Genomic DNA, 72,089 nt, shown 5'->3' on the forward strand with positions numbered 1-72,089 from the left:
CATCATAGATAGGCCTCTTCCCCATAAGGCTCGAGCAGTGGTCTCGACATACCATCTCAAGATGAAGTTTCCCACTGATAAAGGCATAGGAGAAATCATCGGAGATCAAAAAGTAGCACGCCATGTCTACTACAATGATCTCAACAAGAATAAGTAAGCATTATCTCTATAGTCAGCCTGGATGTTCGAGAGGATGAAGAGGATGAGAAAAAGATCAAGCCTAAGCCTAAGCCTATCGAGAGCTCACTCCCATCCTCACCCAATAGGGGACCGAGAGGAAGTTATATATCGGGTCTGTACTCTCACTACAGCTGGTGAAGAAGATGGACACCATGCTCATAGAAAATGTGTTTTGCTTGGAATACAAGTAAGATGCTTGGTATAAGTGCTAAAGTGATCACACATCATCGAAGCATCAAGCCTGGAAGCAAGCCGGTCAAGCAGAATATAAGACACTTTGCTCCAGACAGACAACAAGTGATAAAAGATGAGGTTTAAAAGCTCCTTGATGTAGACTTCATTCGAGAGGTAAAGTACCCAGAGTGGTTTGAAAGACGAATGGGAAATGGCACATTTGCATAGACTTTACTAATCTCAACAATGCTTGCCCGAAGGATAGCTACCCACTCCCTAAGATTGATTAACTTGTGGATGCAACGTCTGGACATGAGCTCCTCAGCTTTTTGGTTGCCTATTCTGCATACCATCAGATCAAGATGGAACCTTAAGATGAAGATAACACATCTTTTGTAACACCTACGGAGACATACTGTTATCAGGTAATGCCCTTCGGTCTCAAGAATGTCGGAGCAACATACCAAATGCTCGTCAACCATGTCTTTTTTGATATGCTCTGGAAAAGGTGGAAGCGTACATTGATAACATGTTCGTGAAGAGCAAGCATGCTGATGACCATCCAGTTGACCTCCAGAAAGTCTTTGACACACTAGAGCATTACAATATGAAACTTAGTCTAAAAAAGTGTGATTTTAGAGTTAGTTCAGGAAAATTTCTTGGATTCCTCATCACGAAGAAAGGAATTGTAGCGAACCCAGAGAAGGTGGATACTATCCTCCATATGGCACCACCGACTAATGTTCAAGAAGTTCAAAGACTGACTGGCCGAACCGTCCTCGATAGATTTTTAGCTCGGTCGAGTGACAAATGCAAGCACTTCTTCCATTCACTCAAGAAAGCCAATGAGTTTGAGTGGACTGAGGAATGCAAAAAATCTTTTGAAGAGCTTAAGAACTACCTTGGACAACCACCATTGCTTTCTAGTCCAGAAGAATGAGAAGAATTATACCTCTATCTCGCCACATCTGAACAGACGATAAGTGCGGTGCTCATCCGAGAAGAGGATAAGCAACAGAAGTCGGTCTACTACATCAGCAAAATGATGGTCGATACGGAGACTCGATATAGCCGAGCAGAGCAGCTCTCCCTTGCTGTTGTCAATGCTTCTTGGAAGTTAAGGCCATACTTCTAGGCCCATACAATAGTTGTACTGACAAACCAGCTTTTGAAGAGCATCTTACATACGCTGGACACTTCGGGGAGGTTGGTAAAATGGTCGGAAGAGCTTAGCGAATTCGACATCCAATACAAGCCCAAACTGACCATCAAAGCACAAGCCTTAGCCGATTTCATAGTGGAGTGTCAACGTCCTCTAGAAGAGCATAGGATCGACTAGGAGTATGACCAATGGATGCTCTAACCAAAATGGATGTGGAGCAGGCATCCTTCTCCTTGGTCCGGGGGGGTATGAGTATAAAACTTGAACTCCACTTTTTGTTCAATGCCTTCAACAATGAAGCTGAATATGGTGTTAGCTGGACTACGCCTTGCTATTGAGATGGAAATAAAAAATCTCCTCATCAAAAGTGATTCTCAACTTATCACAGAGCAAATCCAGGGAGTGTATGAAGCTAAAGTGGTAGAGTTATGCTTGGTACCTGGGTAAAAAAAAAGAAGAAAAAGAGCACCTATGCTCGGTAAAGGCCTAGATTGGAGTCCAATTTTGGCTAGAGAGAGAAAAACCAAAGGCAAGGTTTATTTAGAATGAGAAGATGTGGGGAACAAATGAGAGTGATGGGTCCTATTTATAGGATGAACATGCATCTCGAAAAAATCATTTCAAATTCTCGCATCAGAGCCCTATATTTAAGTAGCCGAAGAGACGTCCGTGCATTAAATACAAAACAGTGATGACACTTCCAGTCCAGTCAACTAAATGCCCATGACTAAAAGTGTGGGGCATATGATAATACCAAAAATAACCTTCACTAAGAACATGCCACGTGTCATAACATCTGGCATAGAATGGCGAGCATACTAGAGGATGAACATCTAAGAGGGCGAGGAGAACTGTTCCATGACATGACCATAGGACCACCCTCGATACCCCGTCGAGCATACATGCTCAGTTCCATAGAACAACCTATCCCGGTGCTATACTCCATAAGAGAAATGGTTACCAGAAGAGTGACCAATTGATCCACGTCCTCACCCATGATCTTCCACAACCGCTTGTAATTGCCACTTTCTAACTAGTATAAAAGGGGACCCTCCATCACAGGTAAATGATATGTGCTACTTTTCCTACTCTTGCACACTTGTGAGAAGAGAGCTCTGAACACCGAGCACTCTTCCTTTTTGTCTAAGTACTGAGTTAAGCGTCGAAGAGGTCCCCTGCACACCCCTATAGCTTACGTGCTTCCTTGTGTAGGGTGAACTTGGCATAGCATAACAAGGCTTGGCATAGCATAAGCCAACATAGCATAAGATAACTCAGCATAACATAACATCTCTTGGCTTGTGACATCATCAGAATCAAAGAAAGTTTTGTACGTCATCATATTCAATCTAATTAAGAGTATAGTAATATTATGTTTAGAGGTTTTAAGGTTTAGGGACTTAGGGTCTAGATTTACCAAACAAGTTTAGGGGTTACTTTGATTTTAATAATAATAACATCAAATTAATATATGTTTAGACAAATAAATATCTATCTATCTATATATATAAGTAGGATACACTATCACTTTTTTTCCCTCCCAAACTTCTAATGATCTTTTGGATTTTTTAATTTTAATTTTTGTAAGTTTTAGTTGTTTCGTCATAATCCTGAACATATTCGATTTTGTATGAATTTAGTCTTCTAACAACTATTTAAAATTTCTTTATCACTATGTACATTTTGATTTAAAATTTAATAATGATCATTTATCTCTATCTATCTATCTTCTTCTATACAGTACAATTTTTTAAAACAGAAATTGAGTCAAAATTTTGGTACTTTTGGGAAGCCACATCACCTTCTAAGTTCATTAGATTATTGCCACATTGATTTTGTTTTTCCTTAAATAAAATTAATTACCCGATTTACTATCTTGATCATACGTCTTCTAGTGCATTCTCTCTTTCTTCTGTTGTCGTTTCGTCTCTTTCAGATGACGCAAAGAAATAAGGGATCAACTTCTCTACTTCATCTTATTGCAAACTCAATCATGTCTCATATCGTAGTGGTAGAGAGAAAAACGAAGCAATCAGATAGAGAAGAACGATACACATGTTTTGTCAGCTGTAGCGCGGGCGGTTAGGATTTTCATAGGTACCATTTTCTCTACCTCAAATGATTTTCTTGAATTGCTAGGTTGTTTTTTTTCATGTTCTGGGTCTTAGTATCTGATAGTTTTCCTTGATTGGGTTTTTAATGTTCAATAATATGACACATTTTTGAAGTTTCTGAGTGAGGCAGTTTGATGGATTTATTGAAGATGTTTCCATGGAATCTAATCAGATTGAGGAGGATGTCTGAAGGTATTTTTTAAAATTTCATCTTCAGCTATTATTTAGTTATATAATTGTCATTTTTGTTGTTGGCGATGGTTCTAATGAATTAGATGTCTACATGATCGTGTGTACAACCTTGCCAAATTATTTTTTGATTTAAGCATCGGGAGGCAATCGTGGGCTTGTAGAGATTCTTGATTTCTTTTTTCTAAGTGGAATTTTTAGCGAGGAAGTGAAAAAAAAAAAGAAGCTTTCTTCTTACTTTCATGATATTCTAAGTTGCCCTCGACAAATTAAGTTCTGTGCTTCTAAAGATTTCGACTTTGTTTCTGCTTATAGTTTATATTTCCTTTTCATATTGACCGCATTAGCTATTGATGTAGAGTATGATCTCTCCATTTCTCCAAATTCATTGATGGGACCTATGTTAGTGAACCTTTTCTTGGAAAGTATGAGACAACTCTCAAGAAGTATTTTCATCTGGACAAGGGACCCAATGACAAACATTGACACAATAGGAAATTCTCTCATGTCATTCTTCCAAAGGTTTTTTTCCCATGTTTTCTGGTGTCCAACCAATGTCATTATTAGTTTTGACTTTTTGCTACATCTTGATTGTGTATGAAATATTTGCAGGAATCCCTTAGAAGATCGCTACTACATGGATGAATGTTTCCTTGGCAATGGAGAAAGGTCCTGAAGTTGATAAAGCCTTTGGCTAGGTTCTTGAAATGTGAGATTTTTATTGTGCATGTTTTTTGTGCCTTCCCATTCTTTATTTGCTTCCTTGATATTCATTTACAAATACAGGTACGCCTATGCTGATGCATTTGCACTACATAGTGTTGGACACATATGTTGTAAATCCACACCCCCATACACACCAACAATATTGTCCGCTTTGGGTTGTCCGGTTCCCGTGGATACATCGGGCCCGCACGGCTTTGTTTCTCCTTAGGCTCAAGCAGGTGGGCTAGGCCCAACCCACTCAAGCCTAGGAAAAGGCCTTGATAGTGGTAAGAGGTGGGCTTAGCCTTATAAACAAGGCATGAGTGCCCACATCTTTAGATGTGGGACTTTTACACTCCCCCGCACTTGTGGGCTGGGTTATGCCAGACCCAACAAGTGGAGTAGAGGTCATGTCCAACAGGAACGAATTGCTCCGATACCATGTAGAAAATCCCACGATGGCACAACCCAGAGCCAGCCTCCCCACCATCTCGGCCCTTTGGGCCGTGGCAGTTCCCAGCCCATCCACATGGAAAAGGCTGGACAATGAGTTGAAGACTTGGGCAAGCTTATAAGCTAGACACCAAGCCCCTCAACAACCGATGTGGGATTTTATCCCTTTTAACACTCCCCCGCACTCGTGGACTGGGTATCAAAGCCCAAGGCCCAACGAGTGGACTTTTTATCGGGGACGAGCACACCTGCTCCGATACCATGTTATAAATCCACACCCCCGTACACACCAACAATATTGTCCGCTTTGGGTTGTCCGGTTCCCGTGGATACATCGGGCCCGCACGGCTTTGTTTCTCCTTAGGCTCAAGCAGGTGGGCTAGGCCCAACCCACTCAAGCCTAGGAAAAGGCCTTGATAGTGGTAAGAGGTGGGCTTAGCCTTATAAACAAGGCATGAGTGCCCACATCTTTATATGTGGGCTTGGTGTCTAGCTTATAAGCTTGCCCAAGTCCCTCAACAACCGATGTGAGATTTTATCCCTTTTAACAACATATTGCAAAAGGACGTCATGAGTCAGGTTTGATGAGATTGACATTTCTTCTTCATGCCTTCCATTATTTGGTTCTAATATAGTATGGCCACCACATTAATGTCATTTTTCCTATGCAAGCATGATGATAATTGGAGTCCTAAAAAAACTGAGTTAACATGTACTTACCTGAGACATGACTGATTTTTGAAATTTGTGTTTTAATTGCCTATTCTCATCTATATGATACTATGATACATTGAAGACATCGATCTTCAAAAGTGGAGGTCAGGAAATTCTTGAGCTTTTAGTGTCGGGCTAGCTCAATGGTGCTCAAAATTATATTGCTTTAACTAACCAATTTATGTTTGAACAAGTTCAATGCTTTATATTTGTTTGGATTTCTTTTAGGTTTTTTTGGATTACCTTTGGAACTGAAAATTATTGATGGTGTTATATTGCATTAATATTGTTCATCGAATGTAACTTTTCCTGTAATATCCTGACCTGATTTTTATACTATGCATAGTATTTTGACGCGTTGATCGAGGTGGAGTGAATCTCAATGATCGTGAACCGGGATTTGGGGAGAATAAAAATTAAATTAAGATAAAAATCTGAAAATTCTTTTCATAAATGGGGGTTTTAAAAAGAAATTTTTGGCGCAAGAATCACTCAAATCGGATTTAAATTGGATTTATTATGAATTTTTAAAGGTAAATGGATTTCCATTTTTGAGTGGCATTTTCGTAAATGTTGCAGGGACTACAGTGAAATTTTTGGGGTTAAATATTTAAATACCAAAACTTTTTGAAATTTTCAAATATACCCTCTTCTTACACAACTCTCTCTCTCTCCTATTTCTCTCTCTATATCAGGGGTTATCGACGATTCTGGTGACGTTGACGGTCGAGCTTGGTACCAAAAGGAGCGTACGGATGAGACGAGCATAAGCCAACTTGAATCGGGTTGAACGGAGCTCCGGTTTGGGAGAAATCGGGGATTGAAGTTTCGGCCACCGTGAACTTCCTTCGGTTGATCCGGCCGATTCTGGCGACAGTTTGGCTTGATTCAGGTACCTATGAGTTCATCTCTTCGAGCTCTTTAATTTGGTGTAAGATTTGGTATTTGGGTGGCCGGATCGTCGGCGGTGGTGTTGGCTGAGTTTCGATCGAGTTTGGCCAAGTCTGGCCGAATTGAACCGATTTGACCATTGACTGTTGACTTTGATCGTTGATCATAATTGACCGAACGTATTTTCACTGTATTTTCATATATCGTGTTTTTCGGTGTAGACGGTGATCTCGGTTGGGACTCGTAGCGAGTTGACTTTCGGAGTCAGGGGTCAATCAGGGACGCATGCTTGGTATTGGCATTTCGATTTCTCGGTAGGGGTTTCCTCGTTTCATGGGTGTGATTCTAGAGTTTCGGTTTCACGAACTCTTATTATATTGTGGTTCTGTCGGTTTTCGGGGGTGGAAATGCGACCTGTCTGTATGTTTGATTTATATTCTCTATTGATTATCACTGTTGGTATGTTTTTAGGAGTGGGGTGATTGGAGGTAGTTGATGTGGATTGTGGGGCCCATATAAGAGCCCAACCTATTGGATACGAATTTATGACGGATAATATATTTATAGATCGGGTACATACCTGTAGACCGTCTAAGATGAGGTGCATCACAGGGGACGCTTTCTGGTATAGGCTATGCTATCGGGATATCCGATCCTCATTCAGTTTCGGTGTGAACCTAGACTGGGAGACATCCTACGAGGATTAGGGTGGGTCCAGGGGTGGATTACGGATTATGGATTGTAGATTACGGATTATGGGTTATGGATTATGGTGTACGGATTATGGATTACTGGAGACTGGTGTTTGTGGTTACAGTGTTGTCTAGCCTTATCGGCTACCATATTACTTGGTTGGATTACTGATGGTTGTATATTTGTTGTACTGCATATTTTGCATCATATTCCTTGATTTCTTATTTTTGGATATTGGTGTTCCCTTTTTGTGCCCTACTAAGCTTCTTGGCTCACCCCTCTTCGTTATTCCCTTTCAGGTGAGTTAGACGCGAGTGATGGCGGTCAGTGACGGGATACGTGAGCTGATGTGTAGCCTCGAGCCGACTCTCCTAGCAGGGCTTGGGATTTTGGTATTGTATTCTGTGTATATTACTTGGTTTGGCATCGGGTAGTTACGTTTTACTATTCCGCTGTTGTACAAGTACTACGGTGGTTTAGGCCGTTGTTTATACGGTATTTCGAATACAAAACTGTTTCACAACGTGTTTTAGGGGTTATTATTATTATTATTATATATGTTTATTGGGTTTAATTATTGGTTCGGGGGATGGGGTGTCCCCTCCCGGTCACATCCTTGTGGGTATAGGTATACTTCGGTATACCTTAGGAGAGAGTGGCGTGACATTTCCCTTAGCAATTTAGGTCCTCTCCTCTCCCACGTTTGAGCTTCTTCATAAATAGAGATCTACGACAAAAGAGAGTTGTGGCATTTTGATTTTACACCTGCAATCCCGAGCACAGTTCCTCGCCTCATTTCTATATCGTAATTGCTTATTTACGATGTTCGACAGAGGTAAATGTTTGTTAGCTTTCTCGCCTGCAAACCATGGAGTTACAGAAGTATGCACCGTGTCAGTCGAGAAGTGCGACGATGAAGCAGGCTGAGAAAGGCATATTAGTGATTCATACCTTACAAGAATGGCATGTCTATCCACGATGCGAGCTGCAAAAAAATTGGCATGTCCTGTTCCATCTCTAGGTCCTCCTGGAGTTGATCTTCTTTTTTTGGTAAGTGATTTGATCTTCTATCGGTCCATCCTTCTTCGTTTTCCTTCTTTTATTTTTAAATTGCATTCAGTAATTGCAGTGGTCTCCCTGCATGTAAGGACCCAATGTTCTCCTACCCTTTAAATCCTCTACTTCTTTAGGGGGGCACCGTGGATGTGCAGATGTTATATATACTATAAGCAACGGACTGGAACCTATTGCCATCTCGAGATTTTTATAGATTTCCTATATTTGTTTCCTTTGTTTGAAGTTAATATCAGAGGAGTTCTAAAATGGGGTTCGGATTCGTGTCATTCTGGCCTCCTTGTACTGCCATTACTAAGAGCAATTTATGCAAAAAAATCAATGAGAGCGATTGACTCGCTGAGAAAGGAATTCTTCTCTTTGCTCAAGGATACAATAGCTATACAATGCATGGAGCCCATGATGAGCATCTCATACGGGCTATCATTTGCTATGGATTGTACACTGGAATTTGTTCTGTCATTATGAGTAACTAGCTTCCATTTCTATAAAATTTTAGTTTCTTTTGGTGTCTCAATTTGATACATTACTTAATTACCCATTCAACAAAAAAAAGAAAAGAAAAAAGAGATGTATTAGTTATGTTATCATGATAGCTGAAGTAAGCTAACTAAAACGACCAAAAAAACAAGGGTGCATTTGGTTTGGAAAATGCTTCACTAGTTTTCAGGTTGTAGAAAAAGACATTAGACATTGGATTTCTCCAAAAGCCTTTAATTTTTCAATTTCTGATGGTTCCTCTTTTGTATATGCATCGTGCAAGCATATAAGGAACCATGTATTTAAAAGTTTTCCACCTACATAAATAGTGGGAGATATTTGACGCAAGCATGTTCTACTTTAGCTCCTAGAAATTCAAGATTCTCTAATTTGATCAAAAGTGTGTGATGAACGCATTTTTTGTGTGCATGCAAATTTTGTACGCTTGCCTCCGCATAGTCTTAATGAGGTTGTTGTTGAACCCTTTTAGTAATGAGATATTGAGATAATTTTATTTAGTGTTGTAGATGAGTTTTATACGAAAATTCACTTATTGTATCATTTATATTGGATTTGATATATTTGTGTCCTCTACCATTCCATTCACTGGAGAAAGGCTAAACACATCATATTCTCCAAAACATTTTAGCCAACAAATGACTTTTTTAACTAGAGAGGGATAATTTTTTCCCCTGATCGTCGTTGTTGCAACTATTTTTAGATTTATCATTCTTAATAATCATCACATGAGTGCACGTTTGGAGCTCTTGATCCCAACTGTGAAACCACAGCACTTCGAAAGGTAGTGTGGAACTTTCCAAGTTTTTTTAATGTGATCTTCCAGCAGATTGTTTCAATAATTGATCTTTTAATTTCATTTTTAATCTGTAGCTTAAACTTCCTTGAGACTAAAGAACTTGAAAACAATCAGTTGGTCACTAGTCAATGAAGTTATTTGAAGTCTTGAATTGTTTATCATGTAAAAAGGTAATTTTCTCCAACTATTTCATGTGGATCTGTTTTGGCATTATTATTTGTTTTGTCAGCTGATAAAAGATTCCCTGCAAACTATACTAGGCTATCTAATGAAATTGGATAGGGAGATTCAACAAAGGTGTCGAGGTATACGTCCACTTGAATGGTTTACTTATAGTAGGGTTTGGTTAACCATTTATTAACCTGCAGCATGATATAATTAATGACATGTGAGGTATTTATTAGATAACATGCTAACAACCGAAAATGATTGCTATCAAGTATCAACTAACATTTGACTTCTTTTATATTCCCTATTTGAGAAACATTTAACTTTGATTAGTTTTACATGGGAAGTAAAAAAAAAGGTACGGGAGGTATGTGTTGCTCTTCTTTTTCTAGAGGTTATTTTTTTCTTCTTTTTTTCCCTTTTTGTGCCAATAAATGTATATCTTTGTGTAAAAAATAAACAAAAACTTTATATTCAAAGAATCATGGGTGAAAGTATTGATTGTTATAGAATGTAATATTATATCATTTACTATTAAAGAATATAATTTGGTACTCTTTCAACTATTTTGTAGGTGTGACTCTTAGATAATAAAGTAAATACTTGGCGCAACCATATTGGGATGGTTAATCTCTGTATTAACCTCTGTATTTGAAGAAGATATTACTATTAACCACGCTGAATACAAAAAAATTTTATGCATGTTTCCACATGGTTATCGTAGTTATGTTTCCATGAAAGCACTCCTCCATGATAATGCTTTAAATGTGTTTGACAAAATGCATGAAAAAACATTGGTTTTGTAGACTACAAGATTAATATTCTATTTTTACTTATTCATCAATACTATTGACCCCGCAAATTATAATACCCAGCGCAACGCGCGGGTCTCCAATCTAGTTTATCTATGTTATAAAAGAAATTTCATATATAAGGTATATATATAGGGTCCATATACATGTGTGTGTGTGTGTGTGTAGCGGGCCGGGTCTGTTCGGGTTGGGAGGCATACCCTTTCTCGCCTTGCCTCCCATGCGGATTGAGATTCTTTGCCCCATCCCTGCCCCGCACAAACCTCGTATCGAGAAAATTCGCGTGGGTTGGGTATAAATTACCATCCCTAGAGGGTCTGGAAAAATTGCCTAACTAAAACCCTGCAAAACCATTTCATTGGTCAAAGTAATGGCTAAGAGCATTTACATCAGTGTCTCTATAGTGAAATAGGGTGCTGCATTAGAATCTCTTAAGAATCTGAAAAATTCAGGATATGTTTCGTGAAACGCTAGGACGAGTGATATGGATTTAATTGCAAGCGCACAAATCGTATAAGTAATAAAGAGATGAGTAAATTATCGTTTCCACTAGGGATGTGTTGGTAATAGAAATCAATGTTAAACAAGCAACAATTATGCAAAATGGGTAAAAAGGATGAGTAGTTGGTTTTGATTTTAACTAAACTAATTAAAAAGAACAAAGAACAAATCAAACACAAGTATGTAATCGATGATGGAAAACACTAGGGTACTTAACTTAACTTCACCTCATCTATCCAATTCAACTCCCTTGGTCCCTTAATCCCTAATTCCTCTCTCAATAATGACAATCGATTTCCCAACCTATTCAATGTTCTATTCCTAGATACATCAAACGTATTTTCAATATAAATCTCTGTTATTCCTAACAATCGGATTAATATATCAAAAACTTGTTAAGAACTATGGAAATCATTTAGCAATTGCATAAGTCACAAACCTATATTTCTATGGTTCATGCATCCTATGTCATCTATGACTTGAGGCAAACCCTAGATATCTCCTTCCGGTCTCAATCTAGGCAACAAAGCATTTAGATGGTGATCAAACATCCAAAAGCATTAAGCACACCCATAGACAATCAATAAGAGAGAGAAATCAAGAAATAAGGAAACCAAGTTTATTGAATCTTCAAGGTTTGGTTACATTAAGACCCTAGAAAAGAAATCTAGTCACTCATGGAGTCAAGATACATCATCAAGCAATGGAAATCAACCATCAAAACTAAGAAAAAAGAGGAGAGAGAAAACCCCCTTGTGAACCCTCTTTTTCTCCAAGCTCCAATGGTTGCCTCCAAGGTAGAGAATGAAACCCAGCTCTAAGAACTTCCTAAAACCCTATTTTATGCCCTTTTATACTTCCCCAAACTCTTATGTCGTTTCCCAAACAAGTTGGACTCGTTTTGGCTCAAAAACACGTGAATTCGGAACTTTTTCGTGAAACTACGCGTGTTGTGAATAGTAACTCCGATCGATCAGAACAGTGTCAGATCGATCGGACATGCAATCTGTCTCCATGAATTTTTGGGTGTTTTGGCAGGTCCGATCGATCGGGAATGGCTTCGATCGATCGAAAATCGGTTCTGGAGTAAAAATATTCATTTTGCACTATTTTCCTTCATTTCTTGCCTTGTTGACACTTACAATATGAAAATATAATTTTCTTAGGCAATATGAACTCTTAATCAACTCAAAATGGGATGAACTCATGTGTAAAGGATGCACAAATGTATGTATATATTTGACACATCAAACACCCCCACACTTAACCTTTGCTCGTCCTCGAGCGAATTGAGAATGAATAAAAGAGGGAAAGAGTATTTTCTGTTAGGCTCAAATGCAAAATAAAACAACTAAGACCTACTCTAAATAAGCAACTAATCTATGTCACTTTCGTAGGACTCACGATGACACTTAGCATGTGTCACAAGCCTTTAAATCCCTAGGTGCCCCTAGTAGGTGGAGTTGTGTCTCCTGAGGGTTTACCAGAATGATACCCACAAACATTAAACAACTTCAATGCCAAAATTCATGTCATCAACAAGTGTATAAAATGGATTCTCAATTGCAACCTTATCCACACTAACAAACCAAGCATTAGGGCATTCAAACCAATAAAAGCATTCCATCAAGAATCTTATCTCAGCCACTTTGCTTATAAATTCAAGAATTGATGCACATAATGAATTTCACTTGATATTTGGCTTCAAAGTGACATAAACAGTGACCATGTAGTCTTCCAAAAACAATAAGAATCAAAGAGCAAATACAATGAGCATTTATTCAAACTTAGTTTTTATTCACACATTTTTTTCTTTCTCTTTCTTCTCAAAGGTGACTTGTGCAATGTTCAACCGCCTTAATCTTTCTAAATGACCCATGTAACGAGCTTTCGACCAATGACTCCCAATCCAGTTGGCTTAGGGCACTAGGTGTTAAGACACCTCAATGGATCTAATTACCCGAGTCAAAAAGGCTACGAGATTAAACTAGTCACCAAGGTACTTTAACATTCATTTCCTACCTTTTTACGCGAAACTCATTGCTTGCTAGGCAAGAGGCCCGGTTACTCAGTAGAAAACTTATGAAAGAAACCATTTATTCATAAACACAATTTTTTTTCTATATTTTTTTCTTTATATATATATTTTTTTTCATTGCTCAAGTAATGCTACTTAGAATCAAATTGATCTCAAACAACCACAAATGCCAAAGTCAAGTCATATTTCATACCCCACAATCAAGTGTTCCATATTCACAAAAGCACAATGGACAAAACAATTTTCAAGATTGGAACAACTCAATTGGAAAGAATGTTCATAGCAAGATCCATCAATGCTTCAAAGATCACAAAATTCATCCAAATACACTCAAGAATGACATGGCATAAGACATTTGAAGTGAAAATTTTTATTTTTTTACAAAAACTAGAAACCTAAATTCCCACCCCTACACTTAAAATATGCGATGTCCTCAATGCATGGAATAGGTAAAAATAAAACTAAAAAGACAAGGATAGAATAATACAACCTGGGTTGCCTCCCGCAAGCGCTTGGTTTAGAGTCTTCAGCCCGACTCCCCTTTGTGAATTCAACAAGGATCCTTGAGGTTTGTGGTGTAGACTCCCCTTGATGGCTTCTTAGGATTAACATTGGATTGCTTAGGTACCATGCAAAGAGCACAAGCCTTCATCACCACCTCTTCCTTGGGATAGGCATTTTTCTTCATTTTCTTGGCCTTCCTCTTCTTCTTTTTCTTGCTCTTCTTTTTCTTCTCCTTGCGATCTTCAACTTGAGACTTTTGAACTTCAATTTCAGCTTGGGAGGCTGCCTTGGGAACTTCATATTCAACTTTTGAATCTTGGCATAGAAAAACTTCCACCGAAATATATTGAGCTTCATTCTCAAGAGTGTCAGGGATGACCATGTCAATATGCTCCACTTGGAGGCATTGTTGAGAAACCTCCTTTTACCTTCTATTGCCAAATACTTTAAAAGTGATTTGGTCACCTCCCGCACCTCTCAAAGTAACCTTCCCTTTTTCAACATCTATCAAAGCTCTCCCGGTACTCAAGAATGGTCTTCCCAAGATTATGGGAGTAATGGGGTTGGCCTCCATATCCAAGATAAGAAAATCCACCGGGAACATAAGATCACTCACTTTCACTACGACATCCTCCACTATGCCAAGCGGGTATTTGATTGATCTATCCGCCATTTGCAAAGACACCGTGGTTGGACTAATCTCTTTCACTCCAATTTGCTTCGCAACCGATAATGACATCAAATTGATACTAGCTCCAAGATCACACAATGATCTCCCAATCAAGGTGTTACCTATAGTGCACGGGATTGTGGAACTTCTCGGATCATCTTGCTTAATTGGGAGCTTCCTTTGCACAATGACACTACACTCTTCAGTTAATTGTATCTTTTCCTGATCCTTCAATCTCCGCTTCTTGGATAAGATCTCCTTCATGAATTTGGCATAGCAAGGAATTTGCTCTAAAGCTTCGGCAAAGGGGATGTTAACTTGAAGCTTCTTGAATACCTTTAAAAATTTAGAGAATTGATCATCATTCTTCTTAGTGCTCTTCAATCTTTAAGGAAATGGAAATGGAGGCACATAAGGTTTGACTGGAGGTGTGGAGAGAGAACTATAGGGCCAATCCAGCTCAACTGCATACTGCGTAGGCATATTTCTCCCATTTTTTGACTTTTCATCATTTACTGTAGCTGGCCGATCGATCGAGAACCCCCTCCGATCGATCGAAAATTTCCCCTGGATAATTTTCAGCTTCTTTTCTGCACTTCTCCTCCTCCTGGAAAATTTTTACCTTTTCAGCATCTAGATCAAAAGCATTTTTAACCACCTCACCAGTCCGGAGAGTAATTGCCATGCATTGCTCCTTCTCCTTCCCTTTTGGATTCACCTCCGATTGGCTTGGCAATGTACCTCTTTCTCTATGTGACAAAGTGTTAGCTATTTGCCCCATTTGTACCTCAAGATTCCGGATGGAAGTTCCATAGTTTTGCATCAAAGTTGCTTGAGCTTGTAGAGTGGCATCGATTTTGCTCATGTATTGTTTCGTCCTTGTCATAAATTGGGAGGTATGAGTTATAAGTGTATCTAGGCCTCCAGCAAGCTTTGAGAACATTTCATCAATATCCCTTTTCTTCTCTTGGGGCTGCACTAGATGTTGAAGATTTTGCACATTTTGAGTATTGCTCCAAGAAAAGTTAGAGTGATTTGTAAATCCCGGATTGAAGAAGTTGGAATAAGGATCATTGCAGGGTTGATTGAAGTTGCCTCCTCCAATGGCATTCACTTGCTCACCAGAGTTAGAAGAAGAAGTAACAAGACACTCCCCGTAGGATGGCGTCCACAACAATAATCACAAGAAATATAAGAAGGTGTGTTTTGCAAAGCATGCACTCCTTGAGCTTGATTTAGTATCAATGCCTCAATCTTCTTTGCTATAATAGCCAAGGTAGACATAACTTCATCATCTCTGCAACTTCCCCCTTGCTTTGGATTCCCCCTCACCGAGGACCAAGAGTTAGTGGTCTTGACCACTTTATCAAGTAATTCCCGAGCCTCCTCTTGATTTTTGGTCATAAAAGAACCTCCTGTAGCTGCATCAATAGTCTCCTTAGTATGCATGCTCAACCCATTATAGAAAGCTTGGTACACCACCCATTCCGGAAGGCCATGATTTGGGCAATTGCGAATAATTCCTTTAAAGCGCTCCCAAGCCTCATAATTTTGATTCAAGATCCTTTTGAGCAAAAGACATGATATCCGCCCTAATTTGCACCTCTTTGGCCGGAGGAATGAATTTCGCCAAGAATTGCTCCACCATCTCATCCCAAGTGGTGATAGAATTGGGAGGCAAGGACATCAACCATCCCTTCGCCTTGTCCCTCAAAGAAAATAGGAATAACCTCAACAAGATAGCATCCTTAGAAGTTCCATTAATCCCAAAAGTAGTGCACACATGCAAGAAAGAGCGAAGATGGACATTGGGTTCTTCATTAGGAAGACCATAGAAAACCACCGAGTTAGAGATAATGTTGATGATAGTCGGCTTGATCTCAAAATTAGTAGCATTGATAGGAGGATAGCGGATTCTTGAAGGATTTGTGTCCCAAGTAGGCCTAGCACAATCCTCAAAAGAGCGAGGATCAAATTGTCTGGGAGGGTTTTCAACCTCTTCACCACCATTTCTTCCATTAGCACCTCCACCATTATCATTGCCATCATTCACATTCATGCCCCCACCGGGCTCACCAACATTCCTCCTTGCTATATTGTCTCCCATGCCTTCCATGATATTATTAGTATGCTCCCGCCTAAGATTGTGAAAAGTCCTCTCAATTTCCAAATCGATATCAATCAATTCCGAGTTAAGAGTACGCCTTCCCAAGCTCACACAAGAGAAATAAATTCTGCAGAAAAATAAAAATCAATTAACACAATTGAAAACCTAATTTGACACAAAAAACAATTACCTCAATCCCCGGCAATGGCGCCAAAAACTTGATATGGATTTAATTGCAAGTGCACAAATCGCACAAGTAATAAAGAGATGAGTAAATTATCGTTTCCACTAGGGATGTGTTGGTAATATAAATCAATGTCAAACAAGCAACAATTATGCAAATTGGGTAAAAAGGATGAGTAGTTGGTTTCGATTTTAACTAAACTAATTAAAAAGAACAAAGAACAAAGCAAACACAAGTATGTAATCGAAGATGGAAAACACTAGGGTACTTAACTTCACCTCACCTATCCAATTCAACTCCCTTGGTCCCTTAATCCCTAATTCCTCTCTCAATAATGACAATCGATTTCCCAACCTATTCAATGTTCTATTCCTAGATACATCAAACGTATTTTCAATATAAATCCCTGTTATTCCTAACAATCGGATTAATATATCAAAAACTCATTAAGAACTATGGAAATCATTTAGCGATTGCATAAGTCACAAACCTATATTTCTATGGTTCATACACCCTATGTCATCTATGGCTTGAGGTAAACCCTAGATACCTCCTTCCGGTCTCAATCTAGGCAACAAAGCGTTTAGATGGTGATCAAACATCCAAAAGCATTAAGCACACCCATAGACAATCAATAAGAGAGAGAAATCAAGAAATAAGGAAACCAAGTTTATTGAATCTTCAATGTTTGGTTACATTAAGACCCTAGAAAAGAAATCTAGCCACTCATAGAGTCAAGATACATCATCAAGCAATGGAAATCAACCATCAAAACTAAGAAAAAAGAGGAGAGAGGAAACCCCCTTGTGAACCCTCTTCTTCTCCAAGCTCCAATGGTGGCCTCCAAGGTAGAGAATGAAACCTAGCTCTACGAACTTCCCCAAAACCCTATTTTATGCCCTTTTATACTTCCCCAAACTCTTATGTCGTTTCCCAAACAAGTTGGAGTCGTTTTGGCTCAAAAACACGTGAATTCTGAATTTTTTCACGAAACTACGCGTGCTATGAATAGTAACTCCAATCGATCGGACACTGTTCTAATCGATTGGAAATGCAATCTGTCTCCATGAATTTTTGGGTGTTTTGGCAGGTCCGATCGATCGGGAATGGCTCCGATAGATCGAAAATCGGTTCTGGAGTAAAAATCTTCATTTTGCACTCTTTTCCTCCATTTCTTGCCTTGGCACCTACAATATGCAAATATAACTTTCTTAGACAATATCAACTCTTAATCAACTCAAAATGGGATGAACTCATGTGTAAAGGATGCACAAATGTATGTATATATTTGGCACATCAATGAGCGTACCAAAAAATAAGTCTGAACTATTTAAAAAAATAAAATATTCACACATTTTCACTTTTGCACTCGCTTGCGATACCCTCTCTCCCTCGTCTCCGCGATACACTATCGCCATCCGTCTCTCCTTCACATCTCCGTCCGTCTCTGCTTTGCATCTCCTTCCATTCATCCTTTGACTTCAACACTTTGTCAATTCCCTAGTTATTTTTATTGTACTTGATAATTATTCTTTCAAGGACTTCTACTATTTGTGGGTTTTGTTCCTTGGGGTTCTTGGCGTTGTTGATATCAAGAAAATCAATACCTTATATTTATCTCTATGTCTCTAGTCATGAATGTTTTGGATTAGCTATTATGAATATGGGTGGGTGGTATGCTATTGTTGTTCATGTCTTCGATTGAGATCATTGGTCATAAATTATAGTGTAAAGGACTTTGAAAACAATCAGGATTATAGGGCGGAATGTAATGAATCAAAGTCTGACTTATATTGTTCATGTCGTCTATTTGAATTCAATGTTAACTTTTTTAGATATGGATGCTCTGGGGACTAGTGATTGTTTCTTTGATACTATGCTAGATGGGAATAGCATGATTGGATCTCAATATGTGCCAACTAATGATCAAGTTTCACCAATCATTGTCGAAACAGATACAACACAAAAGAAAGTAAGAAGATTAGGAAATTTCACCCTGGATGAAGATATTGCTTTGATTTCCACTTGGCTTAACACAAGCATGAATTCAAGTGTTGGAACGCATAGAACATATAGAACGTCAATCAAGGTAGGACCAATTTCAATATAGATATTGCCAACAATTTTTATGAAAATACCACTGGATTGAGTCGTGAACGTATAGAACGTTCGTTGGTGTGTAGGTATGCAAATATCCAAAAGGCAATGAATAAATTCATGGGGTTTGTAACTTAGGTTGAGAATTCACGCCTTTCAGGGTATAATGAACAAGATAAGGTTAGCAAAATACTTATATTTAAATTCATGCCTATACCTATATTGAAATTAGTCCTACATTGATTGATGTTCTATGTTTAATAATTTGTGCATATTCAGAAGGCGAAGGCTATGTATCTAAAAGTTGTTGGGTGCATATTCAAGTTTTAGCATTGTTGGAATATATTGAGCCTTCAACCAAAGTGGCTTGAAACCAACGGGGTTACCGGAAGAAAGAAGCCAACCACCACATACTCTCCATCTACGCCTATTTCGGTGAATTTAGCTGAAGATTGTTCTCCTTCTACAACATTCATTCATCTTGAGAGGCCAATGGGGAAGAAGGTAGATAAGGCGAAACAAAAGAAAAGAGTAAGGCGTAGATGAAAATCCTCTAATTGAATTCATTTCTGACTGGAAGGTTGAAATGCTCAAGATGCATGAGTACAAAATGAAGATGGAAGAAGAAAAGTTGATGCTCGCTAAGCAGGAAGTGCAAGATCGTAAACAGGAAGTGCAAGATTGTAAGCAAGTTGAAGAAAAGAGGCTTAAACTTGAAGAAAGTCAAGAAGAGATGAAGATTATACAGATGGATATGAACACTTTAAGTGAGGAACAAAAAGAATATATTCAAATGTGTCGGGCTGAGATTATTGTTAAAAGAAGGAATATGTGGCAACGTATTTTATTTATGTAATTTGTGAATATGTTTGTACTTTTATTGAGTATTTAGACTTTTGGAACATAGACATTGTTGGAAAACCTTTATTTTTTTTAATACAAGTACAGATACAATATACGACACACCACCAGATCAAGCCTAGGAAAGTATAGGTGCCAACGAGAATGGGAGATAGCCTGGTTGGTCAGGTTGTCCGTCCAGGACCTTGAGGTCCAGGGTTCTATTCTCACTAGGGGGTTTGGGATTTGAGTAGTTTTCCATCCGCTGTGGTGGCCTTCATGCCTCTCGGGCATGTCTTAGCGTGTGTGTGGCCAGTGGTCCTTTCGAAAAAAAAAGTATAGGTGTCAACAGGCTCCACGCAGGAGGCACAAACCAAACCCATGCAGGGGCAGACTAAGCTCAAGCAAGGGAAAACCTTTATTGTTAAAAGAAGATGAAATTAATATTTTAATGATGTAAAGATTATTATGGAAATTATAATATAGTTATTGTTTAATAGAAATGTTGTAAATCGTTAAAAAATAGTGTCAGAATAGTTAAAATACAGAATCAAAGACACTGATGTGAGTAGTCTAAGTCTAAAGCGAAGTCAAAATGACCTAAACACGCCTACAAGAGCTTCACCAGTCTCCACTTGTTTTCTCGTTTTCGCATTTGCCTATTGAAACCAGGGAAATTCGTAAAAATGACCTGGTTTACTAACAAAACTGTAAACATGACCCGGTTTACAAAAAAAAAGTAAAATGACCTAATTTTTACTTGTAAAGACCAAAATAACCCTGACTTTTCTTTCTCCCTTCTCTGTTTCTGTTTCCTGAAATCCTTTTCAGTCTCTCCTTCAAACATAGTTTCTTTCTCCTTTCTTTCTCCTTCAAACACAGTTTCATTCTCATTCTCAACTATTATGGTTTGCATCAACTACAATAGTTTGCATTCCATCAACTGTTCCGAAAACTCCAAGGTAAGTTTACCATTTATTCAAAAATGATTCCATCAACGATTTGCGTGCCATTACGGGTTTCGTGAGGTTTCACCCATTTTGCTGGGTTGTTGGGTTCCATATTACTACATGACTTTGCTCAAAACAATTTCGCATAGCTAAAAACGAAGTTTTTGACGTAGTCGAGTGTTTGAGCCTTTCGTCGGGCATTTTGAGGGTCTGTGGTCGAGTTTAGGGTTTTCTGATCGAGATTTATTGTTATGGGTGTCAAGCATATCTATTATCTGGTCGAGCATGTATATTATCTGGTCGAGCATTCATATTAACTGGTCGAGCATTAATTGATTTGGGTCGAGCATTTCATATTTACTGGTTGAGCATTCATATTGACTGGTCGAGCATTCATATTGATTGGTCGAGCATTCATATTTACTGGTCGAGCATTAGTAACTTTTATTTATTTCACTTGTTTTTTTTATCTTCATGTATAGGAAGAATTGACGCACAAAGTGGAGTAGCAGATCTTCGAGGATCATCATTTTGCCTTAAGAAGAATTTGAGATCACGGTCATTACTTAAGACCATTGGTTCCATGTCAAAGTGTGTATTATATGCAAACTTCAACTCCAAAACATGTGTATTACTATCAACTCCAAACAACTCATAGATCATATCCACCAATTCCGAATACGTAATGGTATCATTAACAATGACACCTTGACTTCTTCCACCTTTGAACTTGTACATACCGCAAAAAAATTCCCATTGGCCACCATACAAGACCACGAAATCAATTGATGTCATCCTTGCAAAAAAAAAAATTACATGATAAATGATTCATGACCAAACAAAAAAGGTTGATCGACCACTAAAAACATTTCTCGACCAAATATTAATAAACGCTCGACCAACAAAAATACACAAACAAGTATAAATATAATGCTAGAGCATATAAAAGATATTGCTCGGCCTAATAATTTTGTTATACTCAACCAAAAAAAATAATGCTCGACTAGATAATTCAGTGTTGATCGACCAAAGATAATGCTCAATCAAATAATTCACTGTTGCTCGACCAAATAAGTTCACTATACTCAACCAAACAAAATAATGATCGACCAGATAATTCACTGTTGCTTGACCAAATACTCGACTAAAAATAGACTAATCGACTATATAAAATGCTCGAGAAATTTGCTCGACTATAGCAAGACAAGTAAATGAACTGAAGACGACTATTGTATATATATGTACTTACTTGTGATGAAAGCTGTGCGAATTAATAACGAATATTGTCGATACGATGGGTATTTTCGATTTGTGCTTTCCGATCAAGGTTTTAGTGTTTTCAAGTGCAGATTGAGGTAGAGCAGCTGCGTCGTAAGGTAGAAAGATTGTTATTTTGTGTTTCGGGAGAGAAGGATGAGAGAATAATATTCAGATTTGTATTTATTTTATAAGGACAATGGTATATTCGATTTTGAAAATTAAAAAGATATCATTTTTACTATTTTTAACAAACCATGTCATGTCATTTTTAGGTTTTGTTAGTGGATGAGGTGATTTAGAGAAATTTCCCTTGAAACCATCATCAACAGACAGAGGAATGCTCGCAAGTTTTCCTGAGAAAATCTAAAATCCCGTACAGATTTTTTATTATTTTCTCCAGAAAAAGAGCGGGGAATCCAGTTCATACCATAATCAAACTGAAAGAGAAGTTATGGCTTGATGATACCGAAACCCTAATTGTTGGCATCAGGGCGATGAGGTCGAGCCATGACCTCTTGAACTCACGACTCGCTCTATCCTCCTCGAGTTTTGATGGATCGAGACCGCCCTTTGTCTGCAGAGCTGAAGAAGAGGGATCCGGAAAATGAAAAGGTGATCGAATGGGAAGATTACGAACAAGAAGTTGCAAGACTCTGGAGCCTCTCTTCTGCGCTCAGAGAAGCTAAGGAAAAGAAGCGGTGTCTCAAGGAAAAGCTTGAGGCACTCATTCAGTTAGGTTTTGTATGGGTTGAAGTAATTAGCGTGTTTCTTTTGCTGAGATACTATGACTGACATAGGGAAATGAATTGAAGTTGATTAACTCAATTCGTGAAAGGCTTAGGTCCTCTGGGTTTAGATTGGTTTAAACTCAATTCAAGAAAGGATTATGTTTGGATTGTTGACAATGAAGGGTGAACTCAAGTTACTCAACAACGAGTAGTTTGATGTTGTTCTCAGTTTACTGTGGTCACATCTTCGGTGCTGGTGAAAATGGAAGATTGGTCCCTTGGGTTTCGAATAATAGAAACAGTCCTGTGACATTGAGGCCATGGCTATGCACATTTTACTGTTCCTAGGTGTTGCAGTGACGGAGCCTTGTGTCTTGGACTGCCATTTTTCTATATCTATATCTAGTTTTGTCCTTGCACCTTCTTGGTTCTTAATAAAATTTCTTTCCATTCAAAAATAGATTCTCGCTTTTTTTATTTAGCCAATTATAGTTACAATAAATCTAGAATTCGTAAATTGATAGAATTTGTAAATTGATTATTTATTATATTGGCTAAAACTTATTTGTTCTTGTTCATTTCTATCACAACAAGATCGACTTTACCAAGACTAAGAATGGATCAACTATTAAATCTTGGCCGGAAATTTCTTTTACCTATTTCTCTCGGCAATCTATTATTAACAACCTCTTCACAACTCCTTTCATTGTAATGGAAATTTTTGTGAACAATGCGGAGTCGAATTTGTTAATTCTCGGATACGCAGATATCAAATGGGCTACATCAAATTGGCATGCCCAGTAACCCATGTGTGGTATTTGAAACGTCTTCCTAGTTTTATCGCCAATCTTTTAGATAAATCTATTAAAGAATTGGAGGGCCTAGTATACTGCGATGTGTGATTTGATCGAAATTTTTATTTTACAGATTTGAAATGAAAAACTGTCATCTTTGGGTGTTAGAGTATCTTTGTCAATGTTGGTGCATCGTATCCCTAAGAGACGAAATGGAATTTGATAGGATCATTACAAAGAGGTACCAGAGGAGAGGAAAGAAGAATGAAGCAGCTACAGATGAAGGGCTCTGATGGAAACATGTGGAGTAGTGTCATTGGGTGGGTTAACTTTTGTAGCAAACTGTACGGGTATTAAGTCTGTCATGGACAGGGTAGTGGGTATTCTGAATTGTGTTGGACGTGTTGTCTGTGGAGGTCCTAACTCCTCGAAAGTTAGGTTATCTCTGTATTACCTTGCTGTTTCTGATTTCCCAGTTAATCAATACTAGTTCTACTTCCTGGTTGTGCGTGTTCTATTTTCTTGGTTGTGTGTTAACGATAGATTACTGGTTATATTTACTGGATTCTATCAAAATTTAATGCTAAATGAGGTGTTTTGATCCAAACCCTGCTCTTGGAAAGGGTTAAAAAGGAAAAGAAGAAGAAGGGAAAGGGCAACTCAACTAAATCTGATAGTTATATAATTGATGATGTGTATTTTTAGCTTTCCGAAGAATGTCAAAGACAAGTTTGATGTCTCTGTTTCTTATCTTGGAAGGGACCTGGGATCATTAATTGATTACCCTGGTCCTTCTAAATGTTTATTATCTTTAACTTGATAATATTGTGCCCATTAGTCTGAAAGTCAGACTGTAGTTTCTTTCGAATTTACATATTCATTTTGCCAATAGTTTGAGTAAACTGTGGGCGAGTTCTTCATAATTAACCATCAAACAAGAAGATGATATATTGTTTTGGTTTTGTCAGGTAGTTTACATGGCATTTGTTAGGCTTAGTTGTTTAAAGTTTCACAAATTGAGCTAGGCTGCTCATCTTGTGAGCTTTTGAATAATTGATTTCCTGGAGAGACTCAAATCTCTGTTCTCAGTTTTTGTCTACTGAACTGAGAAATATTATATCAGTTAGATTGTCGCACTTTAGGTATATGTTTCGTCTGTTGTTGTCGTCTGGAAGTGGAAAGGAAAAATGAATTTTCAAGTTATTCAACTCACCTATTTGGGATATGCAACCCTTGGTTCTGCAGAGATGGGCTGGCTTAATTTTGGCTTTGAACATTTCCTAATTAACAAGGGAACGCATGTTTGCATTGCGGTTTTCTTTGCAGTAACTGTCATAGACTCATAGTACATTAGTACTGGCTTTCCTGTGCCCATATCGATTTTAATATGAGTCTTAAGTTTCTTTAAGTAATATTTTAAATATTATTTTCTTGATTTCTTGGATCTTAATCTATTTGCCCACGGATTAGCGGGGCTTTTCATCATGGTGGGCAGGTGAAAGCTGAGTCATTGGGTAGAATAAATACTCTTGACGAGATGCATGCAAGAGTCGAGGCTAAAAGATCTCTTATGGAGAAAATGTTGATGCATACCAAGATTGCGGCAACTGATGCTAAAAGGAATGAGGAAAGGCTTAGCATGGAAGTTGGATCATTATTGGTTGCTTGTACAGCACTTTCTGCAGCTAACAAGCAATTACAGGTGTGTTTAATGAATTTTTAATTCCTTATGTTCTTTCTACTTGAAAAATGATAAATGGATGTATGGGTAACATCAGTCATGTAGCTTAATGAAAGCTTTTTATATTCAGTCAAATGTAATTTATCGCATTCGTCTCACTCAAATTGAGGAGAAAGAATGACTGTTGATGAATTTAGGTGGCTAGCCAAAAAGTAGGATTTCTTTTGTTGCTGTTTTTGTTTTTTTCTTTTTGCAAATTAAAAAAGAAATGGCACTGAGCAGGAGCCAAAAAAAAAAAAAAAACAGCTTTACCACATTAAGGCTTTTCCATGTATTTGTTTATTTTCTTGGATGAATTAGATAACTTTATTATTTATAAATTGACTGGATTGCTCTGGTGGAGAAGCTACTTGGTATGATTTAGAACATGGTGATCCTTATGAACATCCTGAGTTCAGGGTTGTTAAACTGTGAGGTGTTTCTTTTCATTTGGATACAGTATCTTCTGGTAAATTGTCCAATTCCTATGAGAGCTTAATGTTTTGTAGTCAATTCTCCATTGTATATGTCTATTTTCATAGTCATACAATATGGACCGAAAGAAACAAGGTGGTTTTTGATGATGCTGAAGTAGAGTGGAGTAATGTGTTGTACTTAGTATTCATCAGATATGGACTATGGCTTAAAGCAATTAACATTTCAATTCCTTACAGTGGTCCAGAATTAATGGCAGCAAATGATGGGGTGAAATTCAAGATTCTCCTTAATAAAGCTCCAAGGCCGGTGTCCATTTGGGTTGCTCCCCCTACTAGCTACTTGAAATGGAATACTGATGGTTCCTCTAGGCTGGATAAGGCAGGAATTGGTGGGGTCTTAAGAGATAGTACTGGGAATTTCTTGTGTATCTTCTCAGGCCCAGTAGGAAATCTTGATGCAACTTCAACTGAGATGAAGGCCATTAGGAAAGCCCTTGAGATCTCAGTAGCTCATGGCTCAAGTAATGGGGTGAAACTCATTGTGGAATCTGATTCTCGCAATTCTGTCTCCTGGCTCAAGAAGGGTTCCTCCAATCCATGGTCTATGGATCAGGATTGTAATGCAATCACTAATCTCACTAAGGTCTTTGCTGCAGTGAATTTTGTCCATATTTGGAGAGAGGCAAATGGTGTGGCAGATTTCTTAGCCAAGAAAGGGGTTGATAGACAAGATTTGATGGTGTCATGGCTTGTCTAATGTCCTTGAATCTTTCCCTTCTGTTGTGTCTTTCTTTTCTCCAATGCTTTTTTTGTTAAGGTTATTCGTGGTTGTAAAAGGATATGTGATGCTGCCCTAATTTCTATTCTTTCTAATAAATTCTGATTTATCAAAAAAAAATACGGATTAACCCCGGATATAATTCCTTATGTCTTCAACTTTTGAGACAAGTTCAATGTTTAGGTTATCTTTATTCGCTTACTTCTAATTAATTCTTTAATAATTAGAAACAAGTCCAGCCAGTTTCATCTCTATACCTTTTTATTGAAATCCTTTAAGCCTCGCAAAGATAACGAAAAAAAAAAAACAGAAGTTTTGATACCAGTTTACAAAAATCCTAAAGTTACTAGGACATTACTCTTCTTGTTTCAACCAGTGTTTTCAAATGTGAAAACATAAGGCGATGTGTTATCGCCTCTATAAGGCGAAGCGTAAGCATTGATGCGTTGAGGCGTAAGTTTTTCGGGAAAAATATTTTTTATATTAAAAATATATAAGTATAATACTAGTCAAAGTTTGAATAATAAAATATTAAGTTAAGGGCTAGAATAAAACACTTGGCCCACAAAACCAAGATGAGTCTAACATTGTAACATAAGTTGAACAACCCAGATAAGTCTAAGCCCAATATTCATAGGAAAAGAACGATCAAATAAAGGCACTAATGGAGAGAACCAGAAGCTTCTAGAGAACAAGAAGAGCAAGAAGGAAGCCGAGAAGAGACAAAGAGAACCAGAAGCTTCCAGAGAATAACAAGAAGGAAGCCAAGAAGAGATGAAGAGAACGAGAATCTTCCGGAGAACAAGAAGGAAGACTGACCTGCAATCTGATTTGGTAGCAGATCGTTGGTTGGAGGGTCGCAGATTGTCGGTCGGAGAGATGGATCTCGATCGTCGATCAGAGAGGTCGACTTTCAATTTCAGGTCTGGGTTCCTATGAGACGCACGTCTCAAACGCCTTACGCCTCAGTGAGGAGTTCTTTTTGTCGCGTTTTTGTGAGAAAGGCGTACGTTTACATGGAAATGCTTTATTCATACGCCTAAGTACTTTTTTACATCAAATCGCCTCAAAACGCGCCTCAGAAAACGCCTCAAACTGCCTAGCATTTGTATCCTTTAAATTTAAAAATTAAACCTTATGAAAGTTGAACCATAAAGAAATACTAAACCTATACAACGTGGGCCTATTTATTTTTTTAATCGGCTTAAATTCTTTTACAGTTTTGAACTTGTTTTCCAGCAGAACGTGTATTTCTTCAATGCCTCAATCTCTTTGAATAGTTATAACTTAACAGTGTTTTTTGTTTACTGGATTTTTGAAGCATGTGGCACTAATGTTTGATTATTCTTTTATTAGGAATCACGCAGGTTCATTGATGGGGAAAGGGGTTATTCTCATCTCTTGAACATGCAGACGATGCTAAGAGTGAGGCAACAATACATGATATCCCAAGTTTCTTTACTTTATTCTGTCAAGAACTCTGTGGGCCCTGCACAAGAGCAAGAACTTGAATCATTCTGAGTAGCTAATTTAGTCACCATAATAGAGTACAACTCCTTGTCATTCTTGGTCATGCATTATTCCACTAGCTAATTTAGTCACCAGAATAGTGTACAAGCAAAGGGAAAATCTACACTCCTCCTACAGTGCAACCATAATTTCATTCGACTACCATTACCTGCTCCACATCTAATTCTTCGGGCCAAGGATTCCCTTGCACCCGATAATCCCTTCGTGGAAGTTTCTACAACGTAAGCAACATTGAAGCCACCTATAAACATAACAAGCCACAAAAACTCCCCACCACATATTATTTCATTTTATTGCACACCTCCAAAATAGCTTGACAGTAAAACATATTAGAATTTGTTTAGATCCTTCAAACCAGGCTCGCCTACCTTTTTTGTGGCTACAAATTTTCAGCCAGAAAAAAATTGGCATGCTACACAATCATTTGCCCTGCTTCTTCTAAACTTTTAGCACAAAAAAAAAAATTGAAGCAAAAATATGGTATAACTACTAAACAACATCTGATAATTAATGGCATGGATACAAATTAATATCTACAAACTATCAATGAAAGATACTTAGGGAGTGGAAAACTTCATAATTGCTTGAATTATTGTCCTCATTGCTTATTTGTGTCGTTATTCAGTTTCTTTTACTCATAACACGCTAAAATATACCTGTTCTACTAGTACTTCTGAATGATTCAAGAGCAAGGGCCCACAGAGTTCTTCACAGCATAAAGCAAAGAAACTTGGGACATCATGTATTGTTGCCTCACTCTTAGCATCGTCTGCATGTTCAAGAGATGAGAATAACCCCTTTCCCCATCAATGAACCTGCGTGATTCCTAGTAAAAGAATAATCGAACATTAGTGCCACGTGCTTCAAAACTCCAGTAAACAAAAAACACTGTTACGCTATAACTATTCAAAGAGATTGAGGCATTGAAGAAATACACGTCCTGCTGGAAAACAAGTTCAAAACTGTAAAAGAATTTAAGCCGATTAAAAAAATAAATAGGCCCACGTTGTATAGGGTTAGTATTTCTTTATGGTTCAACTTCTATAAGGTTTAATTTTTAAATTTAAAGGATACAAATGCCAGGTAGTTTAAGATATTATTGGTCAAGTGATTAAGCAAATACAGACAATGACACAAGCTAATCAATTGAAGTCTTAAGGCTGTCAATGTTGAAACCAGTGTTTTCTAAGGTGTTTCTTAGGCGCGTTTTGAGGCGATTTGATGCAAAAAAATACTGAGGCATATGAATAAAGCATTTCCATGTAAACGTACGCCTTTCTCACAAAAACGCGACAATAAGAACTCCTCACTGAGGCGTAAGGCGTTTGAGACGTGCGTCTCATAGGAACCCAGACCTAAAATTAAAAGTCGACCTCTCTGACCGACGATCGAGATCGACCCCTCCAACCAACAATCTGAGACCCCTCCAACCCACAATCAGATTGCAGGTCAATCTTCCTTCTTGTTCTCTTTGTCTCTTCTTGGCTTCCTTCTTGTTCTCTGGAAGCTTCTGGTTCTCTTTGTCTCATCTTGGCTTCCTTCTTGATGTTCTTGTTCTCTGGAAGCTTTTGGTTCTCTCCATGAGTGCCTTCATTTGATCGTTCTTTTTCTATGAATATTGGGCTTAGACTTATCTGAGCTGTTCACTCATCTTGGTTTTGTGGGCCAAGTGTTTTATTCTAACCCTTAACTTAATATTTTATTATTCAAACTTTGACTAGTATTATACTTATATATTTTTAATATAAAAAATATTTTCCTGAAAAACTTACACCTCAACGCATTAATGCTTACGCATCGCCTTACGCTTTCGCATTTGAAAACACCAATAACAACTGGTCAACTGTATGGTACAAAACTCTATTTCCTTAGTTACCATATGCTAGATATGTTTGAAAAGTGATTAAATATGTACTAGAGGAGAAAAGGGTTTTTTTTTTTTTGTTTTTGTTTTTTTGTTATGAGATTGTGAGAAATCTGGTGTTTCAACAAGGACAGCTTTCTTTAGCTTTTCTTAATAGGCCATATATGTGTGGTTGAGTTGGGTTCACAATAGGATTTAAACAGACTGATATAGGTTACCTGGAGCTATATGTATGTGCCAGTTAATGAGAAGATTTTTCGTCATCTGTTGATTTGCCAAGCGCCCGGGGAACTAGGGTGGAATTTTTATCTTTTAGGGGCTAGGTTTTGTAATGCCTCAAAAAGTGTTGGAAAGTTGGTATATCCTGGAATGCAGGATCCCGAAGAACGATTAAACTTTGTCTCTTTTTAAGGGCTAGCTATGTCCTCAAATTGTTGGGAACTTGTTATATCCTGGAATGCAGGGTACTAATGATTGGATGGCGTGGTACATCTTGTGTTCTGGACTATTTGTGGTAAATAAGACATGAATCTTTTGAAAACTTTGGAACTCAAATGCCTGTGCTTAAAGGAATGATCTCGAAATCTCTCTTTTTGCGTCAGTGGGGTATTCCAATGAATGTGGAGAATGTTAATTGAATTTTTAACGAGGGACATAAGATATTAGCTTTTGTCTTGCTTTTACATTTGCTTTTCCCCCCGTTCTTTAGATTGTATATATTTGTCTATCAGAGGCTCTGTGATTTTAGTAAAAATTGTTTTTTATCTATGAGAGGAAAATTAATCTATATTGTAGGTGTCAGGTGATGTAACTTTTAAATGAGCTGGTTCTTACTTTTGAAGAAACTCGCTTCCGGGGACATCCTAGACTGGAGTTAACCATGAATTTGTTACTCTTGTTGATACATAATATACAACTAGGATTCAGTAAATTGCCAGCTCATTGAAAAGAATGAATTGATGAAATGTTGATGTTTATGTGGCCCTTTTTATAGTGAGACCATGCTTCCTTACTCTTTTTGTTTTTATTTGGGAGTTATTGCGGATTGTATATACGAACTTTTGGGTTTGATACCCTTCTCTTTTATTTATTTATTTTTTTTTCATTTGGGAGTTATTGTGGGTTGTATATGGGAACTTTTGGGTTTGCTACTGTCCCTTTTTTTTCGAATTACTTATTCCTGTTTGGTTTTACATTGGGAAGATCCACAATGGAGGCGATATTTTTATTAAGGGGATTTGTAGAACAATATGGACAAAAGGAAACGCATATTCATTTAGTATTTATAGACTTGGAGAAGGCATATGATAGGATGCATAGGGAATTAATGTGATGGATATTAGAGAAGAGAGGAGTCTCGATTAGTTATATTACTATGATAAAGGATATGGATGAAGGGGTTGTAGCTAGTGTTAGAATTAACGAAAGAGTTATTGGCAAATTTCCCATTACAATATAATTGCACCAGGGGACGAAACTAAGCGCGCGTTCTTGTTTGTTATCGTGATGAATGAATTCACAGGACATATCCAAGGGGAGGTACCTTGTTGCATGTTTGCAGATTATATAGTTCTAGTGGATAAGACAACATTGACAGTTAACTCAAAACTCGAGATGTGGAGGCAAGCGCTAGATTCTAAAGGATTTAAATTATTTAGGATTAAAATATAATATATGAAGTTTAGTAAGAGCAACCAAGGGAACAAAGAAATAATTGGATTAGATGGAAGAGAAGTAGTAAACAATAATTTTTTAAAATATCTTGGCCTGATTTTCCAAGATAATGGAGACATTATTGAAGATGTAGATAATATGATTAAAAACGGGTCGATGAATTGGAGGAACGTCGATGAATTGGAGGAACGTATCCGGGGTTTTATGCGATTGGAGGAATCCTTTAAGGTTAAAGGAAAAAAATTATAGGTCGGTTATACAACTTGCGATGTATGAATCTAAGTGTTGAGCTATTAAGAGACAATATATAAAAAAATGCATGTAGTAGTAATGTGAATGCTTTGTTGGATGTGTGGCCACATGAGGAAAGATAGGACAAGAAATGAGATTAATAGATTTAAAATGGGTGTAGAATAGTAGAACCAATTGAAGACAAGTTACGAGAAAACCATTTAAGATTGTAAAGGCTATACAAAGTAGATAGAGCGATGCAGACGTGCAATGGTGAGGAGCATCGAGATAATTTGTATTGGAGAGAGTAGGAAGACCTAAAAAAATGGCTTGAAGTAGTCACAAAAGATATGGTGGATTCATTAAGACTTAGATGAAAATATGTTCTTAAAAAAAAATGAATAGCAAAAAAGAATACACATTGGATTCCCTTTGATTTTCGTAGACTCATGTAGCTGATCCTAAACTTTTGGGATAAAGGCTCAATCGTGGTCTATCTCTGTTGGAAGGTAGCAAACAACAACTTGTTCTCGAGTTCCTTTAATATAAGGACAAGATGTACCTTGGTAACTCTCATTGTCCTTGGCAATGGATTTTGATGTCTAATGCTAATCCTCAAGTCGCTTTCTTTTTTGGGAGGTTGTTTGGTGTAGAATCTTACCAATCGACAACTTGCAAAGGAGGGGCTATTCTCTGGTGAATAGATGTTGTCTTTGTAAGGTAGACCTGGAATCAATTATTCATCTTTTCATGCATTGCCCGTGGTCCGCAAAAGTTTGGGCAAATGATTTGATGATCTTGGGCATTTGTTAGGTCTCAAACTCTTCAGTGGACAAGGAATTAATAGCCTGGAGGCTGGAAGTCTATAGGCAGGGACAAGCACCAAAGAAGCGTCATTCAACTGATTCCAATGTCAGTGATGTGGATGAACTAATGTCTGTGATGTGGTACATTTGGATTGAAAGGTACAACAGAGTCTTCAACAACAAGGAATCCTCCATAGACACCTTCATTGATAGTTGGTTTAAGTGCCTTAAGTTTTGCAGTTCTTCCTTCTCTAGGAATGTTTTTGATCATATGAATCTATCCCCCTTGTAATCTTTCTGGGCTGCACCCCCTTGGTGTTCTAATAAAATTTTCCATTCAAAAAAAAAAATCTTGGTATGTCTTCCTGGAAATAATTAAACTTTTCCGGTACTTGCTGGACCAAATGATGCAGTGCAAAAGAGAAGCGATTCAAAGATCATGGGATTTGGAATTATGGTTTATTTGTTAGTTTAGGTCTTTTTCAGTTAGATTTAGGTCTTATTCATCATTGATTTGAGTTAGTATTATTGTTAGGACGATATTATATTGTTTTATTTAAGTTTTAGAAGTGAGACCATTATCGTTATTTTCAGGTTAGTTAGAAAAACAAAATTAATTATGTCTTAGTAATTTTATTATGGTATTTTAGGAAGTCTATTGCTTGTTAAACTAGTAGTATCTTTTAGGGGTCAAATTATATCTTTAGTTGTTTCCAATTAGGAGTGATTGATTTCTCGATTAAGGATTGTAACCTCTCATGAAGGGAGAACTTTTTATTCACTAATAATACAAAATTGTTTGTGGGTTTAAATCCTAGAGACTCCATTGAGTCGATTTTATCGTCCATTCTTCCAATCTATGTGTTCAAATTCCTTATTTCACTATTTCTTATTGTTCTCTATCATTTTTCCTGCATCAAATTGGTATCGGAGTCGGGTTTGAACTTCAGACCATGGTGGGACATGGTAGAGTTCAAGATCCAAAGGAAAATTGCTTCAGCAGAAAGAGATGGTTGAGAAGAGACGTAAGATAGAAAAATTATCGCAGGCTGTACAAGCTCTTCCGTGATGGAGACGTGCGGAAGCCTGTATGGATATAACAGAAGGCAACTATTGCAAACCCTTAGTCATACCGGAAGGTAGTCGTAAGGTTGAAAATGGTGCATGGGTTGCAGAGAATCTTTTCGTGATCTTGGAGGTGAAGAATATTTGTTTCGAAACAGATTGGGGGGATCATCAATACCAATATTTGATGTTGAAGAGAAAAACCCATTCCTTGAAACTAGCAGCAAAGAAGAGGTATTTCAAGAATCAATGTATGACGATTACTATGATGAGATAGAGGATATGTATCCATTGAATGGGGAGTCGGTGGTTCAAGGCATGATGGCTACTATTACCGAACACAAAAAAGAAAACAAATGGCTAGATGAGAATGTCAATGGAAAGATGCAAGGGCATGAATTTGTCATTCACTCTCCAAAACAAAAAGTGGTGCTGCCTATGAGCTTTATTGATTTGGTTATTCCAAATCAATTTAATGAAGTTTCTAGAGAGCCTTTTTCTTTCATAAACTTAATCACTCCAACTAAGGGTTAAAGTTGACATTGGATAGCAGTTGAAACTTCCTTTATTGCCTATGAGCTTTATTTTGTTTTTTCCAACAAAGGGAGAATGATGCAAATGAAAAGAAAGAAGCGATTCAATGATCATGGGACACACCCTAGGAAGCCAAACACTAGAAGCAAACTAACAATTCTCCCCCTTTCACCAAAGCAAATATATCTTTACATTTACTAGCTATACTGGAAATGTTTCTACGTTAAAATTCATGTGAAATTCATGCAAACTGTGCTCTGAATAATTTATGCTTGTAAAGCTGCTAATTATGAGTAATCTTTTTGGGTAACTTGAAGGAGCTTATGCTGAAAATCCAGTCTGCAGAGTATATAGATATGTGATCTGAGCTCAATGTTGACTAATTCAACAACTTTGTATATATTTTTACTTATATTCTTACAGGGGTGCAAATTTTTAAAAGCACCTTGTCTTTAATTTTTGTCATTAATCGAGCTTTTTTGGATAAATGTGTTTCTTCCTATAACATATAATTTGGATTGGATTTAACCTACCCTTCAAGATTGATTATGTAAAATCCCATACTTTTAAGGGGATAATTGAACTTAAAACAAATCTTTGGGGGTAAATTGATAAACTAAGGCCTTGTTTGGTATCATTACTATTTTTGTTTTTTTTTTTGGGTTTCATAAAAAGAAAACAAAAATGAAAAATAATGTTTATTTTTATATTTTGTTTCCGTTTTTATCAAAACCTACAACAAGTTTTAAAAATTTTTAAAAACATAAAAAAAAGTTCTAAAATTTTTATAAGACACCACACATACAACCGATCATTCTCACATGAAATGCGTACAAACCTTTGGGGTAAATTAATAAACAAAGGGAAAATAAAGTTATAAAATCAAAACCTTAGACAAATTACTTTTACATAGAGTATGGGTAATTCTACCCTTCCTTCTCCCTTATATTCCACAAAATTTTAGGAGAATACACATTGCAGTCACACAAAGGGACGAGTCTATTGGTGATATAGAAGAAGTGCCACCTTGCACCACGGCAGAACCATTGAGCCATCATAGGAGCTAAGTATGATCACCGGTGACGTGAATCGCAGAACAAGTCAAAGGGGCTGCTGAAAATGAAATTGAGAGGGCGAGTATCTTCTCTCTCTAGACATTGCTGCTAAATTGGCAGCAAAACTTAGATCGCTGCAGGGACGGTGGGGGACAACTGGAGTGATGCCCGATGTCCCAGAAAAATCTTGTAAGCCATTTGGTTGTCAACGTATTATATACCGGTCGGTATGTATCGGTTGAACCAATTAAATTGGATATCGGACTCTTCACTGACACAATTCTACTTATAATACAAGGTTGTATCGTGCCAGTCAAATATTGGTCAAAACGGTTGAACTAACTGATATTAAACCGGCTTTACACATAAATAATTATTTTTTAATAATCTTTTAAAATTAAAATTAACTTTTTTACTCTATGGATAAATAAAAAAAAATCAATCAATATCTATATCTATCTATCTATACATATATAATTACAGAGTCTCAGAGGCGTTCTAAGCTATGCCACGTCAGATTGTGAGTTTCATGTATGCTTGTCACGTGGATTATGTTTAAAAAAATTAAGAAAAATTGACTCATACATTTAAAGATGTGGGTTAAAACAAACATTTGGCGATCCGTATTCACTATTCAATTCAGTTCATCATCCCGAAGAACATATTCCTTTTTCCTATATCATTAATGAATGGTCTCAATGATTTTGACCGTTGATTTATTGCCTTCTTCGAGATGGCGTCTGCTGCATCCTCTTTATTTCTTATGCAATTGTTTCGTCTACTTCATCCCTTCTATAAATATACTAAAACGGAGGATCAGAGATGTTATGGGAATGTCCACGAAGGCTTCTTCTGGGTGGTTTCTTTCTCTTTTTCCTTCCCTTTCGATTGGGTATGTGGTTCTTCAATTTCTTGTGTTTTTTTGTCGGAATTCCAGTTATCTTGATGTTTACTGAAATGGATTTACAGATTTCTTATTTCTGACGAAATCAGCTAACTTCTTTGTGGACGGACAATCAAGGTGTGGTTTTGTCAGAAGGGTTCATGCACTTCTGAAATTGATTATACCAATGAAGAGAACATAGATTTCGAGACATTAGTTTCATGCATCGAGGTTCCAAAAACCGGATGGAAAACGCTTCTTCACGACAGTTCGGTAATCACATGTGCTGCTTGCGAGCCATTCTATTATACTTGACTATACATGAATGCTATAATATGTATCCAAACAGGTTTAGATGACAGGTAGCCAAGCAACAACAATCAGGCTATTAAGTCCTTTGGTGTGTTCTTCTGTTCTTTTTGGTCTTGTGAATTGATATTTGAGATTCTTATCTGTATCATATAATTACCTTGTAGGTCTGTCTTCAACTTTCTTCTGTTATCGGTGTTGAACAAAGAAGATGCTATCAAAATTGTGCAAGTCTAAGTATAAGAGTAGGAAGGAGAGGACGATGCACACTTCTCTATCTTCTTGAACTAGAGCCCAAATCAGACCCAGAGTTCGGAATCCTGTTTTCTCGACTTGACTGTCATCGTAGAGCTTCTGTGTCCTGTATTTTCCTTGAAGGTATGTAGGGTGAAAATTTAATTCTCTGTTACTGAAGTAATTTTCTTCAGATGTTCCACTTTCATATTTGAATGCAATGATATTTTTGATTTGTGTAGTTTGATTTCCTATTAAATGACCATGGCTCTTCTGCACTTGACTAATCTTGGTATTATTTTTTTGTGCTCACTGAACTTGGTTGAGCTTTCATTCATGTGACATGGATGATTATTGCAAATTTTAGTTGATTCTCATTGTATCACTACCAACCAGATGCTACGCCAAAATTGGTGCGTAGGTGCTCAGTTTTGCAGATAAGATAGTTCACTAGAGATCACTACAGTTTGGACCTTTAAACTCTATTTTTGTTTCTTATATTTTAAGACTGATATGAATAATTTCCTCCAGTTGGGCCAAAAGTGTATTCAGTAACATTAACAACACAACTACTTTTGCCAAGACAGATTTCTGAGCACAAGCAAGGTGTTAGGAGACTGCGAGTGCCTTCCACGAATTCACTTTCTTTATTGTTGATGTATTTTTTCCCTTGGAATTATTGTCAATTTAGATAATGTGCCATGGTGGGAATCTTGATTCTGCTTTTTATTGGGGCTTACCTTATATTAAAGGCAGTGTTATTTCATAAAGAGGTTAAAGCTTTTAATGTTTAAGATGCTTTACTGTGGTGGTAGGAAGGAACCAATCGGGGAATGGGATGTTTTCCTCGCAAGCCACATATGTGTTTGCACTTAAATGTTGGTGATTAATTTGTCTTCTGCCCTTGATGCCCTGGGAAGATGCTAACTTTTTCTTAATGTTCCACTTATGATTATAGCCAGCATCTTAACTTTAGGATTGCATTTAACAGAAATAGTTTGCGATGATTTATGACATAGCCATTTATCCTAAAAGACTAAAGGTTATGCTTTAAAATACATGCTGCAGGGGTTGCTTACCCTTTGTGGTATTCATGATTCAGAAGGGAAACCTAAATTGCTATGCTCTTGCAATGACAACTCTGTTTGCCTCTATAACTATGGTGCACATTGAAGATTTCCTCAAAGTCCACATTCCTCAAGTTAGGATACAGGTGAGATGGCTTTTTCCTCATTTTGCTTTTGTTTTTAAAAGTTTGATGAGTCCTACCATATATTTGAACTCATGGTTTCTTTTGTGTGAAATTGAATTGTTCCCAGTATGTTTTATGTTTGATATAAGTGAATTGCATTCACAGGCAGGTTGAATCTGCATTTGAGTACGCAAAGATTTGCGGGAAGTTGGATTGTTGTAATTTCTTTGTTCTAATGAAAGCAAGCAAACCCACTTACCATGGTCCAAGCTTACTGTCTGTTTATAGCTGAAATATATGTTGAACGCTAAGACTATCTTTACACTTGGTGGTGACTGAAGTTGGAGAACATGAGGTCGGAAGAATGAAATCTGCAATTGACATTGAAATCTTTCTTCAGGTATCCTGTTAATATCTATTGTTTGCCAAATAGTAAAGAGTAGATTTGTGAGATATTTAAGGATTCTATCTTTTGTGGAAACAATGTACCTTTAATTTGTTAGGTCTTCTGTCAATTCTTCTTCGTTCTTTGATGAATTATGATAAACCCTTTAATTTGTTTGGTATTGTATCAGCTCTCCTCCGTTCTTTAATGGATTATGATAAACCACGTGAAACATTCGAAAGTGTCACCTTTGTGGAACTTAATAGCCCAACTTTATATGTAGGATGGTTTCGGTGATACAAACAACCTGAAGAGGAGATAGACCCCCTACAGAAAATTGTCCAACATCAGTAAGGGAGCAGCCAATCTCCAGCAAGTCGTGGTAGGATTCTGAATGGTCTTTAATAAGTGGTCATACTTGAAGATGGCACTCTATTAATTCACTTCAATGATTTCTACGAGTCATATGTTAGGCTGATGAATTATTTATCCATCGAATTTCATTGTCACTCTTATTTCAAGAGATTTCCATGTGTTGCTTATCTGTTTCAAACTCAGTTCTTAAAATTTGTAATATGTTGATCATCCCTCAGCCCATTGCTATACAGTGTTAGCTAATCAAAATCTATACTTAGATGGATTACCAGAGCCGCGCGAAGCGCCGGTTCACTACTAGTATATATACATCGCACTTTTTTTTCCTTCCAAAACTTGCAAGATTTTTTCAAGACTTTTTAATTTTTATTAATTTTCAGATAATTTAATCATCATTATCTTTTAGTTGCTTTATTATAACGGTAAAAAAGTTTTATTTTCCATCTTTTTTCTTTTAACAACCATTTAAAATTTTCTTTATCCTTTTGCTTATTAATTTTCCAAAATTAATTATAAAAAATAAAAAATTGTTTTTACTCACTTAGATGAATAATTATACTAATTGTATTTGAACCTTCATCCTTAATCATATTTTTTTTTATTATCTTTTTCACAATATTATTATTATCCTTATCACTTTACCCATGATTTTAATCCTATAATTGTTTCATAATTAAATCAATTTTTAATTTCCTAAACCTCAATACCGTCAACATAATAATTCAAATCAAATTTCTTTGATAATCAAATCACTAATTAATAATTTTATAATTCAAATATTTAGTTATTTAATGTTAATGAGGACTTCTTTATGTAAAGATAAATGAATCTATGTATTTAATTATTGTAAAGAAATTTGTTTAATGATAATTTTTTCAATTTAAATTTTTAAATATTCAAATATCTTATGATAATATTGTCTTTTAAATTTTGAATATGAAAATATTATCTCTAAATAGTGAGATATACGCATTCATTAAACACCTCCTCATTTGACTTTATTGACACTATCACTCATGGTAGGAATGATTGGAAGTTGAAGATTCGAGTTATACGGTTGTGGAAGGTTTTAAACTTTATGAGACCTGATCAAACAAACACAATTGAAATCATGGGTATGGATGAAAAGGTGATATCTTTGTCTATAATTTTTATTTACTGTAAATTAATAATCATATTTGATGTTTGATTTTATTTTTTCATGATAGGGTGGAAGAATTCATGCATTTGTAAAAACATTTTTACATAAAAAGGTTCAAAAATTTGTTGATTGAGGGTTATGGTTATGTTATGACCGATTTTATAGTTGATTATAACAAGGAAAAATTCAAATCTACAATTGAAGAAGTCAGTGAGATGAACAAGGTAATTCATAACTATTAAAATAATGATTGTCACTGCATGTAATTTATTTTTCAAGATCCTTACTTATAAATATATTTTAATGTTTCAGAATTCATTTTCTGATGAGACGGATGGTACGTAGTTCCCCAAATAAAACTACGAAAGTAAAATTATTTTTTATTTGGTGTTTTTAAATATGGCACTATGATTTTTTTATAACTAATGCAATAAATATTAGCAAAATTAATATTTCTACCTAACATTTGTAAGACATACTCTAAAAATAAAATTTATTATTTTTATTTTAAACCAATTAGATGCAACTAATTTCTTAATCAGAACAACAATAATTTTAATGATTGGGAGACATTGCTTTTTTTTATCGACTCTCATCGAGGTTGCAGAAAAAAATACTACTATAATTATAATTCTAGGGATAAGGTTGTAGTTGTGCCATAAAGTTGCATGAAAATTAATTTACAAGGTTAAATATGCAATACTGCTTTTCTATTTTAAAACTATTACATGAAACCTTATTTATAAGCTACAAAATCAATCAATATTTGATATTAGCAGATAATGAAGAAGATTAATAGCACTAACCAATAGACCACCAACTCACTCTTAATTGGTTGAAGTTGTTTTTTTTTTTTTTTTTTGAAAAGGTCAGATGACCTGGACGAATTCATTAGCCCAAATCTGGGCAGTCGAACTGGAGGCCTAAACAAGGCACTTGTGCCACCAACAGGTGGATTACAAATCAGAAATTAAACAACTTCTTATTCAAAGTTAAGCAAATTGCAATAAAGCAAAGCAACAAAACCTTTAGTAACTAGAATTTCGTTAGTGATTAACATCAGGCACACACCTCAACTTCTCTGCCGTCACTATTGTCTCAACTTCATTGGGGGCTTCTTCAATCCATACTCGCAGATTATGCTCATAGCAAGCATATTTGGCTAAACTATGCGCTGTATTAAGGGCTTCATGTCAAAAGGATACCTAAGCAAACAAGGTGGGGGCCGCGACAAAATGTGTGATGTGCCAAATATATACATATATTTGTGCATCTTTTACACATAAATTCATCCCATTTTGAGTTGATTAAAAGTTGATATTGTCTAAGAAAACTATATTTGCATATTGTAGGTGTCAAGACAAGAAATAAAGGAAAAGAGTGCAAAATGAAGATTTGAATTCCAGAAGCCATTTTCGATCGATCGGTCATGCCAAGATACCATGGAGACAGAAGCCATTTCCGATCGATCGGATTACTATTCACCTACACGCGTAGTTTCGCTAGAAAGTTCCGAATTCACGTCTTTTTGAGTCAAAAATACCCTTACTTGTTAGGAAAATGACATAAGAGTTTGAGAAAGTATAAAAGGGCATAAAATAGGGTTTTGGGGGTATTCTTGGAGCTGAGATTCATTCTCTACATTGGAGGCTACCATTGGAGCTAGGAGAATAAAAGGGGTCACAAGGGGGTTTCTTCTCTCGCATTTTATCTTTGCTTTTATGATTCATTTTCATTGCTTGATGATGTATCTTGACTCCATGAGTGACTAGATTCTCTTGCTAGGGTCTTAATGTAACCTAACTTTGATGATTCAATAAACTTGGTTTTCTTATTTCTTGATTTATATCTCTTATTGATTGTCTAGGGTATGCTTAATGTTTTTGGGTGTTTGGCCATCATCTAATTGATTTGTTGCCTAGATTGAGACCGAAAGGAGATATTTAGGATTTGCCTCTTACCATAGATATCACAGGTTGCATGAACCATAGGAATATAGAGGCATGATCTATACAATCGCTACACGGTTAATCCACAAATATTAATGGATTTTTGTCTCTTGAACCCGAATGTTAGGAATAACAGAGATTAGAGATAGAGGCACTTTCGGTGTAACTAGGAATGGAGCATTGGAAAGGATAGGGCGACTGATTGTCAATTAAGAGGTAGTAATTAAGGGATTAAGGAACCAATGGAGTTGAATCGGATAAGGGAATGTGAAATTAAGTACCCTAGTGCTTTTCATACTTGATCTAAACTTGTGTTTGGGTTGTGCTTGTTCCAATTGCTTTAGTTAATCACTTTTAATTATTTGCTTTAGTTTAGAACAAACCAAATCAAACCAATTCGCTTCTCCATTTTAGCATAGTGGTAGCTTTGATTGATATTGAATTAAATTGTCAAAATTTATGTTGAATGATACTCTATTTTCTCTTTATTACTTCCACGATTTCGTATACTTGCGAATTTGCACCAACAATAAGGAATTCAAGTATGAGAATAATTTGGAATTGGCTTGAATTTGGCGTTGGTATACAATACAAAAGGGAGGCCTGCCATGGATGTTCAAGTTTGTTTAGGAATCCAAATTCTAAGTTTCACTTGACAAGTTATTAAGGGAAACAAAGAATTCAATTACTAGAAGGAGATTAATTGAAGGCAACCTTCGGCCATCATAAAGGGAGATTCACGGCAGCACATAGGGAGAGTTGGAGAGCCTCACATTCTCAAGCTTTTGTTCTTGTTCTTTTCTCTAGCTTATCTCTTTGTTTTTGTTCTTGTTCTTGGTTCATGGCTTTCTCATATTTAATTTTATTGTGTTCTTATAGCATGAGTAGCTAAATCTCTTTGTTAGGGCTTGATATAGCCTAGTATGATTATTGCAAGTTTGTCAATTCAATGAATGCATAATTTTGGTTCAATTATTCTTGTCTTTAATTTTCATGCTTATAGAATATTGTTTGTTTGATTGATTGGTCATCAATTGAATGCTCAATTAGACTCATCTTGTTAGGACTAAGGAACAAATCAAATTCACGTGTCTTAACGGAACCGAAATCAAGGAAATCAATTGTTGACTGCCTTGAACAAGGTTCAGGGGAGTAATTGGTTGTTATAGTTCTTTAGATCGTAATGAGTTATTAGCCTTGGGTTAACAACTGCGAACCGAACAAAATTAATCTATTATTAATAATATTTGTTGGCACCGCGAACGAACGAACCAACATATTTGAGAAAGAATAAACCCTTGAATCGGAATCATAATTGTGTGTTTGTTAATTGAATGTTTGTGATAGGATTACTAGGTGAAATCATTGCAGTAGTGTTTTTCTCATATTGATATTCCAAAAATCTGAATTTTCATTCCTTTATCAGTTAGTTTAATTACATCATACACATTCTCGTTCTTCACCAAATTTCATTCATATAACAAGTTAGGTACAATTATTGAATTAACTAGTCTTTGTGGGATCGACCTCGTTACTTGCATACACTGTGCTATCCGTACACTTGTGCACTTGCGAGAAATATTACATCAGAAGAAACTCCGAGCCAACAACCTTGTGCTTTTAGTATGCACACAATCCATTATCAAAAATCTTTGAATTGACAACAAATCCTGGCACACCTGAACAAACGTCATCCATATTCCAAACACTTCTATATCCAACAACCAGAAATTGGATATCTCATGTGCAGTGCAGAAGACATCGAACAATATGTAAATGCCCAATCACATCTAGTTCAGATATTCAAATCCTAATGGATGGTTCAGGGTCAAAATATCAATGAAATTGCATATATTGTAGTGCACATATTCCCAAAGGTTCCAAAACATATGATATTGTTATTTATTTGTACAACTTGATTATTATATAATTTAGAGTAGATATGGCCCTATGGCAGTTGTAGGTATGGGTAGACGCAACTGTCTTTAAATGTTTAAACAGGTGCAAAGTGAATTGATTATTAGAAGGTGCAATTTGAAATAGTTGAAGGTGCCGTGGGGAATGGATGGCTGGATTTTAAGATACGGTAGCACTACATATCCCAACAAATGTTGTCCCAAAAACATCTCAGTGTATGTGGTATTGACACATCACTATGTGACATGAAAAGTATGTCACTTGTTATTTGTTTTAGACAAAAATACCATTCTTTTATGGTCTAATTTCTTTTCTTACCTATACTGACATCATCTAATGTCATCACTGTTTTTTACCTTTTCTTTTCTTAAACAAAAATTTAAAATGTTTTATCTCTCAAAATACATGCTCGATTTCAGAAAAAATTACATATTCAGAATCAACATTGAAAACTCTTTTCAACAAGATCCATTGTTGATATGTTTTATCGGGTCGTTCTTAATTACATTGTTTTTGAAAACAATGTAATAAAAATATGAAACATTGGAAAAACAATGTAAAAAAAAATCTGGAAACTTAAAAACAATATAATAAAATCTGGAATACTAAAAAAATGGAATTACATTGTCTTTTAAAAAATAATAGAAATTATTAAAAGATTGATATTAGGCCTTGAAATGTGAAATTTAAACTAACTTATTTCTATATTCTTACTAAATTATGTTGTTTTTAAAAAATAATGTAATTACATGTATAGCAAGAGAAATCTCATTATTTATTTTCAAAACATTGAAATTTGATAGTTTAACACACATATTATTGATAAATAATTAGAATAGATCAATTGTATTACATAATCTACATTCCTTTTGTAATTACATTATTTTTTTTAAAAGAATGGAATAATCTTGATATAAGTAGAATCAGATTCACATTTGATATAAAAAGAATCTGTAGTACTCAGAATAACAATGTAATAACAGCTACGTATGGTAAAGTCTTCCTAAGAATTCACAAACGTCATTTATGGTAAACCAGCTACATATAGTTTATCAACATAGGCTTAGCACATCGTAGACGCCACAAAATTGAGTTTAAAAAATAGCCCAAAAATGTGATTGCAATTTGTGCCAATTTGGATCTTCGACTAAAGTGAAAATGGGGAAAAAAGAGCCTCTTGAGCCACTTTGACTAAAGTGCAGACCTCGGATGTGATTGGAAGTGCAGAAATGGCTCCCCCCTTCGTAGTTGTAATGGCACCACATCCATTTGCAAATTTGAGTACTTCCCTCAGCCTTGCTTCGTTCTGAAATCTTGCGGAACTAGGGATTCCGAGGGCCTCAAACAAGGTGAAGAGGGAAGAGGTGGGTTGCTTGTGGTCGGCTCCGACTCTCAGGAAAGAAATTGGTAAGCCTAATCAAGAGGTGGGGTAGGCGACTTCGATAGCTAATTTCAGGTTCCCCACTGAAGCACAACGTGGTTTGTTTGGTGGTATCGACACTAGCCCACAATAACGAAGCGAAATCAGGCGACAAAGGTGAATTTGGACTCGACGACGAATCTGTGGGTGCCATTTTTTGAGGGAGGGGCGGAGAGGAGAGAGAAAGAGAGCCAAACGAGGAGGGGGGAGAAGGATAGCGAGATGAGGAGGGGAAGTGTTAGGGTTGAAAGGACATGTGGGTCATTCAAGAAGAGAGAAAATTTATTTTTTTTTAATTCATGACATGTTGGCATGCTTACATAAGTTTGACACATAGACTGGGAAGATGCTGGGACACTATTTTACTGGGATACATATCATTTTCGTTTAAGATAAAGGTTGATTCACGATGTGTCTTTCTCAATTTACACGCCTAATTGTTTTTTCAATCTACATATAATTGTAAGGAAAAAAATGAATAATAAATATCGATAGTGCTACATATCCCAACAAAATATTGTCCCAAAAGCATTCCAGTCTATGTGACAATGACACATTACCATGTGACATGGAAAGTAAATGATTTGTAATTTTTTTAGACAAAAATGCCCCTAATTATTAGTTTAATTTCTTTTCTTACATATGCTGACATCACTGATTTTTATTTTATATTTTCTTAAACGAAAATTCAAAATGTTTTATCTCTTAAAATACATGTTAGATTTCGAAAAAAATTACATATTTAGAATCAACATGTCAAACTCTTTCAAACAAGATCCATTGTCGATATGTTTTAACGGATCGTTCTTAATTACATTTTTTTAAAAACAGTGTAATAACAAACTGGATACTGAAAAATAATGTAATAAAATCTGAAAATTTAAAAATAATGTAATAAAAATCTGGAATACTTAGAAAATACAATTTCAATGTTTTTTAAAAAACAATGAAAATTATTAAAAGATTGAAATTAGGCATTGACAGGTGAAATTAAGACTAAATTCATGTTCCAAAGAAACATAAAGTCTTGTTTCTATAATCTTACCAAAATTACATTGTTCTTGAAAACAATGTAATTATACGTATAGCATGATAAACTCCATTGTCTATTTTACAGAAATTGAAATTTAATAGTTTAACATATATATTATTCACAAACAATTAGAATGGATCATAATAGGAATATATGGCCCATCTTACAAGTCCAGTTCAGCTCTATCAGTACAGCCACACGAAGCCCATTTAAATTGAATTAAGTCCGTACTGTCAACGGATATTTTTCTCTGTAAAAGCTTCTGTCACCTCTGTTCTCTACCTACACACGTTATCTCTGTAACTTATCTTATAGGTTTAGACCGTTATAGTCTTACTGAAGTTTGTATGTTTATATATAGGTTATAGCTCAATATTACAATTAATGAAAATAAACTTTTCAATCCTTTTCATGGTATCGGAGCGTGAGGACTCCGACGAGTCTGACTCACCTCCAAGTATGGCTACTCCGTCTACGCACTCTCACAACCCTGTTGTTATCATCCCTGTTCCTGGACAGGGTGCCACTGTTACAGTCCATGTTGTAACTCCCTTACACACAAAACTTAGTGGTACAAACTTCTCATCATGGAGAATGCAGCTTCTTTCTCTTCTTAGGGCCTATGGCTTTGTTGGTTTTGTGGATGGCAAACGCCCATGTCCACCAACTCCAAAATCAGATTCTAGTTCTGATGACGCAGCAAAAGCTTATCATGCTTGGCAAAGTCAGGATCAGTTCATTTTTCATGCTATAGTGGCCTCCATTGACGGAGCTGTTTTACCACTTGTAGGCGAAGTCTCAAATAGTCTAGAAGTATGGACCAAGGTGCATAAATTATATGCAAATGCTTCAAGGTCATGCATTCTCCAACTTAAATCTTAATTGTCTCGCTGTCAAAAAGGGGGAAAATCCATTGCTGACTATATGCAAGATGTCAAAAAGACAGCTGATGAACTAGCTCTTATTGATCATCCAATATCACAGGATGATCTCACTTTGTATATCTTAGATGGGTTGAGCGAAGAGTACTCTGCCATGGTTGGCTCTATCAGAACATGAGAAACCTCGTTTTCCTTTGAGGAGCTCAAAGATATTCTTGTAGCTCAAGAGGGCTATCTGACTTGGCTCTCAGCAAATCAACAACATCACATGGCTACGATAAACTTCCATCAAAAGCAGCCAGCTTCTTATACTCAATCATCTAACTCCAATCCATCCCACCCACCTTATGACCGAGGCTCGCGACCTCCATGGCATGGCTCACGAAACAATAATCATTGGTCTGGTCGTGGTCGTGGTCGTGGTCGTGGTGGTCGAGGGAGAGGTGGTGGTCGAGGGAGAGGACCTCCACAACTCATTTGTCAACTTTGTGAGATTCTTGGTCATCTAGTAAGCAAATGCTGCAAGTTCAAAATCACTGCTCAACAACATCCACCTAATGCTCACTATGCTCACTCTACTGCTCCTTCTAGTTCCACATCTCACCCATCTTCTCAATGGCTGCTAGACTCAGGGGCTAGTCATCATATGACTCAAGATCTACAGAACCTCTCCAACCATTCAGAATATGATGGCACGGATGAAGTTCATGTTGGTGATGGCATAGGTTTGGCCATTACACACACGGGCACTACTCAATTACACACACAAACTCGTTCTCTCACTATTTCAAATACACTATGCATACCATCTTTACATAAAAATCTTATTTCTGTTCATGAGTTAACTAAACATAACCATGTCTCAATTGAATTTTTTCCCTTTTATTGCTTGATTAAGGATCGCACTACGGGCAAGGTCATGGCCTCGGGTAGCTGCCACGATGGACTCTATCACATTGATATCAAATCTCCTACTTGTTTTGCTGCATCTGTTGCTGCTATTGGTGTCAAAACTGATGTAGTGGGGTGGCATCAATGTCTAGGCCACCCTTTGTCTAAACTTCTTTCTTCTTTATTGCATTCACTTCCCTGTACTAAAACTGGTTCCACAACTGGTTTTTTTGTGTAACTCTTGCTCTTTAAATAAAAATCACCAACTTTCTTTTGGTACCTCTACTATTACTAGCACAGCTCCTCTACAGATTATATTTAGTGATGTCTGGGGTCCCTCTCCAGTACCATCCATAGATGGTTATCATTATTATGTAGTGTTTGTGGATCATTATACTAGAGATACATGGTTGTTTCCATTGCATCAAAAATCTGAAGTTTATGCTACATTTTTACAGTTTCGAAGATTGGTGGAAAAACAATTTCAACATCAAATAAGGACTCTCTGTACTGGCAATGGAGAGGAATTTCTGAAACTCAAGCAATATATACTCCAAGAGGGCATTAGTTGGTTTCAATCTCCTCCTTATACTCCTCAACATGTGGCCATTGCTGAAAGGAAACATCGACATCTCATTGAAACGGCACGAACACTTCTTCACATAGCCAAACTCCCTTTCAGCTTCTGGACATATGCTTCTCAAACAGCTGCATATCTTATCAATAGACTTCCTATACACTCAACACATCCTCTCACTCCCTTTCAAAAACTTTTTCAAATAGCTCCTAATTATCTAAAACTACGTACCTTTGGTTGTAAGTGTTACCCTTGGTTACGTCCTTATACTCAACACAAGCTCCAACTTAGGTCCAAGGAATGTATTTTTGTAGGCTACTCTACCTCCCAAAGTTCATATAAATGTTTTGATCCCCTCACTCACCGTCTCTACTTGTCTCGTCATGTCACATTTCATGAACATGAATTTTCCTCTTTTCTTAACCCCACCCAGACATCATCTTCTTCTCCTTCTGACACTATTCCTGCTCACCTACTGGTAATCACTCCTAATCCACCCACGCAATCCTCTCTCATACCCACTCTAACTGAACCTTCTCCAAGTTCCCCTATCTCTACCGTCTCTTCTCCACCAAGCTCTGCCTCTCCATCCATCGAACTTCCTACCAATGTCCCTATTACCTGCCCTCCGCCTTCAGCCACCACTAGTACACACACTATGGTCACACGATCCAAGAATAACATATTCAAGCCTAATAGCCTTCATGATACCACTCTGCATCCATTACCCCCTACAATTGAACCCAAAACAGTCAAAACAGCTTTAAAACAACCTCACAGCATGCAGCAATGCAATCCGAATTTGATGCTCTTACTTAACATCAAACCTGGACCCTTGTTGAACCCACTCCTGCCATGCAGCCCATAGGTTCAAAATGGATATTTCATGTTAAGCAAAATCCCGATGGATCCGTCGCTCGCTACAAAGCTCGACTTGTGGCACAAGGCTTTGCTCAACACGCTGGAATTGATTACAAAAATACCTTTAGTCCAGTCATCAAGCCCGTCACGATCCGCATTGTTCTTGCACTTGCTGTCTCTCACAAATGGCCTCTTCATCACCTAGACGTGAACAATGCCTTCTTACATGGTCAGCTTCAGGAGACAGTCTACATGAGACAACCAAAGAGGTTTGAGAATCCTCAATATCCTCATCACTTATGCAAACTTAACAAGTCCATTTATGGACTAAAACAGGCCCCCAGGGCGTGGTATCTTGCTCTCAGCTTGTCACTACTTGCTATGAATTTTGTCCAGTCCAAAGCGGATCCTTCCCTTTTTATTCTTCATACTTCTACATCTACCATGTATATTTTAGTCTATGTTGATGATCTCATATTAACCAGCTCTGATTCTAATCTTCTTCGCAGGATCACCATGGCCTTAGCAGACAAATTCTCTCTTAAGGATCTTGGTGATCTCACATATTTTCTTGGAGTTGAAGTCACCCCAACAGCACATGGTCTTCATCTCAGTCAACATAAATACACTCGTGACCTTCTGGAACTCTCTGATATGGCAGGTGCCGAGGCTGTCCATACACCCTTGCCTGCTCAATTTCACACCAAGGTCACTGATGGCACACCCTTGGACGATCCAATTGCCTACAGGCATCTGATTGGAAGTCTTCAATACCTCAGTCTTACTCGTCCTGACATGAGCTTTGTCGTCACCAGGTTGGCTCAGTTCATGTGCGAACCAACCGATGTTCACTGGTCTCTTTTGAAGCGGGTTCTTCGTTATCTCAAAGGCACTCTCCAATTTGGTCTTCTTATATCTCCAACTGCAAACTTGATAGTTCATGCTTATTCAGACTCTGACTGGGCAGGACACCCTGATGATCGATCATCTACTACTGCCTATCTCATTTTTCTGGTCCTAATCTTATCTCTTAGAAATCCCAAAAGCAGCGTGCTATTGCCCAATCCTCCACTGAAGCTGAGTACCGCACTCTAGCAAACACATCTTGTGAGGTTATCTGGATCACTCATCTTCTCAAGGAACTTCATCACCCTCTCTCCTCTACTCCTACACTCTACTGTGATAATCAGGGTGCTACTAGCCTCAGCATTAATTCGGTCTATCACTCATGCATGAAGCACATAGCGGTGCATCTGCACTTTATCCGCTCTCTTGTTCACAATCGAACTCTCACTGTCTCGAAGATCTCCACTCTTCACCAACTTGCGGATTTGCTCACCAAGTCTCTCCTACGATCTCGTTTCAGTCTTTTAAGATCCAAGATTGGAGTCTCACAGGCCCTCAATCTTGAGGGAGAGTGATAGGAATATATGGCCCATCTTATAAGTCCAGTTCAGCTCTATCAGTACAGCCCACCCGAAGCCCATTTAAATTGAATTAAGTCTGTACCGCTCAACAGATATTTATCTCTGTAAAAGCTTTTGTCACCTCTGTTCTCTGCCTACACACATTATCTCTGTAACTTATCTTATAGGTTTAGACCGTTATAGTCTTAGTGATGTTTGTATGTATATATATAGGCTGTATCTCAGTATTACAATTAATGAAAATAAACTCTTCAATCCTTTTCAGATCAATTGTATTATATAATGCATTGTGTTATGTGTTCTTTTTGTAATTACATTATTTTTAAAAATAATGAAACAACAATCTGGAACATTGAAAAACAATGTAATAAGGATTTAAAATACTTAAAAACAATGTAATAACATCTGCAAGACTCGAGAAACAATGTAATACATCGGAATAAAATACAACACCAGAGCTGCCAGACCCAAAATAACCCATTGAATCCTGAGTCAAGACTTGTGCCATAAAAAATTAAACCAAGAGTCAATAAAGTTGTACACCCATAAAAATCCATAAATCTATGCATATACGTACAACATATCCACTTGTGCAGCTCCATATACTTGGCAATACAGTCTCTAAAGCACTCCCCATGCCAAGCTAATCGATGGAACAACAAGATTTGTTCATTAGCACTAGTTTCGATTCCGATTTCTAATTACTTTATGCTTTTCTATCAAAAAATTGAAGAAATGAAATCGATGCACCATAAAGCCGAAGGAAAGTCTAGCAATGACGGAGTTGTCGATGGAGACAGCAGCAAGTTGGAATGTGCCGACTTGGCCAGCAAAGAAGAGGACAATCGATTGCTAGGGCGACTGAAGTGAACTATTGGTCATCGAGATTGCTAGGGTAGAAATAATGGTGCACAGTAGGGTCTCAACCACCTAGAGTGACGGGAATGCATGACGTGGACTGATTTCAAAAACATTTCCAGATCAACGGTCCTAGCCAGTTAGCCATGTAGACTGGGAAGCTGCTGGAATGAAATTTGCTGGGATATTTACACTTTTCGAATAAATATTTTATAATCAGTAATTGGGTACATAAATAGAGCGCAGTAGTCTCTATCAAAACTTTTGAGTTTAGTGTCCTAAAGATAGATTTTATTAATCAGTGGCTTAAACCCACGATCTCTTGAAAGTAAAGAAAATGACATTTAGTCTAGTTGTTAAACACTTAATACTTGAGTCATGCCCAGTATTCACTTCCATAAAAAACGACAAAAAGTTGAGATTGGAATTAATTATCACACTTCTCAAATAACTCGGGTTGAATTTCAGTAATCAAAATTCCTGTGTCGTAGTAGTCAGCGATTCTGTCCATGTCCTGAGGACGCATGTGTGACTTCTAGTAGTGGGTGAACCATGTAAGATTATTCTCCACCGTGAATGCAAATGTTAGATTACCAGGTGGGACCCTCAATGCCTGCCATTGCCCACCATTTCCCCGTCTCATATGTACCTTATCTGATGCATTATCCTAACAAAGATCGATGATCATTGTCGTCAGCATACTTTTCCTTTCACTACAACAAAAAGACAATATACCTGCGGTTTTATACCCGCGGTCATAACGTGTATGACCGCAGCTACACATAATATTTACTTGCGGTTTATAAAACCACGGCTAGATTTCTCTTATTAACATGCGGTTTTGTACGGCCGCAGGTCTAAAAACACTATTAGTTGCGGTACTGTAACTGCGGTAAAACTTTGACCGCAGGTGAAAAATATTTACCTTAAACTACATCGTTTCGTATACGCGAGCGCTCAAAAGTGAAAACCTATCTTCCCTCTCGTTTATGTACGAGAACTCATGAAACCCCACCCTTTCTTCCCTCTCTTCTCTCTCTTTACCGTGTGTTCTGCCTTCGTCTTCTCTCTCTTTGCCGGTGTGTTCTGCCTTCGTCTTTTACCTCTCGTCGTTGGTGCGTTCTGCCATCTCTTGTCTCGCGTGTGTTTCGCCCTCCCTTCTCTCACGTGCGTTTGATTTTAAATGGTAAGGATTTTGTTTTGTGTTTCAGTTTCTAAGATTGATAAAGGGGATCTTTTCCTTAGGTTTTCAAATTCGTGTTCATAATTCCTAGATTTTTCTTTTGATTAGGGTTTACTGCTGTGGACCACCGTATTTTAGATTCCGTTGATGCTTGAACGAAATTGACGGACTAGGTATGTTCTCTGCTTCTTGCTATGCACGTGACTTTGTCCTGCGGTGTTTTGTTCCTTTTGCTGCGGTTTTGACCGCAGCTAAAGAGCTAATTTGTTGTAGTGTTTTATTTTGTTATAATGCAAAAAAAATTAAGAAAACAACTAGTTATTTATTAGTGTGATTAATTTTGCTCACCCCAAATATAACAATGTCTTTGATCTCTATCTGACCACCTTGGAAAAGAGTCCGAATTATTATCCAATCATTGTCGTCCGGTTGATATCCGGTTAGACGCATTGTTAAGTTATGATTTTCATAAACACATGGTATACTGATCATCCAAACCCACATACATTATATAAAACCAGATCTCAGATTAGAATAACAATTTATATATATATATATATATATATATTAATTTTACATTTTTAAGAGCTAGCTGCGGATAAATAAACCAAAGAAACTTGCCGCTGGGAAGAAAGTTGAAACACTACTTACCCTGTCCTCGGGGAATGCTGGAATGGCCTACATTTGCGTAACTGAAACAGCGATCACATAGATTCAGGGCATTTGCATATGAGAAAAGAAGGAAAATAAAGCAAACCGAGACACCCATTTGTTTAATTTGAAGATGGGATATGCAAGTGAAAGCAAGGGATATATATATATATATATACACACACACATACAATTGATATGGATTGATATATATAAATGCCCATGGATGGTTGGAATATCAAGACTCGATCTCATCTATATCAATATTCAAATCCTAGTGGATGGTTGGAATATCAAGTCAATCAAATATAGTTCACGTGTTCGCGACCGGACAAAAAATATATGCTATTATTATTTATACAACTTGTTTTATATATATATATAAAGCAGATCAGAAGGTGGAAAGCGAAATTATTATTAGAAGGTGGAAATTGCAATAGAGGTTAGCTGGCCATTGGGACGGGAATGGATAGCTGCAATTTCAAATAAGGGTTGATTCCGAACTTCTACCACAAAGTGTTTTTCCGATATAAATTAAGAAATGATGCTACCGCTAACCGCTAAATCATACATCCGAATTTTTGCAAACCAAAATGCAATTTATAATTTTAGCTCTTAGCTAGTGGCAAATTTTGGGAAACTCTTTTCCTAGTAATATTAATTGTTGACTAGCCAAATTTTAATCGGGCATGTATGATGAGGGTAGAATCATATACATGGAACACAAATGGTGTACAAGGGTAAACTTGTTCACAATGTGTTGGCCTCTTCTGTGTCTGGGCAAGAGATTAGTCATTTTTGGCGTTTGGGATAGCATTTTGTGATGTGATGAGTCTATAGGGTTCTAGCAAACCAGAATTTGCTGTCAGTCCAAAGAATTGATAAGAGATTATGTGCCCATGTGACTTATTATACTGTGTGAAATTTGAGAACACAAAATTGTTGGTTCAAGGCTTGAAAAGAACTTAAAATTTATTGAGGTGACGTGAGAAAAGCATAAAATAAAAGACAAACACTAGAATGAGAGTAATTCTATTGAAATGATGAAAATAATACATTGCTGGAATGTATTAAAGTTTTCATTGAGAATACATTGTTGAAATATATGGACATGCGTGCTTTACAAGCTAAAACAATATAATAGGTGCGGAGGTTACAGCCAGGGTGGCTTGAATGAAATAAAACTGGGCTAAACATATTTGACTGGAGTGTTGGACCTATGGTCCTACATGTTTGATTTTGATGATATTAAAACCACTTGTGTGCTATTTCAATGGTGTTTGAATTATGAGAATTGAATTTGAATGAATATGCCATGCTACTTGCTATACGTGATCACATGTGCTAAGTGAGGCTTATGCCTACTCTAGGTAAATTTAAAACTCATATGTACATGAGTATGATGCTGAAATTTATGCCTCTAAAATGACTAGATATGATTCAATTAGGGTTTCAAATTTTGATTATCCATAACTTAACCGACTTAAGTCCAAATGACTTGAAACTTGAACCATGCATCCATAAGAGTCTAATCTTTATTCTAGAACAAGAATTAAGTGAACTTAAGTGCATTACAATCATATTTGAAGATGTACTTAAATTCAGTCAAAACCTAGACGTTTGCGTAAACTCTAAGTTTTGTGTATGTGTTCTTCAGCGAACGTGATGAACCACATCTATTTTGATTGAATTGAAATTTTGTGTGCATCTTAATTTCATTATGAACATATTTTACTAAGGATGGTTCGAGAAAATATATCATCTTGGCTAAGAATTCTTATGCCCTAGCTCCCTAGCACAAAATGTGTACCATTTGACTGGTTAACTTGGTTAAGCCATAACTTGCTTCTTTTTGATCCAAATGACTTAAAATTTGGTATGTCTATTATATTTGAAATTATATTTGATCTGAATGCTTAACGTCCAAGTTTTGGCAACTTTACATAGGGGTTGCACAATGAATTGTAGGTCCTACAACCAAAGTTGCATGATCCAGAGGGGACTCGGACAAATCTCAAAGCCTGAACTAATGAAAGAATGCATACACGAGAGCCTGTACCATGGGATTAAGGGTGTATACGATATAGTGAGCCCAACAAAGGGCGAGTATGGTGAAATCTTGAGTTATCTTGGAGGAGCTTACATAGAAGACAAAGTTGTTGAGCCAGAAGATTAGAAACCTGGTATGTTCTTCTTTAGAAATAGTTTCTTTGTTTTCTGCAAATGCCTTCAGCTAGTAAGAGTAGAACATATCCCTGCTTTGGGTTAGGAGAAAGAAACTTTGTCAAGGGCTTCTATGGCATTATTTGCCTCTAGGTTGTTGAAGCGTATTCCCAAGATGAAGGCAAGATCTTGAAGGGTGAGACTCTTGAATTCAGCACGAAAGTGGAAGGAATTGGTACCCACATCCTAGAACTGAGCTGCGATGCAAAGAAGAACCTTGTCCACATGTATTTTTTGTTCACTAATCAATAGAAAATCATGGATGCCTAGCTTTTTCCATAAGTTTTCCATATATGGATACAAATGACCCAACCATGCCTCATACCATCGGTCTTCAGTGGACCAGAGATGGATTAGGGAGGTCTTGAAGTAGGTATTCAACACAGGATGGTGAGTAAAATGGAGCCTCTGACCATAGAAAAGATAGAACGGTTGGAGATATTCAGGAAAAGAAACAATAAAGGAAGGAGCCAAGCCAAGTCGCTTAGGGCTGCAAACAAGAGCTAGCTGGTACTTGAAGGATAAGATGAGCATTGATAGGTATTCCTTCTTTCAAGATGATGTTTTGGACTTGGTTCCCTAGGTTGGATTCACGGTGACTAGAGCTGGGGTTAGCCATTATAGAGAAAGAGCTGAGTGTAGACGAAAGCTTTGAAGGAAGAAAGTGTTTGAGAGGAAGTGAAAAGGCAATACAGTGGTTCAAGTCTGTCAGATTTTTGGTAGAGGTGAAACATTTACAGTAAATACAGCTGGCATCACATCTTTTCTTTGATTGGTCTAGGGGGACGGTTCGAAATTTCAAGAAGTTGCGCAATTAAGGGTAAATCAAAAATCAAAAATTCAAATCCTTATCTTTACAAGTGGAAGGTCTGACAACACATGCAATGTGGGACCCATGGTTTGCAGGGATCAAGAAATCTCCAACTGACGCGTGGCAATGAGAGGGAGATTTTGATTTAACATTTGTTCATTTTGCAAATTTTATGGTGATTATTGACCTAAGTCAAGGGATCAATTGCTGAAAATCAGAAGTGTCTGAAAATAAATCTCCAAAAGGCTACAAATGAGGAAATTATTATTTTAACGGTTTATCCTCTTTCAAATTAGTTTGTCAAAAGAGAACCTAGATTGTATCAGGATTATCTCAAAGGAAGTCCAAGAGAAGTCAGAGTTTGTTCGCCATAAGTCCTCGAATTCTCTCAAACACATTTTCAACTGCTACATGACACGAAGAAACCAATGTCACGTTCGTCCTAAACCCTAGAGAAGAAGACATTTTCCCACAACCTTTCGTGCAAGAGTATCAACAAAATGGCAAATATTAGCCATGTTTTCTCAAATTCAAGCACTAAGCCTGTAAACCAGGAAGGTAGAGCGTACCACAGCCTCCTAAAGTGTCCACATCCACCCTGAAGAAGGAACACGACCAGAGAGACGCTGACATCATTCCTATTTTTGGGAGAAGGTTGCGGTTATGAAGACCACTAACCCAAGCACTCAAGCAAGCAACAAGAAGGCGGGTTCTCACGATTCCCCATAACAGAATATGTGAGGGAAATTTTAGGGAAACCTGAGAAGAAGTGTCACCATGAGCACAATAAAAGGAAGAAGAAGAAGAAGAATCTACAGGCACCCTGCATTAACCATAGACTCAACGTCTTCAAATCTTTACTGCTTACTTAGGCAATGACTCTGATTACTTATCTTTTTAATTAGCATGGATCCGGCCAACTAGTTTTAGATTTTTCCTTTACTTTTCCAGCCTCTATGACTATGTCTTTTATTTAGCTTGTAAAGCACGCCCCAATACATTCCAGGATGTATTCATTTTCAATTAAATTCCTAATGCATCGTAGAAATGTGTTGTTTTTCATTTCTTTCCAATAGAAGCTCTTTCATTCCAGTGAAAGTCTTATGTCTCTTGATTTTCCAATTCGACACGGAACAAATTTTAAGTCCTTTTCCCGGAAGACAACCTCGAGCCAGTAGCCTTGTATTCTCAGTATGTACACAATCCACTATCCAAAATTGTTGGACTCACAGCAAGTCCTGACACACTTGAACAAACATCATTCACATTCCAAACACTTCTATCGCCAACAGTCAAAAGTTGGATATCTCCTGTTCAGCGTAGAAGACACCGAACAATATATAAATGCCCATGGTTGGTTGGAATATCAAGGCCCAATCACATCTAGTTCAAATATTCCAATCGTAATGGATGGTTCATGGTCACAATATCAACGAAATTGCATGTATTGTAGTGCACATATTCCCAAAGTTTCCAAAAAATATGATATTGTTATTTGTACAACTTGTTTATTATATAATTTAGAGTAGATATGGCACTTGTAGGCCATGGGTAGTCGTAACTTTCTTCTTTTGTTTTATTGTTTACTGAAGGTATGCTCAGGCAAGCCCATGACTAATCCTCCAAGGTACGGTCGGGCGCAAAGGCAGGAATCTCTCACAAGAAGGTTTTCTACATCCACAATGACTAGAACCCAAGACTTTGCTTAAACGACCAGAGCCCCTTACCACTCAGGCCAACTTCTTTGTTGGCTAGTAACCGTAACTTACAATTATATGTTTAAACAGGTGCAAAGTGAATTTATTATTAGAAGGTGCAACTTGAAATAGTTGAAGGTGCCGCAGGGAATGGATGGCTGGAATTTAAGATAAAGGTTGATTGACGATGTGTCTTTCTCAATTAATTACACCCCTAAATGTTTTTTCAATCTACATATAATTGTAAGATAACAAATGAATAATAAATATTTTGTTATCAGTAATTGCCTACATAAATAGAGCGCAGTAGTTTCTATCAAAACTTTTGAGCTTAGTGTTTTAAAGATAGATTTTATTAATCAATGGCTTAAACCCACCATCTCTTGAAAGTAAAGAAAATGATATTTGGAGTGTATTTGGATTGATGGATTTGAAGGGAAGGAAAATAGAGTTTCCTTTCAATTCCCTTATTTGGATAGTTTATTAAAAATTAAGGGGAGGGATTTGAGGGGATTTGGGAGGAAGATTTCATTAAATTTTTGTTAAAATTCTCTCTCCAAAATGGAGTCATTTGGAGGGAAGGGATTACTAATTAAGTCATTTGTAAGTTAAATATCTATTTTACCTTTATACATAATATTTTAACATAAAAATAAGGATAAATTAGTAAATTAAATAAATTTTCTTTCCTTCTTTTTTTTATCTATCCAAACATGAGAGAGAGAGAAATAATCCCCCTTCCCCTTCCTCCAAATCCCTCAATCCAAACACACTCTTAATCTAATAACATTTAGTCCAGTACTCCAGTTGTTAAGCACTTAATACTTGAGTCATGCCTAGTATTCGCTTTCACAAAAAACGACAAAAAAGTTGAGATTGGAATTAATTATCACACTTCTCACATAACTCGGGTTGAATTTCAGTAATTAAAATTCCTGTGTCGTAGTAGCCAGCGACCATGTCCTGAGGACGCATGTGTGACTTCCAGTAATGGGTGACCCATGTAAGATTATTCTCCACCGTCAATGCAAATGTTAGATTACCAGCTGGGACCCTCAATGCCTGCCATTGCCCACCATCTACCCACCTCATATGTACCTTATCTGATGCATTATCCTAACAAAGATTATCATCGTCATTAGCATACTTTTATTTTCATTAATGAGAAAATAAAAAGAAATTATTCAAAAAAAAACAGCTGGTAATTTGTTATTAATTTTTAAATTTTGCTCACCCCAAATATAACAATGTCCTTGATCTCTGTCTGACCACCTTGGAAAAGAGTCCGAACCATTATCCAACCATTGTCGTCTGATTGATATCCGGTGAGACGTAATGTTAAGTTATGATTTTGATAAACACATGGTATACTGTTCATCCAAACCCACATACATATATAAAACCAGATTTCATATTAGTATAGTAATTTATAAAGTATATATATATATATATATATATATATATATATATATATATATAGTAATTTTACCTTTTATATTCCGAGATAACTTTAGATAGTTTTGAAAGTTGTCTTTCCTTGCCCTTCTTAGCCAAGTCATTGAATGCTTCCTTGTTGAGGATGAACTCTCCCTTGTTAGGATTTCTACTAAGGCGTGTAACTGTCACTTTAATTCTTTTGCTATTACACAGATCTTTGTCTGTGCATCTTATCTACCATCCCATAAAACAAGAAAATTGAAGTGAATGATAATAAGATAAACATAAAGCTGTAATTAATTAATTAATTAACTTCTTTGTAAAAAAACCTCATTATCGCTGTAATAACAAGTAAAATCTGATATTATAACAGAACTAATTATACCACACACACATAAACAGACCTGATAGCATTTACCGCACACAACTCCCCGCTCATAGAAAGAATCAGAAACAGCAGCAATGTGTCCGCCAGACAGTTGTGAAGCCTCAGAATCGCTTAAATAACAAGTAAAATCTGCATACTCTGCAAAAGGATGTAAAATATTAACGCAGCACACCTCTCTTTTTTAAGAGCTGTAGATACATTTTAACCCTTACTGACAAGGAATAAAGAAACAGACTACAAACCAAACAAGCTTGCCGCTATGGAGAAAGTTGAAACAATGCTTACCCTGTCCAGGGGGAAAGTTGGTATGGCCTACACCTGCATGATTGAAACAGCGATCACACAGCTTGAGAGCATTTGCATATGAGAAAAGAAGGAAAATAAAGCAAACCGAGGAACCCATTTGTTTAATTTGAGGATGGGATATGCAAGTGAAAGCGCAGGGAAATATATACACATATACAATTGAGGTGGAGTAATTTGACACGGATTTGGAGTAATTTGACACGGATTGAGGCCATTAGCCAGGGACATTATTGTAAATGCCCATGGATGGTTGGAATATCAAGGCCCGATCTCATCTACGTCAACTATACAAAAATACATGCAGTTAGAGCATCTACAATGGAATGATTTTAGAGTGCTTGAGATGATATTTTCTTGATAAATTAAGAGATAGATGTCCACAATGCATACTTGAGATAATATTTTCTTGATAAGTTAAACACTACATGGACACTTGTGATAAAAAATGACATTTGAAAAATTAGTCCATGTTGATCTTTAAAGTTTATGATAATTGATTAATAGTGAAGACATATATGATGAAAAAAGAAGAGAGATGTGATGAAAAGTAAGAGAGAGATGATAGAAAAAAGAGAGAGAAGATGAAAAGAAAGAGAGAGGTGATGAAAAGTAAGATAGAGATGATGAAAAGGAAGAGAGAGAAAATAAAGAAAATGAGTATAGAGTGTTAGAATATACGAAGTGTTGATGAATAATGTAGGTTGTGAGACCCACTCATCCAATTAAATTGTGTCACGTAAGAGAGAAGAGAAGAGAGAGAATATAATTTAAGGAAATTTGAAGTGTGTGCAAAAGTTTTATCACTATAGATGCTCTTATATATATATATATATATATATATATATATATATGCCAACCCTTTTTGACTCATCTGTCTTAATGGTTTCTACTTTCTATAGATTCTTTAATCTGCCACTTGTTATTATATATATAATTTAAAGTAGATCAGGCGCATGTAGAAGATGGGTAGGTGATAACTTTCTTTAATTGATTGAACATGTGCAAAGCGAGCTTATTATTAGTAGGTGCAATTTGAAATTGAGCTGAGCTTGCCATAAGTACGGGAATGGATGGTTGCAATTTGAAGTAAACTGAGATGATCATATTGAATTACCTGTTATCAGGTGGCCAAACATCAGGCAGATCCTTCATTGTTTGCCTTGGAACTTTGCTTATGTTTTTAGAAGTGGAAATTGGGCCCTAATTTTCCCATTTTTTTTTGCATTGGGCACGAAACACTAGTATATTATAACATTATAAGAAAACAGATTTTTTTGCGACGGAATTTTCCATCGTAAAACATCGAAATTCCGTCACTAATAATTTTTACGACGGAATTTTGTCCGTTACAAAATACACTTGTCGCAAAACATTAGCGACGGAAAATTGGGACGGATTATTTGCAACGACACTTAGCGACGGACTTTTAGCGACGAAATTTACGATCGAAATCCCATCGCAAATTAATGGATAAAAAATTAAATTTTGAGTATTTGCAATGGAATATTCCGTCGCTAATTGGCCACGCATTTTTGCGACTGCATATTCCGTCACAAAATATATTATTTTTAAAATTTAAATTTTTGTGGAGCAAATTTGCCAAGACTTTTGCGATGTGATTTCCGTCGCAATTTTTTTTTTCTAAAGTTTAATTTATTTAAATAAATATATTTTATTTATATAAAAATATTAGCGATGAAATTTGTTTGACAATTCCGTGCTAATTATATTATTTTTAATTTATGTTTTATAATAATAATTTTTTAAATTCGATATTATTATAGCTCGACTATAATTATCAATTTAATAATTCCATTAAAAGTATTTTATCAAAATACGCAAGAAATAGCATATAATAAAAATTAATATTATACATAAGTGATTCAGTATTTTTATGAAATACAATTTAATCTTCTTCATAAAGGTGTCCATGTGAAGCACGATCATCTTCAGGGTTGTTTCTAGGGGATCGCATCTACATATGAGAAAACAATTGCTGCACCATCCGCATCTACATATGAGAAAATAATTGCTGCACCATCCGCTGCTGCAAGTCACCGACCAAATCCAATAACTCAGAGTTCATCTGAGCGATGCGCTCTAACTCTTGCTCCAACTCTGCCTGAGTATACAATCTGGAATGTCCACTGGAGCAAGATGAAGAAGTAGGCAGAAAGCTTGCCTTAGATCCAAGCCCGTAGATGCGATTTTTCTTATTCTGCTCACCAGTCGCCATAAGGAATAAAAGATCCTCGTCCAACGGCTCAAGAGGTGACTCACTGGTGGAGGAGATTGATCGCTATGTCAGGATGTCCTTCTTCAGCTTGTTAAATTTTTCCTGCAAAAGAAGATACTAATGCTCATGAATATTGGTAAGACAAAAATAAGCAACAATACAATATATTGAAGAAAAAATAGAGAATAATAGGACATCCCAGATGTGTAAGCAGACACAAACAGAAAAATATGCAATCAAATGAGCTAAAATAAATATATCCAAAAACTGTTCAACTAAGCTAAGACACCATTGCTTTCCAAATTTCAGGAAACATAGACATTTCAACAACAACACTGAAGATTAAAAACAAACAAATGGGGTTCATTGTAGCTTTGTAAAAGAGATGCCAACAACCTAGCTCTATATTAGTACTATATATATATAAAAATTTAAATACTTACAAATGTAGTTGTTGCTCGTCCATCGACTAATTGTTGCGTACTCTTTTTTCAATGAGTGCAAACAAACACCTTTGCCTTGGTAGGATCCCGGCCAAGTTCCACCTTCTACAATTAAAATTATAAAAGGTATATGATATTTAATTTTAAACTAGATAAAAACTGAAATTGTTAAATTTACTCAAAATTTACCATTCTCTTACGATACTCCGTGTGAGGAATAGAGCTATCCTTAGATACTCGATTTTTCTTCCCCTGTTCCCTTTTCTTCTTGTACTCTGGTCCATCCCAAATACGACGAAGTTCAAAAAGGACTATAGTAGGGATCCAGATAGCTTTGGCCAAGTTTTCTCGTGCCCTATGCATCATCCCCCGAAATAATTCTCCACTCTTCTTATTCCACAGTTTCTTTATTGAAACATCATGAGTAGGGTCCCATGTAAATTTACTCTACAATATATAAAAAGTTACCAACATTGTGAAGCATTGGTGAGAAAATATATGACAGGAGAACACTTTCAATTTATACTTTATACTTACCTTGAACTCCTTAAAGTAACTTTCTTTTTCATCGGGAGTAAAATCACTCCATTGTGTCACGGCTCATTCATACTTGGTCTTCATGATCTCGCTTATCTTCCGAGTAACATCAAAAGGATCGAAACTATGAATTAAGGGGTAAGAACATATTAGTGGCATAAATATTTTTGTAACAATGTATACTAAAATAAGAGTTAGGAATAATGTACTTACAGAGCAGTCGAAACAGGTCGTATCAAGATACGATTATTCTGAGGAGGCACTGTAGTCATAAAAAACTACAGCCTAATTAAATAAAATAGTGGACTTTAAACGGGCTCTAAATTAAAATAATTTATGAAGCCCAAATCAAATTAAGTTAGTTAAATGGATAAAATCTAAGATAAATTCAAATAAAATCACATTCAAATAAAATAAAAATAAAATCAAAGAGATAATCTTTGATTAAGTGATTTCACTACAATACCCTTAACGTCAAGGGTTAATGCCAAGGATACATCAAGTAAATTCCACTTTTCCCTTTGCCTATAAATACCAAGCTCGTTTGGAAAAATTGAAAGAGAAAAAAAAGGAGAGATAAACTATCTAAAGACTCTCTCAAATTTCCTTCAAGTTCAAGTTCTCTAAATCCGGAATTCTTACAATTCCTTCAAGTCTCAAGTCCAAGTCAAGTCTTGGAAGTGAAAAATTCAAATTCTCTAAATCCGGAATTCTTAGAATTCCTTCAAGCCTCAAGTCCCGGAAGTGAAAAGTTCAAATTCTCTAAATCCAGAATTCTTAGAATTCCTTCAAGTCTCAAGTCCAAGTCAAGTCTCAGAATTGAAAAGTACAAGTTCTTCAAGTCCCAAATTCAAGTCCAGCAATTAAATCCAATTGGGGTTTATTACAAATTCATAGAATTTGTTTGAAGTGTTCAACTAAAAATCAAAGAATTCCGTATTCGGGTGGAATACTTCAAGAGAAGAGATCAATCAAGTCGACTTTGATTTACATATTTGTAATTTGTACCAAGTTCTAAGTGTATTTAATTTACACTGAGAAATTGTTGTGTACAATCTCTCAGTGTAAATTCAGTCCTTTAGTTGAATTTATTAAATTTAGTCTAAGTCAAAACTATGGAATCCATGATTCCTTCGAAGGAGATTGACGTCATTGATGACATCTCTCACCAACTCGTATGCGAGTTAAAGTCGGAGAGTCACAATTGATTTCTCCTCTTAAGAAATTCTCAAAAAAGGGTCAAAAGAAGTCCCATGTGAGTAAATCTAAATCCAGATCCAAATCCAAATCCAAATCCCATAAATAAAAAAAGGCGGAATATGTATATTCCAGCTCCTCGGGTGATGAATCCGACTCCAAATTTCATTCCATGAAGTTGGCATCACGAAAGTGGGGTGATTACACCTCTCCTTCGGAGCCTGAATCCGAATCCAAATCTCCTAAGTCAAAAGGAATGGAATATGTATATTCCAACCCCTTATATGAGGAATTCACATCACGAAAGTGGGATAATTACATCCCAACGTCGAAATAAGAGATTCTTGTACCGGTTATGATGACCGAGGCAACGAGTTCCGAAGATCAGGTGAAACAAATGAATGTCACCATTGATCAATTGACAAAGTCCTTAGAAGAGAAGGACAAACAAATTGCTGCACTCATAAACCGATTGGATTCCCTAAGACCAATCACGGAACCGAGTCATGAAACCTTTGTTTCACGAGAAGGTAAAGCTCTAGAAAGTTCAAATTCTCTTAAAGCTTAACAAAAGCAAGAAGAGCAAGATAGTATGACAGCACAAAATGCTCTCCGCGATTCCACCAACTTATCTGTTGCTTCACTCTCTGTTAATCAACTCCAAAACATGATTGTTGACACCATCCGAGCTCAGTATGGTGGAGCCCCACAATCATCTCTAGTGTACGCAAAACCATATAGTCATCGGATTGATGAAATCCGCATGCCATGGGGTTATCAACCCTCTAAGTTCCAACAATTTGATGGGAAGGGCAACCCAAAGCAATATGTTGCTCATTTCATCGAAACTTACAATAATGTGGGCACATTTGGTGATTCCATGGTGAAACAATTTGTGCGCTCCCTAAAAAGAGCCGTATTTGAATGGTATACTGACCTTTCAGCTGGCTTCATTGAAGGTTGGGATCAACTTGAGCGCAAGTGTCTAACTCGCTTTTATAGCACCCGACAGACAGTTAGCCTCTCAGAACTTGTAAGAATGAGGTAGAATAAAGAAGAAGCTATGGTCGAGTATATTGAACGTTGGAGAAACCTTGTCCTAAATTGCAAGGAACGTATAAGCGAAAGTTCTTCCATCGAGCCCATTCCTTAAAGGAACTTACAACCCGAGCCCATGACTTGGAAATCCAAATAGCAAGGCATGGAAGCAATTTGCCAAGTGACCCTCGTGAAAAAAGAGAAATAAAGAAAGAGGTGAAGAAGGATTCAAAGCCTTCACAGACTAAAGAATCCATGGCTGTTACTACCAACCCAGTTAAGATTTCTACATATAAATCTAAATTCGAGTCCAAGGCTCATAAGGATCAAACTCAAATCAAGGAGCGACCAACCTTGAAACAAATGAAAGAGAACGAATACCCATTTGTGGATTCTAAAGTGTCTGGAATTCTAGACCAATTACTTGAATAGAAGCTCATAGAGCTTCCCACTTCGAAGCGGCAGGAAGAAATTGGCCAAAATGATAATCCTAAGTACTGCAAGTATCATCGATCATTAGTCATCCGATTGAGAAATGTTTTGTCTTGAGGGACATAATCATACAGTTGAATAGGGAAAACAAGATCGATCTTGATCTTACTGACAATGCTGAAGTTAATTGCGGAATGGTGGCTTTTCGGTCATTTGATCCCATTCCAATATCAATGGAAGCTCAAATGATGCCCTCGTCCCTAACTAACGAGGAATCATCATCAAATATAGGACTGACTGCTGAGCTTCCTGAAGGAGCTGTAAGAGTCCAGTCATTGTAGATGGAGAAGCCACCACCATTTATGCATATCCCGAAATGCCGAGACCATAAGCTCCAATAGGCCAACGTTATATGAAATTATGATGGATGATCTGGATGTGTGGGATTTGTCACCAGAAATGTATGATTCATCCTTTGAAGGTGAAGATGAAGGTTGGATAGAGGTGAAAAGTAAAAGGTAATGCTCTTCACCAATCTGGTCTCTTCCAAGTAAAAGACAATGCCTCATTCAATTCACCGAAAAGAAGTAACTCTTAAGGAATACTTTCCGAAAGATTACTTTCTAGATGAACATATGACATTAGATGTGATCAGTGCAATAGACTCTAAAGAGTCACATGAAGAAAGAGATGGTTCTAAGAGGGAAGCCTCAAGCATTGAGAAGAAAGGAGTTGTTACTTCACTCCAAGAAATTCCCTCTGACATGAACATCTCAGAAGTCCTTGAACTCCCAATAGATACTCGTTTGGCGCTAGTTCAAACACTGCTCAATTCGAAAGAATACAAAGGGAAAATATTTTCCCAAATAAGAAAAGTTAGTCCCGTTGATTGTATGACAAAAATTACTTTTACGGACGATGACTTATAGCTTGGGACAAGACTTCATAACAGACCACTTTATGTTAGTGGACTTATTAGAGAACGTAAAATATCTCGAATCCTTATTGACTGTGGGTTTGCTGTAAATATTATGCTGACTCATACAATGAGAAATCTCAGAATTTCAGTGGATGAGCTTTCTAAAAGCAAACTTACAATCCAAGATTTCAATCAAAAAGGACAATGTGCCATTGGCATAGTCCGATTAAAGATTGAGATGAATGACTTGATATCATCAGCTTTATTTCATGTAATTGACTCCAAGACATCCTATGAATTACTTTTGGGTCGTGTCTAGTTACATGAGAATGGAGTAATTCCCTCAAGATGGCACCAATGTTTCAAGTACAGTCGAGATGGTAAGGAAAAATGCATTGTAGCCGAATCAAAACCGTTTGCAAGCGAAGAATCTCATTTACGGACGTAAAATTTTACCAAAAAGAAGATATGCCCCAAGAAGCCCTTCCAGTGTTGATTCCAGAATCCAAAAATGACGTAAAAGATGACTCAATTGAGAATGTCTTATCAAGAACCTTTGTAAAGGAGACACCAAAAATTGAGTTGTCTAAAAGTGATATTGACATTCTCAAGAAAGACCTAATCCTTCCGATTCCTTCTATTGGGAAAGTTGTGAATTCTACATAAGAAAATGTCAAGGAAGCTGAGCTTCCTAAAGCTTTGGGAGACCATTCAAATGGATGGTTTGATCCGCGTGTAAAGAAGCTCATGGAGAACGCTGCATACGAAAAAGGGAAGTCTCGTAAACTTGGTGACATTGATTCCGTTCTTTCTAGTGGAAAAGCTCCGGTAATAAATAAATAAGGAATATCTATTCCGCAGCCAAAACACGGATTGGGACACGAGTCTCGTGACTCACATCTTATCTGAATTAAAGCAAAGAAAGCATCGGCCTATCCAATCATGATACAGATTTATGAGTATAATGATGATAAGCCCATAGAGACCCTTGCTCCAAGCCAAATACAAGAGAAAATACTTGAATTTCAGTATTTGAACATATGGGTAATAATCTATCAACATCAAACCAAATGGAGTCTATACAAAAAGTCTCTATATTTTCTAGGCTTGGGCCAAAAGTCCAAAAAGAGGATCTGAAGAAACGAAGGAGACAAAGACGTCGTAGACATAATGCTTTAGTTGAAAATAAAGGTAAAAACAAGGTGATTGTTTCTGTCAACCACGTCACAATTGAGGAAGTGACTGAAACGAAATTCAATTCTGAATCATCTTTTGATGAAGAACCTATATTGGCGTCATCTACCTTCGAAGAAGAGGGCAAGCTACGGTTGATGATCTCAAGGAGATCAATCTAGGAATTGAAGTTGATCCAAGGCCAACATTTATAAGTGCACTTCTAAGTCCATTAGAAGAAAGAAAATACATCCAGATTTTGTAAGAATATATGGATTTCTTTGCATAGACTTACAAAGAAATGCCAAGACTAGATCCAAAGATTGTTGTCCATCACTTGTCTATCAAACATGGAGTACATCCCATAAAACAAGCTTAAAGAAGATTCTGACCGGAATTAGTTCCAAAAATTGAGAATGAAGTCAATAAACTTATCGAAGCTAGATTCATTCGAGAAGTTAAATACCCGACATGGATTGCCAATATTGTCCCAGTGATGAAGAAAAATGGGCAACTACAGGTCTGTATACAACCAAATTCGAATGAACCCAAAGCATGTCCAAAGGACGATTTTCCATTGCCATCGCAAAAGTAATGGTGGATGCAACTACTAGACATGAAGTGTTATCCTTCATGGATGGCTCTTCTGCATACAACCAAATTCGAATGAACCCAAAGGATGAGGAATTCACTACATTTCGTACTCCAAAAATAATATATTGTTACAAAGTTATGCCTTTCGGATTGAAGAATGTCAGAGCCACATATCAACGTGCCATGCAGAAGATCTTTGATGATATGTTGCGTAAAAAGGTGGAATGTTATGTGGACAACTTAGTCGTAAAAACCAAAAACTGAAAAGATCATTTAGATGATTTACGGGTTATCTTTGAAAGACTTCGTCGATTTCAATTAAGGATGAACCCTCTCAAGTGCGCCTTTGGTGTCACTTGTCCAAAATTTCTTGGCTTCATCGTAAGGCATCGAGGTATTGAAATCAATCAAACAAAAATCAACGCCATTTTAAAAATGCCAGAACCGACTAACTTACACGAGCTAAAAAGCTTGCAAGGGAAGCTCGCGTACATTACAAGGTTTATTTCAAACCTTGCTGGATGATGCCACCCATTCAATACATTAATGAAAAAAGAGACTTCTTTTAAATGGGACAATACTTGTCGGAATGCATTTAATAGTATCAAGGAGTACCTCCTACATCTGCCTGTACTAAAGGCACCAATCCCAGGCAAGCCATTAATCCTATACATTGCTACCCAAAGTGATCATTAGGAGCACTTCTTTGACAAGTGGATGACGAGGGTAAAGAAAGCGCATCATACTACTTGAGTCGTACATTGATAGGCACGGAGTTAAATTATTCGTCAATTGAAAAAGTGTGCCTAGCATTAGTCTTCGGAACGAAGAAGCTAAGACATTATATGCTTGCACGTGTTATTCATTTGATCTCAAGGGCAGATCCACTTAAATTCATCATGTCAAGACCAGTCTTATCCGAAAGATTAGCAAAGTGGGCACTTCTTCTATCGAAATTTGATATTACTTTTATACCTCAAAAGGGTATAAAGGGACAAGCTTTAGCGGATTTCCTAGCAGACCATCTGATTCCAGTAGAGTGGGAGCTTCCAGAAGAGTTTTCGAATGAAGAAGTTTTTTTCACTAACATGATACCATTATGAAAATTATTCTTTGATGGTGCTGCACGAAAATATGGTGCAAGAGCTGGGGTAGTTTTCGTTACCCCTCATAATGAAGTCATGCCTTTCTCCTTCATATTGTTGGAGATATGTTCCAATAATGTGGCGGACTACCAAGCCTTGATAATTGGCTGGGAAATGGCTTTAGAGATGCAGCTCGGATAGCTTGAAGTTTTTGGAGATTCTAAGTTAGTTATTAACCAGCTTTTATCAAAATATGAAGTCCCGAAGATCAATTTAATTCCTTACCAAAAGCATGCGGTAAAGGTCTTCGAAAAATTTGACATGGTTAATATTATTCCTATCCCAAGGAATGAAAATCGACAAGCGAATGCATTGGCTAACTTAGCTTTTGTATTGACTAACTCCGATAAAGATATCGCGGTTATGTCCATTTCTCAAAAAGGGTAATTCCATCATAGACACTTGAAGATGAAACAGAAGTTAATAATATTTCAGTTGATACAACTGAAAATGAGGATTGGAGGCAACCAATCATTGACTTTCTTAAATATGGAAAGTTACCAAATAATCATCGCCATAAAATTGAAATTCGGCGACATACCTCTAGATTCATTTACTACAAAGATATGCTTTATCGACATTCTTTTGATGGTGTGTTTCTTCGATGCCTAAGTAAAGATAAGCGAATCAAGTATTGGAAGAGTCCCACTCCGGGATATGTGGTGCTCATCAGTTCGGACCAAAACTTCACTTTTGGATAAAAAGGATGGGATATTATTGGTCAACTATGGTGAAAGATTCCATGGAACATGCTAAATGATGTTAAGCTTGTCAAGTTCATGCAAACTTTATACACCAACCACTGGAACCCTTACATCCAACTGTTGCTTCATGGCCTTTTGATGCCTGGGGTTTGGATGTTGTAGGACCCATAACCCCAAAATCGTCCACTGGCCATTTGTATATCTTGACAGCTACAGATTATTTCTCAAGATGGGCGAAAACATTTCCATTAAAAGAAGTTAAAAAAGAGACTATTGTCAATTTCATCCAAGATCAAATCATTTATAGATATGGAGTTCCTCGATATATCATTAGTGATAATGGGAAACCATTCTATAACAGTCTAATGGATAAACTTTGTCAAAAGTTTCATTTTGTCCAACACAATTCTTCCATGTACAATGTAGAAGCAAATAGACTTGCAGAAGCCTTTAACAAAACTCTCTGCACTTTGCTAAAGAAAGTTGTCTCTAAGTCAAAGAGGATTGGCATGAAAGGGTAAGAGAAGCTTTGTGGGCCTACCGAATAACTTATCGAACACCAACACAAGCCACACCATATTCTTTGGTTTATGGCGTTGAAGCAATAGTACCATTGGAATGTCAAATTTCGTCTCTCAAGATTGCTATCCAAGAAGGCCTTACAACAGAGCAAAATGCTCAATTAAGGTTAGAAGAACTTGAACCCTTAGACGAAAGAAGGTTGCAAGCTCAAAAGCGACTAGAATGTTACCAAGCTCGTATGTCCAGAGTTTTCAATAAAAAGGTACGTCCTCGATCATTTCAAATAGGAGACTTGGTCTTAGCTATAAGGAGAATGATTGTGATCACTCGACGGACTGAGGGCAAGTTCCTACCTAAATGGGATGGACCATATGTAGTCACGGAAGTCTACACAAATGGTGCTTATAAGATTATCGACAAGGACGGTCTACAGATCGGACCTATCAATGGAAAATTCTTGAAGCGTTTTTACGCTTAGAATTAAATTGTAATACTCCTTGCCCATATGAGTATAAACTATGAATAGTATTAAAAAAAACTCGCTAGATTGAAAACCCGAAAGGGCGGTCTAGACAAAAATAAGAGTTAAAAAAAAATCCTTGCATGGAACTACATTTGACTTGATCTCCTCAAAAGGAGTATGTAGGAAGGTTGGAAATTTCCAAGTTCAGTCAAATCCAAATAAAAAAAAAGACTTTGTCTTTTATTTCAAAATTCAGTCAAATCCGAATAAAAAAAGTACTTTGTCTTTTATTTCCAAATTCAGTCAAATCCAAATAAGAAAAAGACTTTGTCTTTTATTTCCAAGTTCAGTCAAATTCAATGAGAAGAAAAATTTTCTTTGCATTATCGTTTCGAGAGGACAATCGAAGCATGTAAAATATACACTCATGTTATGCTTTAAGGTTCCTTTCTTTAATGAGAAAACCTTTGTTTACTACTTATATGTGCGTACTTGATGGTGCGCCAAGTTATAGCATTCAAAAAAAAGCAAATGAATTCATTGATATGAATGTTCATTACGTAAAAAAAGCTAATCGAAATGACAAAGAATGACAAAGAACAGGAACAAATAAATAAAGAAGTCTAATTCTTCTTGATCCAATTCGCCAGCCCACGGAATCCAT

At 36.8% G+C, this 72,089-nt stretch overlaps 3 protein-coding genes and 2 long non-coding RNA genes across 5 annotated transcripts; 3 read left to right on the forward strand and 2 right to left on the reverse strand.

Annotated features, from left to right (window-relative positions):
* The first annotated feature begins 22,068 nt into the window (after positions 1–22,068).
* On the forward strand, positions 22,069–25,206 carry LOC120015557. The gene is made up of 2 exons (XM_038868038.1): positions 22,069–22,509; positions 24,795–25,206. Exons 1-2 carry the CDS (start codon positions 22,330–22,332, stop codon positions 25,020–25,022), a joined length of 408 nt encoding a protein of 135 aa, XP_038723966.1. The 5' UTR covers positions 22,069–22,329; the 3' UTR covers positions 25,023–25,206.
* A 3,059-nt stretch (positions 25,207–28,265) lies between these two features.
* On the reverse strand, positions 28,266–29,159 carry LOC120015538. The gene is made up of 2 exons (XR_005471785.1): positions 29,037–29,159; positions 28,266–28,590 (listed from the first exon to the last, which is right to left on the reverse strand). It is a non-coding gene; the product is annotated as an uncharacterized LOC120015538 (long non-coding RNA).
* A 6,567-nt stretch (positions 29,160–35,726) lies between these two features.
* Positions 35,727–37,060, forward strand: LOC120014184. Its single transcript, XM_038866103.1, has 3 exons — positions 35,727–35,885; positions 36,353–36,563; positions 37,007–37,060. Exons 1-3 carry the CDS (start codon positions 35,727–35,729, stop codon positions 37,012–37,014), a joined length of 378 nt encoding a protein of 125 aa, XP_038722031.1. The 3' UTR covers positions 37,015–37,060.
* Positions 37,061–37,080: 20 nt separating this feature from the next.
* On the forward strand, positions 37,081–38,458 carry LOC120015631. The gene is made up of 3 exons (XR_005471800.1): positions 37,081–37,632; positions 37,777–38,011; positions 38,280–38,458. It is a non-coding gene; the product is annotated as an uncharacterized LOC120015631 (long non-coding RNA).
* Positions 38,459–58,621: 20,163 nt separating this feature from the next.
* LOC120015603 (expansin-like A3) lies at positions 58,622–60,147 on the reverse strand. The gene is made up of 5 exons (XM_038868094.1): positions 60,002–60,147; positions 59,733–59,854; positions 59,381–59,562; positions 59,126–59,261; positions 58,622–59,007 (listed from the first exon to the last, which is right to left on the reverse strand). The coding sequence occupies exons 1-5, from the start codon at positions 60,117–60,119 to the stop codon at positions 58,774–58,776; spliced, it is 792 nt and encodes a 263-aa protein (XP_038724022.1). The 5' UTR covers positions 60,120–60,147; the 3' UTR covers positions 58,622–58,773.
* Positions 60,148–72,089: the final 11,942 nt, after the last annotated feature.

The sequence above is a fragment of the Tripterygium wilfordii genome, chromosome 14, assembly GCF_013401445.1.
Source record: "Tripterygium wilfordii isolate XIE 37 chromosome 14, ASM1340144v1, whole genome shotgun sequence".
In the NCBI taxonomy this organism is placed as follows: domain Eukaryota; kingdom Viridiplantae; phylum Streptophyta; class Magnoliopsida; order Celastrales; family Celastraceae; genus Tripterygium; species Tripterygium wilfordii.

Coding starts and splice junctions, on each gene's coding strand:
- LOC120015557 (XM_038868038.1), top strand. CDS start 22,330: ATGGATCGAGACCGCCCTTTGTCTGCAGAGCTGAAGAAGAGGGATCCG. Junction 22,510..24,794: donor AGCTTGAGGCACTCATTCAG/TTAGGTTTTGTA, acceptor CATGGTGGGCAG/GTGAAAGCTGAGTCATTGGG.
- LOC120014184 (XM_038866103.1), top strand. CDS start 35,727: ATGGCGTCTGCTGCATCCTCTTTATTTCTTATGCAATTGTTTCGTCTA. Junction 35,886..36,352: donor TTTCCTTCCCTTTCGATTGG/GTATGTGGTTCT, acceptor ATTACCTTGTAG/GTCTGTCTTCAACTTTCTTC.
- LOC120015603 (XM_038868094.1), bottom strand. CDS start 60,119: ATGGGTTCCTCGGTTTGCTTTATTTTCCTTCTTTTCTCATATGCAAAT. Junction 59,855..60,001: donor CAACTTTCCCCCTGGACAGG/GTAAGCATTGTT, acceptor ATCCTTTTGCAG/AGTATGCAGATTTTACTTGT. Junction 59,008..59,125: donor AGGACATTGTTATATTTGGG/GTGAGCAAAATT, acceptor AATCTTTGTTAG/GATAATGCATCAGATAAGGT.